Consider the following 52250-nt stretch of genomic DNA (forward strand, 5'->3'; position numbering starts at 1 on the left):
CCGATGCAGGAGAAAACAGGGGGTCGGTTTAATCGGTGGTTAAGAGAATTTTCTGCTGAACTACAAACTCTACTTCTGATCCAAATCTCAAAAACCAACACCATAAACACTCAATTTGGACCATTTTCGAGAGACAACCTCACCCCTCAAACACTCATACTTTAGTGCTCGCAAGCTTTTACATAAACATAGGAAAATTAAGATCCAAGAGAGGTTTAAACACAAAAACCAAATGTATGAGCCACTTTGCCTATGAACTTAGAGATTGAAACTTTAAGTTCGATAGGACGTGGCTCAATAGGCATGAAAGCGCAACATTGATCTTATCACTCTTGTAGAGTTGATATATCATATTTAGCATGAATATCTTTCTCGAAGTGTGATTTGCTCCCTTGCGATGCTACTAACGTGATGCAATGCCAATGCAAAGCGAGAAATTCAACATGGATGCATTCTATATGACAAGCACATGCATTGCAAGAATTTAAATCAATCTTGTCAAGTTTGAACCCTTGGCAAGCTTCTTCATGATGAACCATTCTTCATGCCATGAGCGAAACCAAAGACCACCGGCTCATGCAGGACCCATGTTCATCACTATCTTGACAAGGTTAGACAAGCTCCTAGCATATGTACATATGAAATGCATCTATATGACAAGGTAATTACATGACGTTAGAAGCATCTAGAACGTTAAGTTCACTTCGCAACCTACAAAAGGTACTCTCTTCTAGAGGTTTGGTGAAGATATCCGCCAATTGATCTTCGGAACGAACACCACAAAGTAGTATGTCATTCCTTGCCACATGATCTCTTAGAAAGTGATGGCGAATGTCTATGTGGTTGGTGCGAGAGTGTTGAACCGGGTTATTAGCAATTTTAACGGCACTCTCGTTATCACAAAGGAGCGGGATCCTATCTAATACTACACCATAGTCCAAGAGGCTTTGCTTCATGCAGAGGATTTGAGCACAACAAGCCCCAGTGGCAATGTATTCCGCATCCACGGTTGACAAGGCCACGGAATTTTGTTTCTTTGACGACCAAGAGACTAAGGAACGGCCTAGCAAGTGGCACCCACCCGATGTACTCTTGCGATCCACATGACATCTGGCAAAGTCCGAATCCGAGTATCCCAAGAGTGTAAAACTAGCGCATTTGGGGTACCACAAGCCTATGCTAGGCATATGCTTGAGATATCTAAGGATCCGCTTAACGGCACTAAGGTGTGATTCCTTAGGATTAGCTTGAAAGCGGGCACACATGCATACGCTAAACATGATGTCGGGCCTAGATGCGGTTAGGTAAAGAAATGATCCAATCATGGAACGATGGAGAGTTTGGTCAATCGATTTACCTCCCTCATCCAAGTCAAGATGTCCATTAGTTGGCATTGGAGTCTTGATCAGCTTGCAATCATCCATCTTGAATTTCTTGAGAATATTCTTTGTATACTTTTCTTGATGGATGAAAGTCCCTTCCTTCAATTGCTTGATTTGAAACCCAAGGAACAAATTGAGCTCACTGATCAGGGACATCTCGAATTCCCTAGCCATCATTTCTCTAAATTCTTTGCAAAGAGTGGAGTTAGTTGAACAAAAAATGATATCATCAACATAGATTTGACATACGAATAGCTCTTCATTGATGATTTTTGTGAATAGAGTTGTATCCACCCTCCCGATCTTGAAGCCCTTGTTGAGAAGGAAGTCACGAAGACGTTCATACCAAGCCCTTGGCATTTGCTTGAGCCCGTAGAGCGCCTTGTGCAACCTATAAATATGATTAGGATATCTAGGGTCCTCAAACCCGGAAGGTTGTTCAACAAACACCAACTCATTAATAAAGCCATTTAAGAACGCACTCTCCACATCCATTTAAAATAGTTTCATGTTGTGATGTGAAGCGTACGCTAAAAGGATACGGATGGCTTCAAGTCTTGCAACGGGGGCAAGTGTTTCACCAAAATCTAACCCTTTAACTTGTGCAAAGCCCTTTGCCACAAGTCTTGCCTTGTTGCGAACCACTACACCATGCTCATCTTGTTTGTTGCGGAAGACCCACTTAATACCAATGACATTCTTGTCTTGAGGACGTTCTTCAAGAACCCAAACTTTATTGCGAGTAAAGTTGTTGAGCTCTTCTTGCATGGCCATCACCTAATCCGAGTCCTCAAGAGCTTCATCTATATTTGTGGGTTCCAAACAAGAAACAAACGAGTAATGTTCACAAAAAGAGGCATATTGACGTCTACGAGTTCTTATTCCACCGGAGGGGTCACCCATGACCAGGTAAATGGGATGATTCCTTGAAGTTCTTGTGAGCCTCTCTTGTGATTGAGACGATGAATTTTCTAGTGGTTCGACATCTTGGGCTTGAGCTTGGGCTTGTTCACTTGTGATGTGTGTGTCATCAAATGGATGTTGTTCTTCAACCACTTGTTCATCTTGGGTGTCATGAGGAGGATGTGAGGCGCCATCTTCTTCATCGGATGACTCATAATGGTGATGTGATGGTATACTCTTCTCTTCAACCTTGGAGTCATCCTTGGAAGTGGCTTCAACTTGAATGGATGAACTTGGTAGCTCCTCAACTTCCTCATTTGGCTTGACTTGCCCAATGGCTATGTTCTTCATGACTTCCCTTAGTGGTTCATCACCTACATCATCACAAGAAAATTCTTCCCCTTGGGAGCCATTAGTCTCATCAAACTCCACATCACAAGTTTCTTCAATCATGCGTGTGGCATTATTGAATACTCGATATGCTTTGGAGTTTGATGAGTAACCAACAAGAAAACTAATATCACATCTACTTTCAAACTTGCCTAGGTGCTTTCTTTTCTTGTAGATGTAGCATTTGCAACCGAAGACCCGGAAGTACGAGATGTTGGGCTTCCTCCCAATGAGAAGTTCATAGGGCGTCTTCTTCAAGAAGCGGTGAAGATAGACCCGGTTGGATGCATGACATGCGGTGTTGATGGCTTCTGCCCAAAATCTTTGTGTGATGCCATAATCATCCAACATTGCTCTTGCAAGAGTGATCAAGGTCCTATTCTTCCTCTCCACCACTCCATTTTGTTGGGGTGTGTAAGTTGATGAGAATTCATGCTTGATGCCAATGTCATTGCAAAACTCTTCAACTTGAGTGTTTCTAAACTCCATTTCATTGTCACTCCGGACCTTCAAAACACTTGACTCAAATTCATTTTGAGCTTGCTTGACAAAAGTCTTGAAGATCCCCATAGTCTTGCTCTTGTCCTCTAAAAAGAAAGTCCAAGTATTACAAGACAATAGAGATTACCGCCAAGACTTTTGTAGGTTGTTGGCCCAAAGAGATCCATGTGTAATAGCTCCAAGCTTCTTGATGTTGACAAATAATCCTTCATGGGATGTAATGATTCAAATTGCTTCCCGGCTTGACAAGCACTACACAATTTGTTTTTGTCAAATGTAACATCTTTGACACCAACCACCATACCTCGTTTGAAGGTCTTCTTGAGTTGGATCATGCCAATATGAGCAATGCGGCGATGCCAAAGCCAACCATGGAGTTCTTGGAGAAGAGACATGTCGCCAAACTTGCATCTTTAGATGAGAAATCAACAAGGTAAATGTTACCATGTCGAAATCCTTTGAATATTAAACTCTTGTCCTCCTTGCTTGTCACTACAACCTCACTATCACTAAAGGTGCATATTAGTCCTAAATTATAAAGTTAAGCAATAGATGACAAATTGAAACTAACCGACTCAACAATCAACACATTAGAGATAGAAAGATTCTTGGTAATTGCTACCTTACCCAAACCTACCACTTTTCCTTTTGAGTTATCACTAAAGGTGACATGTTCATGATCGCCCACATCTTCATCTAGTGAGGTGAACATCTTTACATAGCCGGTCATGTGTTGTGTACATCCGCTATCAAGCACCCAATGCTTTCCACCGGCTTTATAGTTCACCTACACACAAATGAATCACTTTTGAGTTTTGGGAACCCAAGTAAGTTTGGGTCCTTTGACATGAGTTACTAAAGCTTTAGCAGCCCATAGTTGGCGTGGTAGCTTTTCCTTCATGTGAGTGCCAATAAACTTTGTCTCAACCTTGCCACTTTTAAGCTTACTTAACAAGAAATGATGTTCATTGAATTGAGACTTGTAATTAGGAGGCAAGGTAGGAGGTGGGTGAGTAGGAATTGGACACTCCCTTATAAGATGCCCGGTGATTTGGCAATGTTAGCAATATGAGCCAACTTCCTTGTTGAAGCATGCCTTGAGCTCCGGCGACTTGGGACAATTTTCCGGAGGCTTGGAAAATGATCCAAGACCATTTGTCCCAAAGTGCCTTACATTGTGGAAGAGAATCTTCTTATGCAAGTATTCTCCTATTGTCACATTGAACATGCATTTGGTCATGCTTTCAAGTTCCTCCTCAAGTTGTTTCTCCCTATCATGGTTAGTCTTTGAATAAGAAGGAGAAGTATAATGACAAGTAGTAGGGTGAGGCAACTCCACAAGATCATCACAAGAAGTAGATATATTGACTTTGATGACTTTCTTTTGAGTTTATTTTAGTTCTTCATCCAAGGCATCAAAGGCAAGGTTAAGTTCTTGATACTTCATACTTAAGTTGGCATAATTAAGCTTAAGTTTCTTGTTGCATGAAGTAAGTGACTTATTAAGCCCAACTACTTTCTCATGTTTAACATTCAATTTATTGTGCTTAGCAAGTAACTTGTCATGCTCCTCTCTAAGTTGCTTGCTAGAAATAATAAATGTATTATGAGTTTCTACTACCTCATTGTGTCTAATAAGCAACTCATTATTTGAGGCCTTAAGCTTAGCATATTTATTTTCAAGAGCTTTGCATTTAGATTTGTACTTCTTGATCACTTGTTGGTACGCATCTAGGATGGTTTGCACTTCATTAGGAGATAAACCATGTTCACTTTCATCACTAGAGGAGTTGTCATCATCGCTCACCTTAGAGTTACCTCTTGCCATGAGACACATGGGCAATGGAGTTAGAGGTGTCTCATCATCACCGTCATCATGCATGCCAATCCCCACTATCTTCTTCTTGGATTCATCATCACTTGAATCTTCATTTGAGGATTCCTCATCGGTGATCCATTCTCCAAGAAAAGCCTTGATATCTTCTTTTCTCTTGAAAGACTTTTCTTCTTGAAGTCCTTCTTCTCATGACTTTTCTTTGAGTGCTTGTTATGATTGTCATCATCATCTTGTTTCTTATTGAGCTTTGAGAGTTTGTGACAATCATAGGAGAGATGCCCATATTTGCCACAATTGTAGAACATCTTCTTGGCATTGTCATTACTTTTCCGGGTACGGAATTTGTTCTTCTTTGGATCATGAACCCCTCTTAATAGTACGGTTGAGAACTAAAAACTATAAAACCTAGCTAAAACAAGTGTCCTTCGTCTCCTTGTGACACTTGAGACTAGAAAGGTCAATCTTTCAAATTGAGTCCTCTGCACGCATGATTGTTTCGAATTGAGGGGCCTCCTTTCATATTTTACATGAGACTAATCCAATCGTTGATTTTTCCTTCAAAATACACGTTAGTCGCATACGGTTGTCATTAGTCACCGAAACTCACCATTAGCATCTATCGGCCTAGATGCGCTTCAACATGTCTGCCTTGACCGGTCAAACACACCGGTCAGACCGGTTGGTCGTGCCAGACCGACTACAGACGCCTCGTCCGATCAGACCGCTTGAACACACCGGTCAGACCGGTATCTGCCAATTTTGATCGTCAACAACATGCCCTCTTGTTCTTCGCAAAAGATGGTACTAACGTCCCATTTGGGAGGGCTCCCGCCGGCTCCGGCTCTGGCACTGTAGCACCACTATAGCGCGGAGCCGGCGGAGCCATTCAAACCAGTCTCTAGAGCTTCAATGAATAGTGCCACACATTAGTGAGAGAGGAGGTGAGGAGTGAGCGGAGCTGCTCTGATGAACAGTGTCGCTACAGTATTTTTCATAGTGGAGATGAAGCAGCTTGGAGACCTCCCAAACGGGGCCTGAACTCCCACACATTGAGGGTGCGTTTGGTTGGAATGTGCTTTTTGAAAAAATACCACACATTGAGGGTGCGTTTGGTTAGACTGTGCTTTTTGAAAAAATTGTAGTGGACTGTGACTTTTGAAAAAACTATTGTGTGATGTTGTCTGAAAGTCTGTTTGGTTGAGCAGCTGTGGCTTTGAGTATAACTTCTTTCACTTCCAAGAGAACCCCACATGTCATAGAGACAAATTGCATCTTCTTCCTCTCTCTCTCTCTCAGCGAGGTGGCAGGGTGAGCTGGCCGCGGGATGAGCTTGCGGCGAGGAGGCATAGGGTCACGAGAGGAAGGATGAAAAAAAATAGAATGCGACTGGTATCCTCATAATCAGTGGTAGGTGGGTAATTTTTGGATCCAAAAGCCAGTGAAAGCAAGGGAAGAGGTGCTTTTGATTTGTACTGTGGTAAAAGCTGCTTTTGGGCAAAAGCACATTTAGCTTTTTAGCCTTTTGGTTGAGCTTTTGATTTTTAGAGGCAAAAGTCAGAGGCAAAAGCCCAACCAAAAGTGCCCTGAATCTATAGAACATATATAGTTGGTCCCCGCTATAAATCATTAACTTCTATTTCTCTCAACTCATATTGCACCACATTATCAACAAAATTGTGTCCTTTCGATCTTAAGCAAGTTTAATCATGATCATTGATTCGTCATTCTAGCTTATGTCTTTTTATCTTCTGTTCTCCACTCAAAATAAATGCTCGCTTTTGTTTTAATTTTCATGTCTTTCTATCTCCATCCCCTACAGCAAGTGCTCCACTCAAAATAAATAATCACAAAATCCATGTACCTTTTTCCACCAACAGCTCGTGTCAATCAATATAATCAAGACTGAAAGTTGTGCGTTGATTATTCACAGTCACACATGTATCATCATGCATGCATGTAGAAAGCAAAGCAACCGAAACAAAATCTTAATTAGCTTACTACACATGAACATCACATCACGCTCTCCTTATATCAATTTTGTTTCTCCACATAGTACACACATCTTGTGCTCCACTCAAAATAAATAATCACTTTGATTTAATTCTCATGTCTTTCTCATCTTCTTCTCCCACCGCAAATGCTCCACTCAAAATAAATTGATTCTCATGTATTTCTTTCTCCTTCCCTTACATCAAATTCTCCACTCAAAAAAAAAGATCACAAAGGCAACAAAATAGGTCGTCGAGGTCGAGAACCATCCGCCTTTACAGCTCTCTATAAAATATCTGCATCGGCGGAGGAGGATCAGAAACCATCCACCCCCGAACCATTCTACTCCTCCAATTTCCTCGTGTTGCACCTCGCCATGGCAGCACTAACCTACGAGATGCTGTTAGTGGCTTTTGCGACCTTCCTCACCTTCCCCATTGTTGTGCACTTCTTTGGAACAGCTATGCCCTCCCTCTGCAGGGGCGGAGACAGGGGCGAGCAGGGGCCTGTCCCCCTAATCAAGGTGATTTTACACTATAAATTTCCAAATTTAACCAAAATTATATATGAGAAAATCTATCATTTTTTAGCAAACTCGATTTAAGCATTTATTTGTCTTACTACATGCTCTCCATAATATTTTATTTGAAGAATTAACATATTTTTTATCATATTAATTTATCGAAAAGCTCTCTCAAATTCTGCAGCAACGCACGGAAAATCACCTAGTTGCTTTGGAATTCAGGCCATCTCATGGCCCCAATTCCAGCATAAAAGAAACCCAAGTCCAGTACATCGTCGAAAGCTTTCTTGTGAGCAAGACCCTCCTAAGTAAAAAAACTCGGTAGGGAGGGGGGAACAGCCCACACCCGTTCTTCATTAGGAGGAAACCTTTCTGCGCCCGACCAAGAAAACTCTCCGAACCCCGGCCCATGCCCACTTGGGCCATGACTCTTGCGGGCCGAGCACAGCGAGGGGTTTTTTTTACCAGCGCAGGAAAATCCCGAAAACTCCGCCATGGGTGCGCCTACGAGGGCTCGAACCCGGCGGCGGGGTGCCGCCGGAGTGCTTTGACCATCCGGTCTAGCATCCTTAGGCAAGACCCTCCTAAGTGAACAGGAGATTGTACATGCCCGGCTCGACCGTTGCGTCATCCGTGACTGGAACCTGCAAAGCTCCATTTTCAGACTAAAACTAAATACTCCCTCCGTATCGTTTTAATTGTCGCCCATAGTTCAACTGAAAAGGATCCAAAATAAATGTCGTCGTTAGTTTAGACATGAGTAATTGGTCATTTTCGCCCTCCTCTGCAGCTGCTTTGAAAGCCTCCGCCACCGTGCTTGGATGCCTCCGCCGCCGCTGTCGTCCGTCGATTTGATGTTTCCAGCCGCTTCCGCCTCTTCCCATCCACCTCCGCCTGTTCCATGCCTGCCTCCACTTTATCCTCACGCGTCTCATTCATCTCCACCTCCACGGGTACCTAGATGCTGCAGCATCCGGCGATGGCGGCGGCGACGACGCGCACTGGAGAGGCAAGCAACGACGAGGCGGAGCATGAGGAGCGGGGCGAGGGCGCTTTTCACCCTGGCGCTGGTGCTGCTTTGCGCGTCCGTGCGCTTCCAGGGTGCCTCAAGTGGCGGCGGCCGTCGCCGGTAGTAGCACGAAACGGATCTAAGCAACACGGGCAGAGGACACTACTGCGGAGTAAGGGTATCAATGGAATTTCACAGGATTTTTATTTCTCCAATAGCTGTCGGAAACGACATTTAAAATGATACGGAGGGAGTAATACCTTAAGGTACATGCCTACTGTTGTGATTGTGGGTGCAGCGTCATAGCAAATCAAAGGCCCCATTATTCAACTGAATACTCATTATTTTTTTATCAAATTTATATATTTAGTATATTTTATGTATATCATTCAAAAAAATAAAGATAACACAGCAAAACGGGCTCGCCCCGCCGGCCGTCGGGTTGCTTGCGCCCCGCCGCCGCCCCGGCCGTCTCGCCCCCAGCCCCCATCGGCCAGCGCCTGGCCGCCCCCAGCGCTCGCGGCTCGCGAAGGCGCAGGGGCCCGGCGGCCAGGCTCCGTGCCCCTGCAATTCAGCCTCTGTAGTAATTGTAGTAGCCAGGCTGTGCTTCCTACCAATCGTCGCCAGAACTCCTCGCCGGCGACGTCAACGGTCGCCAGCGATCACGATCATGCCTCCACACGGACACGGCAGGCCACGCACTAAGTCACTGCGGCAGACAAGAAGAATCCCTGTGGCCAGGACAGGACCAGGGTTCACAATATCGCTCGAAATTTCGCGGTATACCCGATATTTCGGTTTTATCGGCAGGGTCCGATATTTTTTTTACCAGCCGAAATTGATTTTTTGAATATTTGTTTCACTAAAAAATAAATTTTAAAAGTAAACATAAAAAAATAAAAAATAAAAATAAAAATAAAAAATCCCGATATTCCCGATATTTCAACTTTATCGGTGATGGCCGATTTTTTTTCCATACCGGAATTAAAAACCCTGGACAGGACATGCAGCAGCCCTTCCACCCGTGATGTCTCTCCATCTCCTTCGATCATGCAAATCTAATCAGTGCGTTCGAGTGAACTGCACTGAGGGTATCACCCTTACACGTGCGGCAACATATTGGTCGCGAATAATGTCTTGGAATCTCTTGGTAAATTGGCTTCTCTTGAAGTCATAAATTTTGAGCAAACCTTTTTGAGCGGTGCTCTTCAGAATATTGGTACAGACATAGCTAATTCGTAGCATTTTTGTATGTTGCTCGTGTTTCTTGTCGTTTGGATAGGTGCTGCAGTTGTTTCTATTTATTGTTGTTTGTTTGTATCATGCAGCTTTCAAAAATCTCAAGAACTTGCGAGATTTGCGTCTAGGATTCAATCAGTTGAGTGGAAGCATCCCAGCTTCCTTATTTGAGCTTCCTCACCTTCAATATTTGGATCTTTCAGAAAATCTCCTTCAAGGACATATACCGGTAAGCTCGTCTTCAAATATTCCTTTGTTGCTTCCAACTCCCAAGTTATCAGTAAATAATCTGAATGGGACGTTTGATTTCTTTTGGGTGCGAAATTGCTCCATACTAAAGAAGATGGACCTCACAGGAACGCTCAAAAACTTGCGAGAATCCAATCAACTGAATGGTAGCATCCCAACGTATTTATTTGAGCTTCCACGCCTCAAATACTTGGATCTTTCGGCAAATCTCCTTGAAGGACATATACCTATAATCTCACCTTGGAATCTTTGTTTATCGCTTCAAACTCTCAAGTTAGCAGCAAATAATCTAAATGGAAAGTTTGATTTCTTTTGGCTACGGAACTGTGCCATGCTAAAGGAGGTAGATCTATCAGGGAATGTCTGGGTGTAACCTTGACAATACTATCATTTCAGGACCAAATTTATTTGGCACACAACGTCATCTGCAATTCCTTGATCTGTCCAACAACAATTTTTCAGGGAGCCTGCCCAACTGGATGTTTATAAATGAAGCGCCTTTGCTCTACCTGGGTCTTGCACATAACTCGCTAGTAGGCTCATTGGATCATCTGATGTGGCACCTGCAACAATCGAATCTCCAACTGATCAACATATCTATGAACTATTTCACAGGACAGCTTCCAATGGAGATCAGCTCAGTATTTCCGAATCTGACAATTCTTGATGCTTCTTACAATAATATTTTTGGACATTTACCACCATCTCTGTGCAACATTAACTCCTTGCAACTTTTGGATCTATCAAACAATAAACTTACAGGAGAAGTGCCAGCTTGCTTATTCACTGAGTGTTGGTCGCTGGAATTCCTGAGGCTCTCAAACAACAGTCTTGGGGGTCCGATACTTGGTGGGGCTAATAAACATTTGTCTACTTCCGGAGGAGCAATATATCTTGATAGCAACTATTTTGAGGGGCCATTGCCTAACAATTTATCAGGTGATGTGGTAATCATGGATTTTCATGATAATAAATTGTCAGGTGAACTTGATGTATCATTTTGGAATATTCCTTCATTAGAATTTCTTAGTGTTGCTAGCAACGGTTTAACTGGTAAAATTTATCCAACGATCTGCAAATTGACTGGTCTTAGCTATTTGGATATATCCAATAACGACTTTGAAGGATCTATGCCAAACTGCAGCAGTAAGTTAATGCTGTATTTTCTGAACATGTCGAGCAATACCCTCTCAGGATTTCCTAGTTATTTTTCTAGTAGCTCCAACGTTGAAGTTCTCGATATAAGATATTACCGGTTCATGGGCAGTCTTGATTGGATACTAGATCTTTATCATATAAAACTTCTCTTGTTGGGCGGGAATATGTTTGAGGGGCATATCTCTGCAGAACTCTGTCATCTCCAGTACTTGAATATTGTTGATTTGTCGCACAACAGACTTTCAGGTTCATTGCCACCTTGCATTGGTGCTATCCCATTTGGATACCATACTGATGATGATGATTTTTTATCCACTTATTTCTATGATATGGCCTTTTATTTTGCTGTGGGGCTTTCTAAGGTGGATTACGGCGATCTGTGGCCCGTGTATGACTCGCCCTTGTATGGCGCCAATTATTTCTTCCAAGGCTTCACCTTCTCAACTAAAGGAAACATTTACTCATATAGCCGTGGCTTCTACAAACTCATGTTCGGCATTGACTTATCGGCGAACATGTTATCAGGGGAGATCCCTTGGGAGATAGGGAATCTGAGCCATGTCAAGTCCCTCAACCTATCGCATAATTTCTTTATTGGTCAAATCCCAGCTACCTTTGCAAACATGAGCGCCCTAGAAAGCCTGGACTTGTCCCATAATGAGTTGAGCGGGCCTATACCATGGCAATTGACTCAAATGTCATCTTTGGAGGTGTTCTCTGTGGCCTACAACAACTTATCAGGGTGCATACCGAACTCTGGTCAGTTTAGCTCGTTCAATATGGGGAGCTACAGCTACCTGGGCAACACAAACCTTCAGAATTCGTCACAGGGGAACCAGTGTTCTGTTCTGGGCCCTATGGAAGTAGAAGATGTGGGCGAGGCATCTGATGATCCCGTCCTTTATATTATATGTGCCGCCTCATTCGTATTGGCATTCTGGGCAACTGTTGCATTCTTGTTCTGCCTTCCATTTGGACGGCGTGTGATGCTTCAACTATAGTTCATCACAACTGTTGTTGGGCAGGTGCAACCAATGTTTTTCTTTTTATTCGAGTTAAAACCATGTATTCTTGATATTTTTGTTATGTGAAGCTCTGGAACAAGCTTAGTGGTGTGTAATAGTGTCACCTTTTTCTTCGAGAATGGCTCCATCACATTGAACCCTTTTGACTTGTTCTGAGAGGAATGTATCAGACTGTACAATTCAACAGTATGGAGTAGCATTCTGAAATACTATCTGCATGTACATGGCATTACATGACTTTGCCATTTTGTGTTTCGGCCGCGAAGTGAGCACATTTTTGTGTGTGCAGAAACACTAGGACAGTGAGCTGCCTGTCATTGTTCGGATGACAACTACGCCAGATGCTCTCCTCCCTGCATTTTTTGCTGCTCGCACATGGCGGCTTGTTTTTGTCTAATTCTATGTGGCTAGGATCATTCTATCAGATTCCTGTGTCGGAAAAATTCAGAGAGCAATGGAAAGGTACCAATCAAGCAACGCCTTTGGCAAAGTTGGCCGGCAGGAAATTAAGCAAAGTTAGATCGATCGACCCCGCACGTTTGAAATGATTTCTTCTTCCTTTCTTTGGGGGCTCTAATTGTCATCGGCCGAAGGGAGATGCTTTCAGCGCCCTTCATAGACTAGCAGAGTAGCTGAGCATGCTGATCGAGAAAAGGCTCTCGGCATTATTGCCAAGGTTTAACAGGAGGAAACACAGGGATGGAGTACATGTACAGGAGGACTCGGACGCAGTCAAGAGAATAGTACTAGTAAGAACAAACAGGAGTTGCAGACTTTCAGGATTTTTTTAGGAAAGGAGTTACATACAGGTCCTGGAGGAATTACAGGTACATTACATACAAGAAACAGACTTCATTGTTGCTCTCAACAAAATTTAGCAGCCGAAGAAAGAACGCGGTGGGCCCATAGCTGCAGGTCACTGGACTGGAGCATCGACAAAGTGTCACAAGACCTTGGGGTTTAAAAAATGAAATAGCTCCGCCATTTGTTTATGGTGAAAATAACACGACACCACGAAAATCTTAGAAATATGTGGCATGCTCTAACTCATATAACTTGCGATTGCGATTGTCCTTTTGTAGCGGGTGTTCACACTATATTCCATTTGTCTTAAAATGTAAGGCATGGTTTTAACTTGATGTGATCTCCAATACTATTTCTCCACCTTTGATATCTCTTATATTCAACGCCGTATGAAACCCCCTTTTAAGTTTTGCAAAAAAAAATAGGGTAGATCAAATGATATAAAATTGTATTCTCTTCGTTCCAAAATGTAGGCCGTTTTGATTTTTTTAGATTCATATATTTTGTTATGTACCTAGACATATATTATATATAGGTGCATAACAAATATTATGAATCTAAAAAGTCAAAACGGCCTACATTTTGAAACGGAGGGGGTATTCCACAATCTAGTAACTCTTAGACCAAATATCAGCTAAAAATCATATAAAATTTGAATATTTAAAGGCGTGTTATGCCTTGTAAACAAAAACAAAGTGAGTGCGTGTGTTTATTCATCAATTAGAAGCCCATGATGAAAATAAAAATAAAGTTATTCTTGCACTTACTTCAGTTTTGCACAAAAATGGAGATAGAGAAGAAACAATCAATTTGGCAGCAAAAAATAGAGACAGAGAAGAACAAAAATAAAGAAGAGGCGGCTACAAAATGCGGCAGCAGGAAGCAAGAGGTTGGCGGCAGCGACTTGGCACGCCATTCGCCACCGCCCTTAATTTGGCAAATCATAACGTAGTTGTCAATCTGGAGGCTTTTTTCTGTGGCCGTAATCAAATCCCCTGCCCGGCGGCCATGAGTGATCTGAGTGCCTTTTAGCAGAGGAAACCACCCCCTCCTATTCGTTTGGTTGTTTGGAGGCTTCGATCACTGCACCGCCCACCGCTCCGTCGTCCCGTCGTCGCCGTCCTCTCCTCCCTCCCTCCCCCGCCACCGCCAAAAAAAGAAGAAAAAAAAAGAGAAAGATTCAGGGGGGAGCGCGGCATCGTCGCCCCGGTTTCAGAGGGCGGCCGGCGCTCCGGCGTAGGGCGCGCGTGCGAGTCCGTCCCCCGGGCATAGCCGCCGGAGCTCGCGGCTCGGTGTCGGTGTCGGTGGCGCCGGCGTTGGCGGGCGCCGCCGCGGGGGGATCACGCCGGTGCGGCCGGCTCGGGTCGATTCCGTCCTGTTTCCGTGGTATGGAACCCTAGCTTTGATCGGATGCGGCTGCTCTGTTCATTGGGGATCTATCTTTTCTTCGGGGGATCAAATAAAAATTCCATCTTTTCTCCGTTTCCTTCTTTTAATCCCCGGATTGGTTTGCTGCGCGGGCGTAACCTAACAATGCGAATTGCTCAGCCGTAGTTCCATTAGGCCCTTATTCATGATCGACCAATCTTGCATGTTAAAAGGGAAATTTTGCAGCTGAATTCGATTTATGCTGTTGCTGCCGGGACCAAGGAAGGGTGTTCGATGATTTTTCTTGGTAATTTGTTGTGGCAATCCGCATCGCTCGGTCAGGGCCAGGGTGGACATTAGGCGGCCACACGCTGGTTTTCTCTCTGGATATGAATGATTCGGTGCTGGAACATAGTCCTACTTTGGTGATTGGCATTTCAGAGCCAAGTGGAAGGACATTGTTTCGCCTTCCAGCCGTGCCGCTCAAGGAGGAGCTTCTGGCACAGCCATCATTCATTTGCTCTGCATTGGATGAATAACCAAGTTAGTTCCAATCACCAGTAAAACTTGGATTTTGTCTATCAAGATCTGACCAAAGTTCCAGGTCTTAGTAGATTTGACTCTGAGAACCTTTTGGATGTCTCAACTGCTGTTTTTCCACTGAAAGGCGTTATGGATCCTACAAATTTCTTGCATCTGAAAACAGGGCCATCTGAGAATGGACTCAAACCAGTTGAAAATCCAAGCGATAATCTGCTGGATATGGCTTGTGAAAGTCCATTTTCTGGAAAAGTCAAGTTCATGTGCAGCTTTGGTGGGAAAATCTTGCCAAGGCCAAGTGATGGGAAGCTCCGGTATGTGGGCGGGGAGACACGTCTCATCTCCATCAACAGGAGCTTCTCATGGAAAGAACTCGTGCAGAAAACTCTGACAATCTACTGTCAGCCTCATATCATCAAATATCAGCTACCTGATGAGGATCTTGATGCACTGATATCTCTTTCATGTGATGAGGATTTTCAGAATATGATGGAAGAATACGACACTCTTGAGAAGGCCAATGGTTCAGTTAGACTAAGGATATTTCTCGTTTCCCTGACTGAATGTGAGGATCCATCATTGGATTCAAAGAGCTTGGAGAGTGAACCAGAGTATCATTTTGTTGCTGCCATCAACAATCTTGCACAACTGGATCGGAGCATCAGCGGTAACAATTTAATGAGCCAGCCGAACCATCAATTGGATAGTTCTCCAGTCCCCTACGGAGACTCACCTCTCTGTCCAACCAATACAGAAACTGGAGCCAAGGATTCTGTAGGAGCAGCTCTTAGTGAGCCTTCCTCTCATTTTTTTATTGCTCCATACGCACAACAAATGGTGGCTGAACCATCAACAACTTCATCCCCGAGCTTAGGTCAGCAGAGGACCATGCAACAGTCTAGGATGCAACCCCCTGCAGATGAACCCACCAGGAATCATGATTATGTTAATAGAAGTGAGATTTGCAATGGTTCAAATTTGAAGGCCATGCATCCAGGCCATCTAAAAAAGAAGCAAAATGATGAAGATAGGAGTATTGGAGCTGGATCTCCCATGCATCATGTTCATATTCAAAGGCAGGTAAAAGGTTTAGCTGCAAATGATAGTGACTTGATTCCACATACCAACTATGATATTTCTACTCCAGTGGAAGCATCCTTGTATTCTGAAAAGGCCCCCGTGCATCCGGGGAATGCAGGATGGGCACCTGCTCTGCAGGAACACACTGCTCAAATTCTAGGCATGCCTCATGCCTTCTCGGATCCTTTGCTAAAGAATATCAATGATATACCTGCATCCAATTTGTCATTACCTGCTGATTCCTACATAACTCAATCGTATTCCCACAAAATATGCCAAACTAATGAGTTGGAGAGAACAATTAGCAGGACTAGGCCAGCTTTTGAATGTGTTAAGCTCCCTGACATTGCCCGTACAGATGAAACAAATTACCTTATCTCTAATCATATAGACCAACAGTACGATCAAGGAGTTATTGGCTCAGCCAGTTCACCGGCACCAGTATCTTACCAACATGAAAGTTTGTCTAGTAATGTGACACAAAAAGGTCATGATGGTGGCCCTGTAGTTCAACAGCAGGATAAATTTTATCGTCAGGATAAAAATGCTGGTCCAATTGTTGCTCCCTGGAGCAATTTTGATGATGCAGGATTGATTTATCACACACCTGGTGCAAGGTTGTCCTCAGATGAGCTAGATGCTCTAGAAAGTTCAGTCCCAAAGCCAATGCATGCTACTGATCACTCCCTTTCATATCTTCTTAATGTATCCCAAGGAGGGGATTCAAATCGTGGACCACACATAGAGGAACTGAATTCAGGGCCTATAGAATATGGAACCACTGGCTATGTCCATGGAAAGGATAAAGTTGCTCCAGAGCCCCATGTTCTGTTGCCTATAAACACTTCTGAAGCTTTTGCCTTGGAAAGATCAATGGTCAATGGAGAAGCAAGTGCTTATCAGAATGGAAATCTGTGCCTGTCATCAGTGCATAACTCTGGTTTGGCTACCTCTCCACATATTGGGCTGATTGATACTGATCTGAGCATGAACTTGAATGGCAATGGTGGCCTCTCGTTGTCTTCATCTCAAAATCAAGTTACAGATGGTGTTGCTAGGAGAGAGGACCCCCTTCGTGATTGTGGCAACATCGCCTCTATTGAAGGAGTAATTGGATTTGACCATACCATCATCAGTAATGAAAGCATGAAGCTACCACACAGGATGCATGATAATGCTCAAATTAATGTGCCTTTTATAGTTGAGGATGTGACGGATAATGTGCCGTCAGGCATTCCATCATCCAGTTCAGGTGTTCCTCATGTTGTAATAGCAGTTGAAGAACAGCAAGAGGTGATTGTGTCGTCACAAAAGGATGATGATATTAGGAGCAACGAGCTAGAGTTTGCTACTGAGGTATAGCCTATATTATATATTGATCATGTCATTCGTTTCAAATTGATTTTTGAGGATATCGTGTTTATTATATCAAACCTTAGGATCGTGATGATGGAGCTGTTGATGGGTCCATTAGTGATGCTGCAGTTGCTGAACTTGAAGCTAGCATGTATGGATTGCAGGTGCAGTTCTCATGCTCTAAATTTTTCTTGAGCAAGATTGCTATTTGATTCGCAGAACTCATTGCCATAAATTTTATCTATAACATGCAAGTAATAGAAAAATGTGGTTGTCATGATTCTGATGACCAGATCATAAAAAATGGTGACCTTGAGGAGCTACGTGAATTGGGATCTGGGACATTTGGAACTGTATACTATGGAAAGTGGCGAGGAACTGATGTTGCTATCAAGCGTATTAAGAAAAGCTGTTTTGCTGGGAGATCATCTGAACAAGAGAAACTTGTGAGTAGTGCTTCCATCAACATTTTAGTCTTTTGACTGCTTCATCATTTATGCAAAATTTCCTTTGACACCAGATGCAAAGACACTGATGATAAGGATAATATTGTTACTGGAACTGAAGCCTTTTCAACAGAATTCGTGCATTCTTATTTTCTTTTTTGTGAATTTGATTTCAATCTTCCTTTTTCTACAGACCAATGACTTTTGGAGGGAGGCACAGATTCTTTCAAAGCTACATCATCCAAATGTTGTCGCTTTCTATGGTGTGGTCCCTGATGGAACTGGAGGAACATTGGCAACTGTGACAGAATTTATGGTGAATGGATCACTAAGGAATGTTCTTTTAAGGAAAGACAGGTGAGTTGTGTATGTTTCTGTTAGGCGCTTTCCACTCTGCACAATGATGTGACTGTTTACTAGATCTGAGCAGAATGCTTGACCGTCGGAGAAAACTTACCATTGCTATGGATGCGGCTTTTGGGATGGAATACTTGCACTCCAAAAGCATAGTGCATTTTGATTTGAAATGCGATAACTTACTTGTTAACTTGAGAGATCCTCAGAGGCCAATCTGCAAGGTAGGTTTAATTCATATTGAGCTCTCCATCAAATTATTTGAAATTGTGTTAGTTGCTAATGAGCAATTTTTTTTACCTTTTTTTGCCTTTCAATTTTATGTTGTTTAAACTGTGCCATTAATCATTCGAAACTAATTTTCAGGTTGGAGACTTCGGGTTGTCAAGAATTAAGCGCAACACTTTGGTTTCTGGTGGTGTGCGTGGCACTCTTCCATGGATGGCACCGGAGCTATTAAATGGCAGCAGCAGCAGAGTGTCAGAGAAGGTAAGGTATTTAATCAGGCTCCAGATCTTTTTCTAGGACAGGAGTCCAGACCATTATTTGCAGGTGCAATCAGCCAATCATGATGTTCCTGATATGTTACAAGTTTTCACACTGTAGGTGGATGTTTTCTCATTTGGTATTGTTTTATGGGAAATCTTGACTGGTGAGGAACCATATGCTAATATGCATTGTGGCGCTATCATAGGTATGGCTTTGCCACACCTCTGTTGTTTTAACCTCCATTATCCATCAACTCAGGAAGAAATAGAAAGACAATCCTTCATCCATTCATGCTTTCACCATCTAAAATTTTCATTTGTTCGGTCCTCTAATTAACTTGCATTCCTTGCAATGAGAAGGCGGTATTGTCAATAACACTCTCCGGCCTCCAATACCTGAAAACTGTGACCCTGATTGGCGAAAGCTGATGGAACAATGTTGGTCAGCCAACCCTGATGCCCGTCCCTCATTCACCGAGGTCACCGACAGGTTACGGGCCATGCCATCAGTACTTCAGTCAAGAGGACAGGCTTCTGGGACCAGATAAAGCGCGATAACATCAGCCAACAGATTATTTAACTGCAATAGGCTGCATCAGTTCTGCACTGACATGCGAGGCGCCTATATGTGCATAGAGTACATATATACATACATGTATTTATTGGTTATGGTGTGTATTCTATTCTGATGTATATATGCTTCTTGTACACATTTTTTTTAACCCCCGATGTGAGGGTTTCTGATGTAACTACATGTATCTGAGTTAACAAGTAGTGCAGGCTGCTGCCTGTGGCCTCACGGTTGTTTACAGTTTTGTGTGTAGGTTGTGATGGTCTACCAAATAGACCACTCGAGCTTTTTTGGGCCTTGGGTTGTAAAAATATGAGTTGGACACTTGTAATAACATGTAGCAGATGAATTACTGGGATGGCATTTTTGGAACTATGAAATCTGAGAAATATATGGAACTTTTTGCTTGGCTGAACTGGCAGCAAATTCAAGGAACTTGTGACTGTATCTGTATGTGCTATTGATTTCAATAACATGCTACATTTCTTGTTTTTGGTATCAGTGCAGATTCATTTGGAACATTGCTAATTCAGGGCTCTTTTGGGAGGGTTTTCACCGGCTTCAGTTTCATCTGTTTTGCACAAATCGAGACAAACAATAGTGTGAAGCTGTTTTGTACGTCCAGGTAAAAAACAATTAGAAGCTGGATGAACTACTTTTTCTGACTTTACCGGTGAAACCTTTTTAGGTAGAGCGCTTCAAAATGGCCCCTCGACAAGCCGACGTTGCATTCCCGTCAGAACGGATAAGGTGTGTCCATTGGATGATTTCTGGATCTGAGACTCCTGGCTCTGATCTTGATTCTTCACATCATTTCCTGGCAGCTGCTGCTGAACACTGAACTGAGGCACTGGTCGTGCAATGTCAGTCGTGGAGCTAGTTTCGCCGACATGGACGTGTACCTCGGGCATCGTGCTGATCCCATGTTTGGACGGTGGATTCTTGCTGGCCCTAGTTTTACTCTGCCGAGACAACCCAACGGTACTGTGGTCCTAGTGTAACCCTAAAATAACCAATGTCACCGACGGTTTATTTATCATTGCATTGTTTACTGCTTGGTTAAGCACCTTTCTGACCTAACCAAACTCCGGTAGGCTTATTGTTTGCAGATTAAAGCTAGTGAAGTGTTTATTGCAACTGAAAGGTGGTTTTGCTGCCTCGTCAGTGCCCATTTCTTTCTCTACTACTTTTTTCTGCACTGGTGCGGAATTACCTAAAAAGCTCACGATTCCATTGGCAACAATAAGGAGGTACTAAATCGTTACGTTACCTCAATCAAAAACAAAAGGATTAAAAGAGGGTAAATTCTGTCCTTTTACATGCTATATAGTCAATCATTCATTCACACCATGATGTGTTATCTAATTAAGTTACAGCCATTCCGGCACTTTTACTGGGTGAACTGACGCGTGACAGCGTAACTTTTAGTGAGCACAGGCGTGTCATTAGAATCTGATTAGTTGGCAGTAAAAAGGTGAACAAGACACTGGAATGTGCTGGAGGGGTCATCGTCAGCTCATCACCGCCGATGACTTGGCGGAGCGAATAAACAAGAGAAACAGGCGGCGGCGACACGTGAAACCATGTCCGGCAGCTACCCGTTTCGAACTCCGAAGTCTCTTCCCATTTTTAAAATGGTTTAAGGGGTAAATAATTGTGGTTAGAGTGGTGATTAAGCGGCTCCTTGGCTCCTCCATCGCCGTCTATAAATAGGCTCCCCATCACCACCTCTCACTCATCAGTTCATCACTCTCTTGAGGCTCACACACTGCCATTAGCGTGCTCTCCCTGTCAAGGTCTCCGATCGAAACATCAATCGAGGTCAAGGGAGCGGCGGCTTGCCTTGCTTCTCCTCAGCAGCCATGTCGTCGTCCATGGTGGCGTCCAAGAACCCGCCGCCGGCTGGCGGTTACGGCGACGGTGAAGGCGGCAGCGTTGACGCCGCGGCCGCGGCGGCGCCGGTGACGAGCTTCCTGTACTTGCACCCCGGCGCGGGGGCGCTGGACAAGGACGCCGTGCTGCGCCGCATCCGCCACCGGAGGCGCCACAACCGCCTCCGCGACACGCTGCGCTCCATGCTGCAGGCGGCGCCGCCGCTGCCGCCGGAGCCGGAGATCATGGACGGCGCCGAGCGGCAGCTCCCGTGGCCGCTCGACGACGCCTTCTCCGCGCCGTAGCTGAGTACAGTTAGGCGCTCCTCTCTTGTGCAGATTGAGCAATGCCATGATCCAGCGTGCGCCTCGCCTCTTCTTGTGTAGATCGATCAAGAACAGAGCAGATGGAGCCATGGACGCAAAGATTATTCTGACGTCTTCTTTGTATAATTGCTTGCCTACTTGTGTAGTTTTGAATCATGATCGAGTAATCAAATAATGTTTGGATCAAATGTTTAATTAGTTTTTATCTTCAAATTGCAAAAAAAAAAACTTCAATCTGTGGGTGTGGATACAATGATTGGAGTACATCATATACCATTAGAGACAAGCTTCTTGGATTCAGATATTTGTTTCAATTTTCTATAATGTTATGATGGATGTTACTTCATCAGGTCCCAGCCAATACTTGATAACCTGGTGGCGTGAAATGGTTAGTGCACCCCACCAAGGATATGATAATCAAGGTGACGAGACATTTCTTGAGCAAGTGCTGGGCCAAGAACTCATGATTTAGGTAGATTATTTGGCACACACCAAAGATAAGCTGGATGGCAATCGTAAGTGCTGAATATGGATAAGTTCGTAAAAATTCAGCATTACTATTATTCTTTCATGTGTCAACAAATACCTCCTGTTGGATGCAAGAGGGTTACAACAGTATATATATCCCCACGAGGATTACAGTCATACGTTTCGCCAACAATTTCAATCTTTTTAAAGAAACCTATCATGTATCCCTGACCTTTTGTGCTCTACAGACAAAATCTGAATCTTAGACGTAAAATTTGGCTATAATGGTCACACTAAAAGAATGATGATGAATCTGTATCGTAGAATATAGCTAGAAACCAATTCATACTGTATGGTTATTACTAGAATCCAGTAGCCTGTCTCCTTCCGAGGGCATGTCAGATGACATCTCCAGGTTTTGCTTGGCTGTCATCTTGTTCCACTCGTTCTCAACTCGGAAAAACACCCACTGCCACCGTCTCAGTATTTCCAGTGCGGCTATGGCGAACACCGTCAGGTAGTTGTGTCGAAGATGTGCCGAGAGCTTGTATGTCCATGTACATCGCAGAACCAAATTGCTGCCTAGTACCCAGTAGAACACCTGTAGGGCATGAATAGGACTGGTAACAAAACTGTCCAGGAGTTAATTAAGAACATATATGCGTTCAAGTTCATACCCAGTTCTGCCCATAAAGAAGGTTAGTCCATATGCTTGGGTTTTTGAACATGAAAATCCTGGTTAGGATGCTGCAGGGATAGAGTAAAGCTCATTAGCAGAGATTGGATGTGTATCACACGTTGAATGAGTAGCAGACAATGTAAAGGTGCTATACCTCAAATCCCAATCTCGCTTTATATCCCAGTAGAAGGAATACAGCGAGTTTATAACACTAGATATAAGCCAGAGGGGTCGGTAAAAGCTAACCCACTGCTCAGGAAATACATGATACTTGAGAGCCGAAAGAAAAATCACTGGAACTGCTGTTGAGTACTTGAGGGCTGGATTTGGGATTAAACAATGGTAAGTTATTCCAGAAATGGGTATAGAATAAGCATACAAGTTATTATATGAAAAATAAATGAACAAAGTGGATGCATGATGAATTAATACCATTCAAGAGACATGTCTTCTCCTTAGTATCCTTGTACTGTCGGAGACATTGGAAGAAACGGCACAAGTAGGGGAATACGAGAGCAAGAGGAATAGCAATGGAATGACTGCCACAAATAGAATCTGCTTCAAACCAAGCAATAGTCGCAACCTGATATGGAAATGAGGAAAATTGCAGAAGAATGAAATCAATTCTCACAATAATTTAGAACTGATGACAAATGCAGATAACTAGGAGCATATGTAAGAACCAACCTGGCGATTCACCATGCGACAAACTGAACGCTCCAGATCTGAGAACACCTGTTAAGATATGAAACAAATAAAAAAAGATCATAAACAACAAAGATTAAGCATTTACAAACAATAAGTTTTCTACTCGCGGAAAGTAAGAATCCGTATCAATTTGTTCAAGTAGTTAAAGACTTAAGAAGATGATTTTTGTCTTCCATATATACTCCATCCATTTTTTTTAAATGTCACATTTGCTTTGTCCCAAGTCAAATTTGTCCAACTTTGACCAAGTTTATAGAAAAATATAACATCTACAATACCAAATTTATTTATTGAATCCACTATGGAATTATTTTGATAATGCATATTGGTAGTATAGATGATGTTATATTCTTCAATAAACTTGGTCAAAATTGAACAAGTTTGACTTAGGACAGAGCAAATGTGACATGCAAAAAAAACGGAGGGAGTACATATATTAGGATAAACCGATGAAAAACAGAGAATCATGTATTATTGACAGTGAGTATAATCCTTTGACATGGATGTAGGTCAAATTAAAAAAAAATGTCTGCAACTAATACTTCTTGATAAATTAGGACATACCTTTGACATGGATGTAAAAATATCAGCCAAAAAGAAGTCAGGGAATGTAATTGCCTGCACAAAAGATATCAGGAAATCGTTAAAATTTGCTTTGATCGAGATGCCTCCACAACAGTTGCAATGAGGAAAACCCAAAGCCTAAGTTCAGCTAGGCGCTAGGCGGTGACCCACTGCCTAGCGCCTAGGCGGGATTAATTTGTATATATACCAATGTTCGGGAAGGCGGAATTAGGCGGCCGCCTAGGCGCGCCTAATCGCTAGGCGACGGGTTCCCGCCTGGCCTATGGGGGTAAGCGGACCCCTAGGCGGGGCGGGAGCCTAGGCGGAGGCAGGCGGCGCCTCGGCGGCGCTTCGGCGGTGCCCAAGAGGCGTAGGCGGCGCTGAAGCGGGCTGCGCCGGCGATTTGGCTTCTTTCCCGCGGAAGCGCGCACACGCAGTTGGCGTCGGGCGCGGGAAAGATTGGAGGGAGAGGGAGCAAAAGGACGCACGGGTACGACTCGTAGTCGCAGCTCCTCGCCGCCTCCCTGGTCCCTGCCTCGCAGTCGCAGTTGCCGGCCGCAGCTCCTCCCCGCCGGCTGCAGCTCCTCCCCGCCGGGCGCTCCCCTCCCCGCTGGGCGCTTTCCTCCCCGCCGGTGTCTGCTCCCGCCAGCCGCTCCCGCCGGCCGCCGGCCAGTCCGCTCCGGCCAGGCCAAAGGTCAGTCCTCCCCTCCCCTGCCTCTCTCTCCCTGCTCGTCTCCTCTGCTCCCTGCCTCCCTCCCTCTGCTCGTCTCCTCTGCTCCTTGCCTCCCTCCCTCTACTCCTCTGCTCCTCTTCTCTATTTAACGATTGGATCTGAGACCCTCCCTCTGCTCCTCTCCTCTGATCCCCAGAACAATATTGTTTCTCCTTGCGTGCAGTGGGCGCCATGTCATTCGATTGTCGCAGCACCTTTGCTAATTGCGTTTGAGCTGCTTCTCTGCATATACCTCGAAAGCTTAAGAGGTAGGGTCTGAATCCATTGCGTAAGCTAAACTTTGACACTTGCATTTGAGATAATAGAATCCCTAGATTTTTTTAACCTAAACTGCAGATGTTGCTAGCTCTTTCATCCTGTGTTCTTCACACTTTTTTCTTTTGTGTTTTGCCCAGTTAGGAATCATCCATCTGTTGATCTGAAGATTGTGTTCCTTCCTCTGCTGGTCTTTGAAGCAATTATACTTATTGACAATTTTAGGTAATCAATGTGTACTATTCCCTTCTATTTGTGGGGATTCTTAGTCTGGCACTGTAATTGTTTTCCCCCCAAATATGAGAATGTATTTCCCATGAACAGGAGTTACCATCATCTGAACACTTCTTACATATTTAGTCACATGTTGAAATAGTTTAGTTTTTTTAGGATCGTTCTTCTGTCACACTTTCTGTTGAAACTGTTGTGATGTATCTTAGTATGTACTTGCTATGCTTGGAATTTCTGTAGACAAACGACCTTTCTGATTTTTTCAATCTAATGGACCCTTAGAAGCAGCTAGAATTCATTGCTTTACAACTTCCAGAGTTTCAACGAGTCCTAGTTGTGTGTGCTAACTGCCACATTATGTCTAGGAAAGGTGTATTATGGGTTAAACACCATCTTGGTAAATGATCATACCCCTAATGTAGCCATGCAAATTTATAGGTAGTGTATCACAATATTAATCAAAGTGGATTATTCTTGATGGCCCTTTATGGTGCTAGCTTTCTTCTGAAACAGATTTAATGTTTCAATTATCTCTGCTGGGTAAAGGCTAGTCTTGTATAAGATTTTATCGTAACTTCTATTCCAATTGAATTATTTGTCTATAATCACAGCCTAAGCTATAATTTTTTATTCTAATTCCAAATAAAGCATCTAGTTAATTTATTCTTGGCTTGTATACTAGTAGGATGTCGACACCAGAGGAGGCTGCAGCTGCAACTGAAACTGAGGGAGCCAATGTCTTGAGAAGGAATTCAGATGATGTGGGATGGGAATATGGGGTTCTTGTTGATGCTAACAACAAGGACAAGGTGAAGTGCAAATTTTGTGACAGGGTCTTTCAAGGAGGGATTTATCGGTTGAAGCAACATGTGGCCCATGAAGGAAAGAATGTGAGGAAATGCAGGGACAGCACAGATGAGGCTAAAGCCAATTGCAAAAAATCACTAGATGAAGCAAAAAGGAAGAGGGAGGAGAAAACTATCCGTGAGCTAGAACTTAGAGAGGAGATGAATATTTCTCGGGTTGGAGGTGGAGAGGAAGAGGAAGTGACTTGTGTTGGAAGTTCAGAGCCTCACAAATTAGGACCCATGGACAAATGGGAAAGTGCCATTGACCCTAAAGCAACAAAAAGTGAATCTTTGAAGCAACAGAAGCTGAACAAGGAACTTTGGAAAGAAAGAACACATGAGGTGCATAAATATATTGCAAGATGGGTCTATACACATGGTAATTTTCAAGTTTACTATTCTGTAATTACATTTCAGAATTCATTAGATGCTATTATGCCTGTATTGAACACTGATGCCTCTTTTTTGTAACATTGGCAGCAATACCATTCAATGCATGTGACAATGATGAGTTCAAGCAAATGTGTGAAGCAATTGGACAGTTTGGAGCTGGATTTGAACCTCCATCTCAGTATGATCTGCGAGAGAAATTGTTGGAAGAAGAATATGCAAGAACCAAGAGTTTGCTGCAAGAACGTGAAACTGAGAAGGTGAAGAGTGGGTGCTCTATTATGACTGATGCTTGGTCAGATAGGAAGAGGAGAAGCATAATGAACCTGTGCACTAATTGTGCTGATGGAACCAGTTTTATCAGCTCAAAAGAGATGTCAGATGTGTCACACACAAGTGAAGTCATCTTTGAACTAGTGGACAAAGCAATTGAAGATATTGGTCCGGATAATGTGGTGCAAGTAGTGACAGATAATGCTTCTAACAACATGGGAGCAAAGAAGCTATTGCTTGAGAAGAGACCACAGATCTTTTGGACCTCTTGTGCAACTCACACAATCAACCTGATGCTCCAAGGAATTGGCAACATGGCTCGGTTCAAGAAGGTGATTGACCGAGCAAAGGCATTCACCATATTTGTCTATGGACACACAAGAACATTGGAGTGCTTGAGACACTTGACAGAGGGGAAAGAGATAATTAGGCCAGGAGTGACTAGGTTTGCTTCAGCCTTCCTCACTTTGAACAGCATGCAAGAGAAGGACCAGCTAAGAAAGATGGTGGTTCATAGTAGGTGGAACACATTGAAGGATGTGAAATCAAAGAAAGGAAAAGATGCCACTGCTATTATATTGAATCCAACCTTTTGGAAGGATGTCAAGCTAACAATTAGTGTTTTTGAGCCATTGGTCAAAGTTCTCCGTTTGGTTGATGGGGATGTGAAGCCCTCCATGGGTTTCTTATTTGGAGAACTACTAAAGGCAAAGAGAGAGATCAAAGAGGCCTTTGGAAATGTTGAATCCCGTTACAAGGATGCCATTGCTATTATTGAGAGGAAGATGAAAGGAAGACTTGATTCTGTTATGACGGGAAAATATTACCAAAAGCGTAAGAAGAAGGAAAGAGTAGATGCAGGGGCGCATGATGGAGGGGATTAGTTTCCTTGTATTCAGATAGTTTAATTATTTCCTTAGTAGAACTCTTGCTTAGCTTAAATAGAGGATACATGTAATCAGGAAAGGACTAAGAAAGGAATTGATTCTAGTTTCCCCTATCCCTGCTCTCGTCTACCTCTTCTCTCTGTTCTGCCCTAGTTTACCGACGGCGCCCAAACGCAGAGGTCCTGGACCTCGCCCTCCTACAGATCACAGCTACAACCTCCGCAGCGTTCATCCATTAGAGAGTCCACCACGTGACAATCTGGTATCAGATTGCTCAGGTCCCTCGTCCGTAGCTACCATGGACGCCGTGTTGAAGGTGCTGGAAGACATGAAATCCACGATGACTCAGATGAATTCCACCATGGAGACTCTGGCGCCATTGGCTCCTTGTGTCGCTGATCTGGCGGCGCTACCTGGCAAAGTCTCGGATCTGCAGAAGAGTATGAAGGACGCGGGCGATCATCTACAGTCTGTCAGCGTAGCGGTGAAGCGACTGGAGTCCGGTGACCGGTCATCGGGATCCAGCAACCAGAATTACCGGCCACCACCGATGCGTGATTCCAAACTTAAAGGTGCTGCCGATGATGATGGTGTCTTGGGGTCGCCGCCGCCGGTGTTCTCCACGCCCCCAATCCAGCCCTTGCAGCAGCCGCGCGTGGATCAGTACGAGGAAGATCGTTTCCTCAAGCCGAAGATGGTGTTTCCGTCATTCGACGGCACGGGCGATCCACTTCCATGGTTGAATCGCTGCGAGTTATATTTTCGAGGCCACAACACACCGGAACACCGTAAAGTTTGGATGGCGTCTCTCCATATGACCGATGCTGCGCAGTTGTGGTACTATCATTTGGAGACGGTTAGCGGTGAACCTGATTGGAGGCGTTTCAAGCAGTTGCTGCATAAGCGATTTGGGCCGGGCATCACAGAGTCGCCCCTGGGCGAGATGGCTTTGTTGCGCCGCACAGGGTCGGTGGAAGAGTACAGCAAACAGTTCGTGTCGCTGGCGTGCCGAGACGTCGAGCTCTCGGAGAGGCAACAAGTCCAGCTCTTTATCGCTGGTCTCAACAATCCCCTGAAGACCGATGTGGCAATTCACTCGCCACCAACGCTGGACGACGCCATCCGCCTCGCTAGGGCATATGAACAGCGCCTTGCAATCGAGCCGACACAGGGGCGCGCAGGGGGCCGGCCACCATTTAGACCGCCGGGTCTGCAGGGAGCTGCGAACGTCCAAGGAGTTGCACCAGCGCCGAACGCCCAGGTGGCCGTGCGTCCACCAGCGGCAGCTCGCATCGCTGCTCTACCCCGCCGGCAGCTCACACCAACAGAGATGGCACAACGCCGCGCTGACGGCCTTTGTTTCAATTGCCCGGAAAAATATTTTGCGGGGCACAGGTGCAAGCAGCTAGCAGTCATTGAAATCGTGCCTGACAATGAGGATTTGGTGGACCAGGACGACGAGGACGTGGCCGGAGCAGAGCTGCACTTCCTCCATGCGCCACCGGCTCCTCTTCCTGAAGGCGAACAGTCGGCATCCATCTCCCTTCATGCGCTTACAGGGATCGATCCGCCTGATGTCCCAACCATGTATGTTTGGGTGTTCCTGGGTGCTCGCCGACTCACAGCCTTGCTTGACTCGGGATCGTCCAAGACATTCATTAACACTCGCGTGGCGGAGGAATTACGCATTCCCGTATATCCTGATCAAGCTTTGAAGGTCACGGTTGGCAATGGAGACCAGGTGCTTAGCCCTGGACGACTAGCAGAAGTACGTGGCATGGTGGGAGGTGACTATTTCTGGTTTGATTCCCATTCGCTTCCTATGGGTTCTTTGGACATGGTTATTGGAGTTAGCTGGATGAGTCAGCTGGGGGATATCAGTTGGAATTTCAGGGAACAAACCTTTGCGTTTCGTGTGGCTGACAAGAGGATTATGTGGTGCGGCATCAACAGACCGGGTCCTGCTTCTCTTCGGTCTCTGTCCACCAAGGCCGGCCAACTCTTACCGGAATTACTCCATGAATTTCAGAGTCTTTTTGTTGAACCGCATGGCATGCCTCCTTCCCGTGAGATAGAACACAAGATCCGTTTGAAACAGGGCACTGAAGCAGTGGCAGTCCGACCTTATCGTTATGCTCATCTTCAGAAGGACGAGCTAGAAAAACAGTGTGCTGAACTTCTCAAGCAAGGTATTATCCGGCCTAGTTCTTCAGCCTTCTCCTCGCCAGCATTACTGGTCCGCAAGCCAGATAACTCATGGAGACTCTGCATTGATTATCGGGCCCTCAACGCGTGTACAATCAAAGATAAGTTCCCAATACCAGTGGCTGAGGAACTTTTTGATGAGCTGCGGGGCGCCAAATTTTTCGCCAAACTTGATCTTCGATCGGGATATTATCAGGTACGCATGTTTCCTGGGGACATTCATAAGACCGCGTTCCGGACACATCAGGGTCTGTTTGAATTTTTAGTAATGCCATTCGGCCTCACTAATGCCCCGGCGACCTTCCAAGCTTTGATGAATGCTGTTCTGAAACCGTTCTTGCGCCGCTTCGTGTTGGTTTTCTTTGATGATATCCTAATTTACAGTCAGTCCTGGGCTGAGCACTTACTCCATATCCGGGCAGTGTTGGAGGCATTACAGCAGCACGATTTATTTTTGAAACAATCAAAGTGCTCCTTTGGAGAGCAATCAGTCACTTATTTGGGCCATGTCATTTCTGCTCAAGGCGTGGCTATGGATGAAAACAAGGTCAAGGCAGTCCTCACCTGGCCTATTCCTAAGTCAGTTCGGGCACTTAGAGGATTTTTAGGCCTTGCTGGATATTATCGGCGTTTCATCAAAGATTATGGCCTCATTGCAGCACCGCTCACTCGTTTGTTGAAGAAGGAGGGTTTCTTATGGGATGAAGCAGCACTCTCGGCATTCAGGGCCCTCCAAACGGCCTTGTCCATGGCACCGGTACTTCATTTACCAGATTTCAGCACCCCTTTTGTGGTAGAATGTGACGCCTCTGGCTCGGGATTTGGGGCAGTTCTACATCAAGGCAGTGGGCCTATAGCCTTTTTCAGTCGACCCATTGCCCCTCGACATGCTAAGCTCGCTGCATACGAGCGAGAGTTAATTGGATTGGTCCAAGCAGTGAAACATTGGCGGCCGTACCTTTGGGGCCGGGAATTCCTCGTCCGAACAGATCATCATAGCTTGAAGTTTCTTTTAGATCAGCGTCTATCCACTATACCTCAGCATCATTGGGCTACTAAACTGCTGGGATATGATTTTCGAATAGAGTACAAACCGGGCTCAACCAATATTGTGGCTGATGCAGTTATCGCGACGGGAGGAGTGCCAATCAGCAGAACTTACAGCTTTGTCCACCCCAGCTTTCTTGTTCTTCGATGAACTGCGCGCACAATTACAAGGTGACGCTGACCTGGCCGCCATCCGTGACAAGGCAGCTAAGGGCGAGGATGGGTGGACCATAGTTGATCATCTGTTGTTAAAGGAGGGGAAGGTTTTTGTTCCGTCGTCATATCCGGCTGTTTCCTCCTTGCTGGAATTTGCACATGGCATGGGCCATGAAGGTATTCAGAAGACACTCCACCGCTTGCGTTCAGACTTTTATATTCCGGGTGATCGCAGGTTGGTTCTTGATTTTGTTAGAAATTGTGAAGTTTGCCAGCGTAACAAAACGGAGCACCTGCGGCCTGGAGGTTTGTTGCAGCCGCTGGACATTCCGTCGGCCGTGTGGGCTGATGTGGCCATGGATTTTATCGAAGCTCTCCCTCGAGTCAATGGCAAAACTGTCATCCTCACGGTGGTGGACAGATTTTCAAAATATGCACACTTTATTCCATTGAGTCATCCATATACTGCTGCGTCAGTCGCAAAAGCATTCTTCCAAGATATTGTTCGCCTCCATGGTATGCCCTCTTCCATCGTCAGTGATAGAGACCCGGTTTTCACCAGTTCATTTTGGAAAGAGCTATTTGCCCTGGCGGGTGTTCGCCTGAATTTCACATCGGCTTTTCATCCACAGTCTGATGGTCAATCGGAGGCCACTAACAAGATTATTGCTATGTACTTGCGCTGCTTGTCTGGAGACCGGCCACGCCACTGGATGCGTTGGTTACCTTGGGCTGAATTCTGTTATAATTCATCTTATCAGGCCTCCTTGAAGACATCTCCTTTCCGCGTAGTATATGGTCGGGATCCTCCCATTCTCAGAGCATATGAACAGGGTGAAGCTCGCCTTCCGGCAGTTGAACAGCAGCTTTTGGAGAGGGATGAGTTCTTGGCTGAGGTGCGGGATCGGCTTGAACAAGCGCAGCAATATTCTAAGGTGCAGTATGATCGGAAGCATCGTGAGCTGTCATTTGAGGTAGGACAGTGGGTATGGCTGAGGCTTTTGCATAGGCCGGTTGCCTCTCTTGGAGTACAGGGCCGCGGCAAGTTAGGCCCTCGTTATTTTGGTCCTTATAAGGTGCTGGAAAGGATTGGTGATGTCGCATACCGTTTGGACCTGCCACGAGGGGCTCGCTTACACGATGTCTTTCATGTGGGACTGCTAAAGCCATTCAGGGGAACGCCGCCTGATGCTCCTCCACCTCTTCCACCAATTCAGAATGGTCGTGCTTGTCCAAGTCCAGCGAAGGTGCTTCGGGGGCGCCTCGCTCGTGGTCGCTATGAGCTGCTGGTCCAGTGGCAAAATCAAGATGCAGTTTCTGCTTCGTGGGTAGCTTTGGATGATTTTCGTCGTTCCTATCCAGATTTCCAGCTCGAGGACGAGCTGTTGCTCCAGGGGGGGAGAGATGTTATGACGGGAAAATATTACCAAAGGCGTAAGAAGAAGGAAAGAGTAGATGCAGGGGCGCATGATGGAGGGGATTAGTTTCCTTGTATTCAGATAGTTTAATTATTTCCTTAGTAGAACTCTTGCTTAGCTTAAATAGAGGATACATGTAATCAGGAAAGGACTAAGAAAGGAATTGATTCTAGTTTCCCCTATCCCTGCTCTCGTCTACCTCTTCTCTCTGTTCTCCCTAGTTTACCGACGGCGCCCAAACGCAGAGGTCCTGGACCTCGCCCTCCTACAGATCACAGCTACAACCTCCGCAGCGTTCATCCATTAGAGAGTCCACCACGTGACAGATTCTCCATTGCATTTGACTGCTTATTTGCTCAATGCATACTATAGTTATGGTGACCCATCAATCTTTGATGAGGCCACAATAATAGAAGGATTTATCAATTGTGTGGAGACTTTTTATCATCATGATGAGGATAAGCAAGATCAGGCTGTCAACATTGAACTAAGGAAGTTTCAGAATAGAGAAGGACCATTTAGTAAGAAGCTTGCAAGGACTTGTCAAATCTTTGATTACAACCCAGGTAAAGCTTGTAAGGACTTGTCATCTAACAAGATTGCTAAGCCTTTAACTGCTAACTAAAAGAGTTGTTTTCATTTATTTCAGCATCTTGGTGGCGGTTGTATGGAACTGAAACACCAGCTTTACAGAAGATGGCTACAAGGATTTTATCTTTGACATCAAGCTCTTCTGGTTGTGAAAGAAATTGGAGCGGGTTTGAAATGGTTAGTACCTATGAACCTATCTAGTGTCAACATTTCAGCAGCATTACAATTAATATGCAGAACTGAAAATGCTCTCATTTTGAATTTATAGATACACACTAAGAAGAGAAATAGGCTTACTACAACTCGCCTCAACAAATTGGTATTTATTCAATTCAACACCAAGCTGATTAATAAGAAAGAAAAGATCAAGGCAAAGAAGATCAGTGATGTTCTCTTGTCTAGTGAAACAACAGAAGCTCAAGGTTTTCTGCATGAGGATGGAGATGAGTGTGCACTTGTTATCTATAGAGATGAAGAAGATGAGGAGATGGAAGGTACAGGGGTACCTTGGTCTGTTATTGGAGAGGCAGTGGGAGCAGAGGAACAACTTGAGCTGCGCAAAAGTGCAAGAGTGAAAGAGTTGTATGAAGGAGAAGAATTTGACTCCGAAGAAGAAGAGTTTCAAGAAGATGAGGATGATGATGTGGAACCCTATTGAAGAAGATATGGCACTGGGGCTTTATCATTTCATGTTTTATGTTTTCTGAATTATGATGCATTCATGTGAACTTATGACCTGTTGTGTGACTGTTTTTTTAATGTACTGATGTCCAACTTGTGTGGTAAAATTTGTACTGCTGTCCATCTTGTTTATTCCTTGCTGCTGATATGGTCTCATGGATGGGAGATGGCTGAGATAATTTAGATAAGTATCTTCCTTGCTTGCTAGTATGTTTTCCAGTTTTTCTATCCCTTGTATTACTGATATCTAACTGCAGAACTGTTCATATGGTGCAGATTTTAGTTGCTATGGTTGCAGACCACTTGAATTGGTATGTAGGAACATCACTTTTGCATCAAGGTATGTCCTGGATCAGCTACTATGATTATTCAGCTAATACTGTTATTCAGCTACTATGTTTATATAATTTGCATATTTGGCAAAACGCCTAGAAAAACGCCTTGAAACGCCTAGGCTCGCTTAGGCTTGCCTAAGCTCTAGGCTGTGGGTCACCGCCTAGAAACCGCCTAGTGCTTTTTTTAACATTGATATATACTAATATTGCATATATTATCTTCTAAAGATAAAAATAAACAGCTAAATAGTGAACCTAAATAGATAGAAATGCTGGCCTAGATAGATAGAAAGGCCCAAGAAGCAAGGGCCCAGCCCATCTCCCCACTCCAACCTTATCCATCCATCTCTGGTTCCAGCCGCAAGACTCACGCCCGTCCTCATCCCGTCCTCATCGTGCCTCACCCGCACTCACCCCGGAGCAGCAGCGCAAGGTAGAGAGAGCTGGAGTAGCCGGCGGACGGCACTCACCTCCATCCCGGAGACGGGGGATCTCGCGGCGGCGGCGGCGTGGTATCCGAGGCGGGCGGGCGGGCAGCCGCACGAGCAGGGGAGGCTCCCTCTCCGGCGCAGGGGAGCAGCCGCACGAGCAGGGGAGCAGCCGCAGGTTCCGCTCCCTCTCAAGCGCTGCCTTCTCCCTTCTCCTCTACGCGCCCTCCGTCGCCCGCGCTCGCTGCGGTCCGCGCGCGTCCGTAGCTCCTCCGCTGGACGCCGCTCCACCACTACTGCGCCCTTCAACACCACCTAGTCCGCCTAGATGCCCGCCTAGCCCCAAATCGACGCAGTGCCCCTCCGATTAGCGCCTAATCGCGCCTAATCGGCGCCTAATCGCCGCCTAGCGGAACTTGAAGCCACGGCAGAGCATATAATATTGTTTGAAGCATAGCGAAAAGTAAAACCTATCTGTACCCATTACTGATAGATTGTAAAGCTTACTTGTAAAGGCAGTATTATACGCCACACTGTCCTCAGAAAGTAAAATCTTGATGATATGTAAAACATATCAAAAGGGGAAAAAAGGATCATCAGAAGGATAGCATACAAGAGAACCTGCAAAAAGGCAGAAAGCATATGTCAATTAGTTCACCACCCTATAAATGAAGACTGATGCAAGAGTGAGGAAAATAGAGCAAGATATTCTCGCTTGCAACTTGGGGAAGGAATTGGGCAGCACATCCCATAGAATTTGAAAATAAAGATGCAATATGCAGCTGAACCCAAGTATATGTACTTCTGTATCGTTCACTGAGATGTGCCTTTTCACTGAGACAGTAAGTTCAGTGCTAGAAAACTAACAAAATGAAAACTACCGCTCAGATCCACAGTAATACTTTAAATAGTTAGTGCTCAGATATAATATTACAAGAAATCATCAGTTCATGAATTAACAGTGCATAGCGGCCCAACACTCATTAAATGTCCAGCAACATATCGATAAGTTATACTGTCCATAGCAAGAATTCAAGGAATTTATCCTTACATGGATTTGGTTGTTGTTAAGAAATGCTGGTTAGGTGGAAGCATTACCACAAACAAGACAAAAAGGTCATGGGCTTAAGCACAAAAGAAAGAAGAATAAAGCATTGAGCGAATTACTACTAAATAGGTTAGATATTACACTGGTTGAGATGCTGCAAGAGACACTTCTCCATGTGAGTACAGATATAGGTACGCTGTCATGCTTGTGGGGACAATTAAAGTCAGCCAAGTAGCACACTGTCATTGAAAAACAAAAGGCATGTGTTAACGTAGGCACGTAGCAGGTAAATGTGTCAAATACAAGTGGTATGAAAGGTTATACAGAAACAACAAACATGAAATGCGTCTACCACAACATCAAAGTCAGAAAGAATACTTCTCATCTGACAGATTTAGGACATGCAACAGGCACAAGTCATGTTCACTGAGAAACAACAATAGAAACTAGATATTGAAAGCAGGGTAAATATGTTTTCTCATAAAAATCTAGAGGTGTAGTTGAATTTGCAGAATTTATGAAATAACAAAATAACAGCATGATTGAAGTCTCTGAGCTTAACACTCAACATCAGCACATATATAAGGACAAAAAAGGTTCAAATATTCAGAAACTTGTTACATCATCATGCTTGGCAAATGCATTATTGAAGGAAAAAGGCATTGAGTATATTGTTGAATCAATCTTACACTCTCCTCACTGTCTATGACTAGTCAAGTCAGCACTATAGATAGGTTTCCACAGGAAAAACAATTTTGGCAAATCAAGAATCAAGTTTAAAAATGGAAAGTGCAAACTGCAAAGATGAGTGTCGTAGACATACCCTCCATATCTCTCGGTGAGATAAATGTGTCTGTGCAAGATCAAAAACTTTAGCATAGTTGACAGATGATTGCGCAAAGACCCATAAATTTACTCCCCATAACCAAATCATCAAAGCCTGTAATGAAAAAAGATCATAGTTAATATGGATGCATATATACAAATCAAGGCTTTGATATGTCTTCTTTTCTGCAGGTAGAGATTTTTCAGCATGACACAAAGTACGGTTATAAAATAAACTTACCACAAGAAGAAGAGGATTATAGTACAAGAAAGCCTCATAAAGGAACAAGTCACGTAGATCAGCACTCATTCTCATAACTGAGTCCCAACCTATCTGTAATGGGCAATAGATATCATGAGTTACCACAACAGGTGAAAATCATGCATAAGAAAGGTCATGCATAGATGATGGCAGGACTGACCTTGCAACAACATAAGCCCCATAGGAGAAACAATATGGCCTGAAAAAGGACAAGCCGGTCAGAAGTCTAAATAAGCATGATTCGAATACAGATCTATGATTACATGAAAAATGGTGCTTGCAGGGAAAAACATATTGTAACAACATTTCCAATATACCCTGGAATCAGCAAATGCATAATAATGTAGGAGCAAAGAAATATTTAATGGTTAGTATTATAGACTTTGGCCGCACAGAGGCAGTTGAACAGCATGTCATAGGAGCATAAAAAACAAGCTTATAATGGAAGACACAAAAGCCTTTTTTATTGGTTTCAAGATTTTCAGTCATTTTCCTGGAGAATCAGATGGGTAGGTTGAGTTCTGGTCAAGGATTGGTAACTTCTCAATATAAAACCGACTTGCTGTCACTACAATGTGAGTTGTGACTAATAGAGCTGTTTCTCGAAAACCCAAACTAGACCCTTCATTTCAAATGGGGCCTCAAAACATGCTAGTAGTTAACTGTCCAGCAAACATGAGCAGCACTTTCAGACAATGCAGAACACAGATACCTACTAAACAGAGTGACTCGATGCAAGCTAGCTCGGTTGCTTTAAACTATGATGGTGTATCTATCAGGAGGTGAATTTGGCAATGAGCACTGGACTTGGAATCAGTGTACTCGTGGAGGTGAATCTCGCTATGAATGAGCACTTGACTTGAAACCAGTGCGCTCGTGGCTGGATAACTCAATTCATTTCACAGCACGACGGAGGGGGGCATCCAGGTTGAAACCGGAAGTGTAGTAGCGATGCCGAGGTACCTTGAACCGCCAGAGGAAGAGCGGCGAGGGCATGATCGCGACCGCGGGGATGGCCGCGCCCTTCATCTCGCCGATGGCGCCGCCGAGCCTGTGCGGCCTCCGCGCCAGGGGCGGTCCTAGCGCCTCGACCAATCTGGGAGAGGGGGAAGAAAACAATAAACCCGTGTCAGCACTCGAACGACGCAGCAGCCACACGAACCCAATCACCGTCGCAGGAACAGATTCCGATCTCCGACGAACAGCGCCCCCACTCACCAGCAAACGAACGAATCACTCGACCAGCCAGCCAGCCAGCCGACCAATCCAGAGCCAGCCAGCCAGCCAGCCCCGGCGGATCTCCTCTCCACCCCGCGGCAGTCCACCACAGGGAGGGGGCGCCCACGACGAGGCGGGGTGCGGCGGCGGCGCCTGATCTGGACGGGGTCCGCCCGGCGCGTAGCGGATGGGGGAATGGCGAGCGCGACGAGATCTGGGAGGAGGTGGAGGGGAGGGGGAAGGGGACGAGGGAGGGCCCGAGGCGGCGTGCGAAGGGGAGAAAGCGAACGGAAGGTACGGGACGGAGAGAGGACGGGGAGAGAAGGGGTGTTTACTGTTTAGTGCGCTCCGTAAAATTTTCGAAAAAACATTTTTTTATATTTAAAGTAAATATAGATTAATCACAAAAATAATTACAGAACTCGTCTGTAAACTGCGAGACGAATCTAATGAGCCTAATTAATCTGTCATTAGATGTTGTTTACTGTAGTATTACTGTAGCAATTTAGCGTCTGATTACAGTCTAATTAGGTTCATTAGATTCATCTCGTCATTTACAGACAGCAGTCTCAATGCGTTTTTTATTTCGTCTAGATCTAAATCTCCATGCAAGTGTCGAAAAAAAATTGAAATTTGGAATTCTCTAACTAAACACGGGCCAAGTCCGACGACGAGTTTGACGTGTAAACGAACCCACGACTTGTATTTAAAAAATTAATGAATTAAGGAATAATTTAGTTTACTTTGCAGTACTACTTCCGGAACTGGAATTTATTTTTCGAATTTAAGTTTGTTTCAATTTCAAAAGTCCTTTTTTCCGTGGAACGTGGAAACGCAACGGCACGGAGGGAGGAGGAGAGGGATCTTTTGTTTTGGGGGCGTATATTGGAGTGCTCCTGCTCGTACCTAAACGGCACTTTGCTTGGAATCAGAGGAATCATCACATGGATCAAGGTACACTGGCCCTGTTTGGTTGTGTGTGCGAGTGCTAGTAAATTTTGACCGCTAATTACGGTGTTAAATAAAGTCAATTTAAAAAATCAATTTCAGAACTCCTGCGTTAGGAACCTTGAGGAATCTAATGAGGTCTTTGACCGCGTGATTAGAGGATGATTACTGTGGCATCATTGTAGCTAATAATTGATTAATTATCGTTATTAGATTCGTCACGAAAAGTTATATCCATCCCTAAAAAGATTTTGTAAATAGATTTTATTTAACACTCCATGTATACAATATTTTTTTTTCGGGAAATGTGCGCGCTAGGAACCATAGCACAATCCAACACAGGCTGTCTCTCCCCCAGTGGAGTTTTGGTTCCTTTCGCTTTCTTCTTTAGTTAGGCGTAGACAGAGTTTTCTAACTATAAGCTTTCTAATCCGGTAAGCCCTGCCAAACTCTTTGTTTTTCCATAATCTTTTGGTCCTCGGAAAATTAGAAGTCTCTTCTCCCAAGATATAACTTGGTTCGATCCCTCGGCTTGGCTTGGATATTTGAGAGTTTATTGTGTGATTTAGCTTCTAGTCCCTCCATTTAAAATTATATATCGCTTCAATTTTTTGAACTTTGTTTGATATTATGGTTGAACATTTTGTGCGGGGAGTGTTATATTGTGATCCAAACTCATTGCATAAGAAAAAGTCGACTTCCGATGAAGCGAAGCGGAGGCGGAAGTGCCCCCCCCCTCTCCAGTTCATATATCTTTTAGGGTTTGCTCCTCGTTTGATTATTCCTCTTGTAAGTCGTCATTAGGTATTGTAAACACACACCCGATATAGTGAAGAATTGCTGGTTGGCGCCCACGGTTTTTCTCTTCCGTATTGGGAGGGTTTTTCACATTAAATCCTCGTGTCTCTTACGATTGATCTTGTTGTTCTTCGTCATTTATTCGCCGTCATTTCTAACAGGGTGCATCTCAACTTAACAATGGGCTGCGCTGATGGACTGGCATCCGAGCCCAAATGCGCGAATCCAATTTGGCACCCGCGCGCTACAACGCTTCCTAGCGCGCGACGGTACAGCCGAGAATCCAATTCAACGTCGCGCGCTAAAGCCCTTCGTAGCGTGCAATGCGACACGCACACGGCAGCAGCCACAGACGGAGATGCTGTACTCTGCACCTACCAATCTGACAGCCCAGGTATTCATTTATTTTCTCATTTCACTTCTATTCCTTTATTAGGTTCCATAATAGCAAGTGCTACTGTTTTTTAGCATACCTTTTCCTTTTCTTTTCCAGGTTTCCCTTTGACTTTCTATTTTATCTGAAGTTTTCTTATCTTGACAACTTTTATATAGAAACTGTACTAAAAGTTATATTGAGGATTTGTACTTATAAGTTGTGTGATTAAAGGTTGTGTGAGAAATCTTTCGCATAACATCTTCATACAATTTGTGCTAAAAAAGTTATCCACTATAAGTTATTTGAAAAAAATAGACGCATTAAATTTGTATGTATCGTAAAAGTTGTGCTAAAAACTTATTCGTCAAGTTGTTAGAAAAAAGTTATGCGTAAAAATTGTGGGTATCATAAAAGTTATGATGAATTGTGTAAAAAGTGGTGCGTAAAAATTATATTTACAAATTATAATTTTACAAAAATAGAAATCTATGGAGAAACAAACTTTCCAAAAAAAAGAAAAAACAGCTGTTGTCGGAAACCGTGCGCCAGCAGCTCTCCTGGCGCGCGCGCCCCGATTAGCCAGCCCCGACCAAATGTGGCCAATTCTACTCATGCCAGGCCTACTAGAGAAGTACTTGCAGTCGCCGCGTTGACTTCCTAACGTGTAGTGCCGAGCTGTGCTGCTGCAGTGCCGAGCTGTGCTGCGCCCGCGGCCAATGAGCGGCATGCTGTGCAGCAGTGCAGCCAATAGAGCTCTGCGCGCGCGTATCCGTCCGTTTCTTGCCCGTGGCCGTGTTTGGTTTGAAATTTTTTTTTATATTTGATTAAAAATTTAGAGTAGTAAATAAAGTCTAATTACAAAACCACCTCCACAATCCCCGTGTAAATCGCGAGACGAATCTAATGAGGTATTTGACCGCGTGATTAGAGGATGGTTACTGTAGTATCACTGTATCAAATCATCAATTAATTACCGTCATTAGATTCGTCTCGAAAAATTACATCCATCTCTAAAAAAGTTTTACAAATAGACTACATTTAGTACTCCATGCAGAAATTTGTTTTTTTTGAAATCTTGATACGTTTTACCAAACAGCCAGTGTCTCATGAGGCACTCACCTCTTTCTCTCTCTTCCTTTTTTTTCTTTACCACGTCGGACTTCGCTAGCTTTTAGCCGGCCACTATACTTGCTCTAATACGCGCCTAGCTTGCTCTGCGGACGACGCCGCCGAGCACGACGCCGGCCAGCCGGCTGGCTGCGCCACTTGACTGGGCGACGACGATTGTGGCTAGCTCTCCGATCGCCACGACGTTGACGTGTGCAAGCAGGAAGAGAGGGGAAACGTACTCGAGCAAGCGACCGTCAATCATCGAGAGCAATAGACGAAGAAACGGAACAGAACCGGACGCGCAAGCGATGAGTGAGTGAGTGAGTGAGTGGGACGTCTTGGATTCTTGGGTCCTGGACAGGCAGTACACGTTCGATCAGCATCTTCTATTTCCATGCATCTCTCTCTAGCTATCTCTTCTTGCCAATAAAAATAATTGATCTACGCCCTTGCATTGGTACTACACTTTGGATGGATGCATGCAGCTAGCGCAGGCGCTGGGCTTGAGCGATCGAGGCTGCAGGGGCCAGGAACGCGACGTGGCGGACAGATGCCATCGTCGTCGTTGCAATCGGTCGGCCAACTTGCGACCTAGCTAGCTCGATCGGTTGACCTGGCTGGCCTACGCATCATAGTACATTTCATTGCTAACACGGCGTGTCAGCACGACACAGCACGACACGACTAACTAATCGTGCCTAGTCGTGCTGTGCTTAATCGTGCCGTGCCTGTTAGGGTTAGATTTGGGTCATACCGTGGAGGCGTGGACACTGGACGCGTCCGCGGCGCGGCGTGGCATTGGCATCGGCATGGCATGGCATGCTACTTCACCTGCAGAGGCTGCGGCTAGCCCGCCGTGCCGGCTGCCGCCCCGATGGCTGCGCCACCGCTAGCCACGGCCGTATACGATACGAGCTGGGACGCGTGGCGTCCGGCAGGTCTCGCGCTCTGGGGTTGCGGCCTGTGAGGTCCATGGCCGATCGGAGATATACACACATATGCTTTCTTGCCCGATCGACAGACTACGAGATGGATGCGGCTTATGGCCGGTGTGTAGTGGCTGTCAAATGGGCAGAGGTTATAGTAGACATCACAGCAACCCGAACAATCTCCCGATCAGAGACGGATCCAGCGTGGGTGCATGCCCCCCCTTCCCAAAACGCCATGGAGCCCCCCATAGCTCGCCCTAAAATTTTGGAGGCCATTGATAAAAGGAAGGGGAGAGCAAGGAAGAAGAAGGGTCACCATCCCCCTGCCTTCCGGCTTCGCGCCTGCTCCCGACACATTGTAGAGAGACACATTGTAGAGAGAGAGAAAAGTACTAAATATCGTAACTCGAAAGAGCTCAATAATGTCCAATATAAACGCTCTACAAAACCACTTTCTGAATGTGTGATTATCCTCCCTCGATGACCGCAGTCAGGAGGAGGAAAGCCATGACCCCAAAAAAAGGGGTTGAATACTTCAGTGAGGCTGCTAGTGCCGGCTAGCCGCCCCGAGCCCGTAACAGCCCAGATCACGCCCCAGGGAAGGCCAGGTCTGCAACTGCAAGGGATTCTGAATTCACGGATATGCAGTCAGTCAAAAGAGCAGCAAAAACAATTCGGGGAAGGGAATCATATTCGGGGAAGAAGATGGAAAAAATATGTTTTTTTTTTCTTTCAGGATGTGTTTCTTGACCTGACCGTATATACATACTCCACTCTGATTGACTGATCAATCAAGCTTATTGCCTCCCCAATGATCCCTCTTCTTCTCCCTCCGGCTGTCCCTTCCTCTTTCTCTCGCTGGTCATATTGTGCCCGCTGCAGACGGCACACGGCCATCGACCCATCGTCCCTGACCCTCCATTGGCATGTCCCAGCTTCCAATACTAGGCAACCACTAGGCACTAGCTAATAAGCAAGCCATCCAAGGTACTCTGAGGAAAGAGCAGAGACCAGCAGAGAGCTGGCTGCCTACATGTGAACATGTCCCTCGTTTTCCTTCTCCTGTTCCTATCGATCCCCCATGCAACCTCCTTCGCCGCCGCCGGCGGGGGAGGCGGCGGGTGCAACCGTAAGCGCGGCGGCACGACCGTCCCCTACCCCTTCGGCTTCTCCGGCGACTGCCCCATCATCCTGGCCTTCAACCAGACCGCCGGCACGGCGCTCCTCCCGCGCGGCTACCCGATCCTGTCCTTCGACCGCAACGCCTCCACCTTGGTCGTCTCCGTCGCCACCTCCTGCGACCGCACCGTCGCCGAGACGCGGGCGTCGCTCAGCGGCGCCGGCTTCGGCGTCTCCTCCCGCACGGGGATCTTCGTCGGCGGCGGCCGCTGCAGCGCCGCGCCGCCGGCGGCCGCCTCCACCTGCACCGTCCCGTCGGACCTCATGGCGGAGATGCTCCGCACGGCGGGGTGCGGCGGCGCCGGCGGCCGCAACGGCACGGCCAGCTGGACGTGCGTGGCCTCGGCGCCGCCGGAGCCGAGCAGCGCCGCGGCGGCGCGGGGCGAGGGCCAGTTCATGCGGTGGGACAGGGTGGAGGCCGCCGGGTGCGAGGACGCGCTTACGGCGGCGCTGTACGGGGACACGCCGCGGGGGGTCCCGTCGGTGGAGTTCAGCGTCGCGGAGCTTGGGTGGTGGCTCGACGGGAGGTGCGACGACGCCGCCGCCGGCGGCCGGTGCGCGGGGAACGCGACGTGCCGCGACGTCGTGACGCCGGACGGGGCGTGGGGGCACCGTTGCGCGTGCCGCGACGGGATGGTCGGCGACGGGTTCGTCGCCGGCGAGGGTTGCCACTTCGGCGTGCCGCCGCCGGCTGGTGAGTGCTTCCTTAATCATTGCTGCTGTGCTCTAGCTTCATCACGGGACGGGTCACGGACGCATGCGTGCCACAGTGGGTCTCCAACGGTGTTGGTGTGGGGGCCACTTTTGACACGTCAGCCGCACCCGGCCCAGAAGTCCACGCTGAATGTCGATCATGCGCGAGATAGTAGTTACTAGCTTCCACATCTAAAACATAGGGCGAGATATACCCTCCGACACTTACAATTACTAGACACTAGCTGATACATCTAGATAGATCCACGTAACGACCTCACCAATTTAGGGATGTACGTATAAGGGCGCGTTTGGCACAGCTTGGTCGAAAGGAGCTTCAGCTTCACCAGTAATGTATGGAATTGTGCTGCACTGTGTTGCGGTCCTGTTCATCGAAGCTTTGTTATCCAGCTTCACCTACAGTCAACGTGGGAGAGTGAGAAGCTGGTGAAGCCAGGTTTTGGAGGCTTCACCTAGCTCGCTACAGTCGCACTGTGCAAAAAAGCTATCGTAAACTGTGCCAAACGGGCCCTAAGAGTTATGAGACTATCACTTGAAAAAGAGGTAGCTCTTCTTTCTCTCTCGTCTGCATGGATAAAAAACTGATATGAAATAATTATGAGCTAGCTGACTCATCTCCTTTGGAGGCACTCGCGGAGCTACGTTGTGGTCAAAGGGGGCCATGGCCCCTGGCTATGCAATTTTTCCACTAGGTGAACAGTAATTTTGGTACTGTTCATCGAATTAGCAGCTCAATTATCACGTGTGCCCCCCGGGATTCAGTGTTTCAGCTCTGCCACTGTTTGTTTTTGTGTGGAGGAGGTCTCGCTAAAACACAAGTTGGCTTATTGTAATATCCAGGCGGAGCCAGGGACTAAATTGAAAGTAGAAAATTATAAAGAAGTAAATTGGCTCATGTGAAAAGGTGATGGATGAACTTGATTTTAGAAGCCAAGTGAAGAAATAGACTTAAAAGTTTAGCACTCGAATTTAGCCCATCCAAATAGACTTATATACATCTACTCTAAAGTTTAAACTACAATTCAACTGTAATACCTCTTTGTTCCCTCAAGGTAAGTTCAAGGTATCTCTATGCCATCACCAAGCGATATCATCATCCCACCCACTACCGCGTTAAGTTAACCTTCCTTCCTGATCTATTCCTTAAAACTTTCATAACTTTGCCTTGAAACTCCAGCCCAAACCCTAACTCCGTGCTCCAATCTCGTGCTCGCCAGTTGTCGAAAAATTTAAAACTCGACGAAACGATGAGATGTTAGCTTGGACTCCGCTTGATGACCGGAGAAGGCCCAGCCTTGACACCAATTTGAATTGAATAACTCAGTGGTAGCAGCCCAGCTGCCCCCCTGGGCAGGACTTGCACGCATGCCAGAGCAGCCATTATCAGGGAAAGGCAAGCTCTGCAAGTCTGCATTCAGCAAGGATTCTCAATTCAGTGCCCGCGTCGTCAGTCAAAACAGCAGCAAAAAAAACAATTCCAGTGAGCCTCTGTTTAGTTCCCACCTCATAAACCCCGTAAACGTAAAAGAAAAACATCACATCGAATGTTTCGACGCATGTATGGAGTATTAAATGAAGTCTATTTATAAAACTTTTTACATAGATGGGCTGTAAATCGCGAGACGAATCTAATGAGTCTACTTAATCTATAATTCGCAACAGTGATGCTACAGTAACCATCCGCTAATTATTAATTAATTATAGATTAATTAGCATTATTAGATTCGTCTCGCGATTTACAACCCATCTATGCAAAAAGTTTTGTAAATAGACTTCATTTAGTACTTCAAATTCGCAAGATTCCATTGCAAAACATCTAAACACGTCCTGAATAAAAATATGGGCAAATTAAAGATTTTTTTTCAGGATTTGTTATCTGTGGACCATTCTATACTCTCTGACTAATCAAGCTTCAAGCTTGCCTTCCAACTACCACCCATCTTCATCCTCCGGCTGTTCCTCTGCCTCTGTCTGTCTCTCTCTCTCTCTCTCCGTCAAACTGTCCACGCGGCTATCATCTCTCCCTCTCCATTGCCATGTCGCAGCTTTGCAATATTAGGCAGGCGTAGGGTGATCTGAGCAAGCCATCGAAATTAAATTACACGTGAGAGCAGAGCCTACCAGTAGTCTGAACTGGCTGCCTACATGCGCCAGCAGCTCTTCCTCCTCCTCTTCCTCTTCCTCCCCCATGTAACCTTCTGCGCGACCGCCGCCGGCGGCCGGTGCGAGCACCGGTGCGGCGGCGGCTTCGTCGCGCCGTACCCTTTCGGCTTCTCCGGCGACTGCCCCATCCTCCTGGACTGCAACGCCACCGCCTCGACGCCCCTCCTCCCGCGCAGCACCGCGGCGGCGCCGTACCCGATCCGGTCGTTCAACTCCGCCGCCTCCACCTTCCTCGTCTCCCTCGCGCTCTCGTGCAACCGCACCGTCCGCGACGCGGCGGCGGCGCTCGGCGGCACCGGCTACGGCGTCTCGTCCCGCACGACGGTCTTCCTCCGGGGCGGCTGCCGCGACCCCGCTCCCTCCAACTGCACTGTGGCCCTGCCCGCGAGCCTCACCTCTCCGCAAAACACGGCGCGGTGCGTCTCCGGCGCCGCCAACGACACCGCCTGGACGTGCGTGGCCTCGGCGCGGCCGGCGGCGGTCAGCGACGAGGCGGCGAGGGGGCAGGGCCAGTTCCTGAACTGGACGGCCGTGCATGAATCCCGGTGCCAGGACGCGCTCACGGCGACGGTGTTCGGGGACGAGCAGCCGGGGCAGGGATTGCCGTCGCTGGAGCTCGCCGTGGCGGAGCTGGGCTGGTGGCTCGACGGGGCGTGCGCGAACGCCACCGGCGGCGGCGAGTGCGCCCACAACGCGACGTGCCAAGACGTGGTGACGCCGAGCGGGGCGCCGGGCCACCGGTGCGCGTGCCTGGTGGACGGGATGTCCGGCGACGGGTTCGCCGCCGGCGAGGGGTGCCACTTCGGCGCGGGTGAGTTTCCTGCTCCCTTCGGCGTGGCCATGTCAGCCGCACCAGAAAGTCATCCCTACGGTCAATCACATGCGCGAGCTAGTCGATCATAATTCACACCCACTAACCCACAAAATTCCAAATTATGTTAGCTTTAATTTAGTTATAGTGCATCATTTTAATTTCTAAAGGAGTTCAGGTTTGATCAAATTCATCCAGCATTCCAGCAGTACGAAATAATTCTACACACAAAATGCACCATACACATAGTTTTAAGTACCAACTTTAATTTTTTAAAAAACATTTGATGTGATCCGTGTCTTAGAATTTAGAAACCGTGCCAGTCGAACAAAACTGGTCCAAGGATTAATATTGCCATTTTTTTAGGTTTCACATCATGTAGACTTGCAGTCCTATAATTATAAACTTGAGGGTTCAAAGATGGTGACTGGGTTGACAATGAGCAGCCTTCGGTTACTTACAGGCTGTAGCATGCTTTTTCTAGCGACACTGATCCCTGCGGCAATAAGTGGACCCATAAAATACAAATCCTTGATTGACCTAAAACAACCTTTTTCAGTGTAAATTACGCGTAAATTTTATTTCTTCACAAAATTCTTTATTGAATTCAACCCGCCTCCCTGAGTATATATGTAACAAAAAAGAAATCCGGTTATTATGTTTCAAGGGTGATTCTTCCTGGTCAAGAAATTGTATTTTGAATTTTTTTAGTTGAATTTTCTCAAGGGACAACCACATCTAGCTGGCAAGAAATTATATAGTGCTTTTTTTCTTGTTGGTGGTTGAAAAGGAATATGCTAGTGAGAAAAAGAAAAAATACTACTCCCTTCGTTTCAAATTGTATATCATTTTGGGAAATTTAGATACATAATTTGTGTTATGTATCTAGACATAGCACATATCTAGGTGCATAGAAAAAATCAATGTATCTAGATTTGTCAAAACGGCCTACAATTTGGAACGGAGGGAGTAGTAGTAGCCAAGAGTGCAAGGGCCCACCAATCTGGGCAATATCCGAAAAAAAGGAGTAAGAATCTGTCAGAAGCATTGAGTCAGACAGGTCATGCTCATTTTTACTCCTTAACAGAAAACTAACCAACTGCCACCAAGTACCGGAAACCTGCCCCTAATTTATGATCTTACCCAGTCCACGCACTACAATCTTTTTTTTTCATAAAAAACAATAAACAACTTTATAGCATTCATTGAATTAATCCTCTTTCTTTTGTCTTTTTTTTCTTCTGGCAGAGCGTCCCAAGAAGAAGATTCTCCTCATAGTTGCAGGTAAAAAATCGAACTCTTCTGCTTGACTTTTACTGCTTGTCAGTTGTTACAACACGCACATGTGGTCTCCGGGAGATACTAATCCTGTTTCGTACGGCGTGGTGAGAACAATCAGATGCTCGACGACAAGTCAATTCGTCTCGTCTACATTATTTCTCTGCTGGTTACGTGCAGTTTCATGCACGTTGATCACAGACTTTTGACCTGGAATTCTTCTTATTCAAACCAAAACTAGCATACAAAAAACGAATTGAAAAAAAAATCCATTTTGATGGCTTTGTTGGACGGACCAAGAATATTTGTCAATAGTAGAAACTAGATAGAAAATCCGACGAACGAATTGGATTTGGTTGCGGTAAATTATTCAGTGAGTGATCAGATCAAGTTATTAACCGTACGTCGTCGATTTCAACGGCAGGTGTTGTGGCGGGCGTCGCGGCGGGCGCCGGCGCGCTCGTGCTGTGCTGGGTGCAGTGCCGGCGGTGCAGGGCCCGGCGGTGCGGCTCGGAGCAGCTGGCGGCGATGCGGCTGCTGTCGGAGGCGGCGACGTCGAGCGGCGTGCCGGTGTACTCGTACGGCGAGGTGGCGCGCGCGACCAACTCCTTCTCCCACACGCACCGCCTCGGCACGGGCGCCTACGGCACCGTCTACGTCGGCAAGCTCCCGGCCAGCAGCGCGCCGGCGCTCGTCGCCATCAAGCGCCTGCGCTGCCGCTTCCACCACGAGGACGACGACGCGGCGGCGGCGGCGCTGCTGCTCAACGAGATCAAGCTCATCTCCTCGGTGAGCCACCCCAACCTGGTGCGCCTCCTCGGCTGCTGCCTCGACCGCGGCGAGCAGATCCTCGTCTACGAGTACGTTCCCAACGGCACGCTCTCGCAGCACCTGCTCGACGCCGACGGCGGCCGCCGCCGCCGCCTGCCGTGGCGCGCGCGGCTCGGCGTGGCCGCGGAGACGGCGGCCGCTATCGCGCACCTGCACGGCATGCGCCCGCCCATCTTCCACCGCGACGTCAAGTCCAGCAACATCCTCCTCGACGGCGCCCTCCGCCCCAAGCTCGCCGACTTCGGCCTGTCCCGCGCCGCCGACCACCGCCTCGGCGAGGCCTCGCGCTCGCACGTCTCCACCGCGCCGCAGGGCACGCCCGGGTACGTCGACCCGGAGTACCACCAGAACTTCCACCTCTCCGACAAGAGCGACGTCTACAGCTTCGGCGTCGTGCTGCTCGAGCTCATCACCGCCATGAAGGTCGTCGACTTCGACCGCCCGCCCGCCGAGGTCAACCTCGCCTCCCTCGCGCTCGACCGCATCGCCAAGGGCAGGGTCACCGAGATCGTCGACCCGGCCATCCTCGACGGCGGCGAGGAGTGGGTCATGGAGTCGGTCCGGCACGTCAGCGAGCTGGCGTTCCGGTGCCTGGCGTTCCACAAGGACGCCCGGCCGGCCATGAGCGAGGTGGCCGCCGAGCTGCGCCGGATCAGGGATGCCGCCCCGCCGGACTCCGATTCCGACGACCCTGGTGCGTCCAGGCTCAGGCGGCCTACATTGGACGTGGACGTCCAGGTCGACGTGAGCTTGGACGGCCCGGACACGGTGGGGGAGAAGGAGGTGGTCTCGCCGGTGTCGGTGCAGGAGGTGTGGGTCAGCGACCAAAGCTCGCCGTCGACCAACGGCTCCATGCCACGCTTTGTTGCATAAGCTAGTTCTTGTACATTGACGAGGAAAACAATGTAATTTATTTACTAAAATTTTTGTTCTCGCGCTCATTTTCTCTAGTATAGAATTCATTGTACAAGATAACATCCATTGTTGTATAAGTAGTTACAGGAAAATGTGTGACGTACAACATCACAAAATGGCATCTTTGGTTTCCTTCGTTGTTTACCATGCAAGCAAGAAGCATAGTTTGGTCACAAGATACCTCAGAACAGAGCTGCATACCAAGATGCGCATTGGGAAAATGGGAATGACTTTAGTTTTATCATCCACAAAGTAATGATGCAAGAAGAACAATATCCGCACTTTGTTTCCTTCACCAATTACACTGATTTTTTTTCGAGGAACGCTATGGTAGGCACGCAGCCGACCTGAGCTGCACTAATTTTTACAAGAAACAAGAGGGACATGTGGTGAAGCTATAAATACTGAAGTGATGAAGATGCAGAAGAAACCATCTCCAGAAACTGAAACAGCCTCCTGGTCCTACATCTGAAACAAGAGAAGATGTGCTACAAGGTGGAGTGCAGCAAATGCGGCAAGTTCACCTGGAATGGCTGTGGCAAACATGTCGCATCCGTCTATGACGCTATCGAGAAGGGGAAGCACTGCACCTGCAAATCATGGCCAGGCGTCGACACAAAGGCGGAAGGATCCACATCGACCGCGAAAGAAGGTCAGTTGCCTTGCTGAAATTTTTGCCTGTCCAATTTCCAGCAGCTGATCAATTTCCTGAACTGACTCTTGGGCCTGTTTCGCAGGTGAAGCAAAAGCTTGAATTGAATGCAAAGAGATCACTAGTTTTGCCACTATTCGATTGAAGGAGCTTACCACTTCGAGAAAATAATGTTCGCTTCTGTTATCTGCTTACAATAAGTAATTTTTGGCTCTGTTATCAGCTTGTATTGATTTCTGGCTTCTACCGAAATCCAATAAAACACTGTTCAGTTCGTTGAAATCATTGTTCTGCTGAAGACTCCAATTAGGGCTGTGGTCTAGAGAGAGTTTGAAGACTTCAGCAAACTCTGGGATCAAAGAATTATATGCTTGATCCATCAGTGATGTTTCATCAATTCCTCTTCCATCAGATGCCTTTTGTAATCTATCCATTAAATCACGAAGTTTTCTTTGCTACGGTCACCCACTAAATCTACCCCACTGAGATGCTCCAACTGTTGTCCACCCATCCAAATGTACCCAGAAAAAGTAACTCCATTGAAATGTACGGCGGAGATCTTCTCCTACCCGACTTCAACGCGATCGAGCGGCTGATGTTATATGGATCCGCGGCTTCAACGCACCGCTTCACCCCGCCACCCTCGCGTCCGTCCCTGCCGGCCCCCCCACCCCCCACCGGCACACCCCACCCCCCACACCCCGCCCCGCCCCCGCTGCCCCACCACACACCCCCCCGCGCTCCCCTCTCCCTCTCCCTCTCGCGTTCGCCACCCCCCTCTCTCTCCCCCTGCCGCCGCGCCCCTCGCCCTCCTCAGCTCCGGCCTCCGGCTGCCTCCTTCCCTCCTCCCCCTCCAGATCCGGCGAGGGAAAGGGGTGGGGGCCACCCCGTCCACGCTCGCGACGCCTCTCTCGAGCTCCTCCCGACCCTAACCCTAGGCGCCGCCTCCGCACTGGCGCCGTGCTTGTCGGCTGGATCCACGCCGGCGCGGCCTTCTCCGACCTCGGTACAGAGTGGATATACTCCGACGCCGCCTCCTCCTTTGGTCCCCCGCCGCCTCCTCCTCCGCCGGCCGGCCACACTGCCGTAAGGGCCGGCCTCCGCCCGCCGGACACGCCGCCGTCGGGGGCGGCTCAAGGGGCTCCTGCGCCCGCCGGGAACGCCGACGTCCGGCCGTGCCGGTAGGGCGCGCGTGCGTGCCCCGCGGCCGGCGCTGGTGGCGGAGGCTGCTGCGGGCGGGGCGCGAAGCCGGTGGCAGAGGCCGCCGTCGCTGGTGGTCGAGGCCGTGCGGGGCCACCGTATGCTTCTCTTATATTTTCCATGTTCCATCATGCAAACATAAACTATTACAGTTGTATTCCATCATCTGTGGGCTCGCTTTCTTGCAATTGCCTTTGGTTTGTCTCTGCTATCACTGCAGATGGATGACTTCCTGGTGTGATGCTTTGAAGATTGTATGGTGACGGGTGAGTTCATGTATCTTGGCTTTTGGATGATGGCTCTGCAATATTATAATATCTTAGCTTTTGCATAATGACTCTGTCACTATTAGAGTATCCTGGCTTTTGGATAATGGCTCCGTCAACTTTTGCAATAGCTCTGGTCATTAAAATTTGTGGATGCACTTGATCAGTTGTTCAGATGAATAAATTTTGTTAGGAAATTTACTGCACCTCTTCTCGAAAGTGTCAAATGAGTTCTTTATGGTCCCCATGCCACCAAGCACATAGCTGGAGTTCTTAATAATTTTGTTTGAGTTAACTATATCTGGTGCTTGACGTATATAGTCCTGATCTTTGTGGGGGGGAAAATGTGACAGAACCGTCAAATTAAAACTCTAATTAAGCATAATGGCCGTCATTTGAACACATCGGGCGCATTAGCTT

At 46.4% G+C, this 52250-nt stretch overlaps 5 protein-coding genes across 10 annotated transcripts; 4 read left to right on the forward strand and 1 right to left on the reverse strand.

Moving 5' to 3' along the window:
- Positions 1-9592: 9592 nt before the first annotated feature.
- Positions 9593-12414, forward strand: LOC120699982 (receptor-like protein 15). 4 transcript variants are annotated; one of them, XM_039984105.1, is made up of 4 exons: positions 9593-9753; positions 9863-10002; positions 10130-10365; positions 10419-12414. In XM_039984105.1, exon 4 carries the CDS (start codon positions 10502-10504, stop codon positions 12179-12181), a length of 1680 nt encoding a protein of 559 aa, XP_039840039.1. In that variant the 5' UTR covers positions 9593-9753; positions 9863-10002; positions 10130-10365; positions 10419-10501; the 3' UTR covers positions 12182-12414. The 4 variants fall into 4 exon arrangements, with proteins under 4 accessions (XP_039840039.1, XP_039840040.1, XP_039840041.1 ...); XM_039984106.1 differs by lacking the exon at positions 10130-10365; XM_039984107.1 differs by lacking the exon at positions 10130-10365 and having other exon boundaries at positions 10485-12414.
- Positions 12415-14035: 1621 nt separating this feature from the next.
- LOC120699983 lies at positions 14036-19644 on the forward strand. Of its 2 annotated transcripts, XM_039984108.1 has the most exons (9): positions 14036-14395; positions 14624-17353; positions 17437-17517; positions 17647-17799; positions 17993-18156; positions 18230-18377; positions 18520-18642; positions 18760-18847; positions 19002-19644. In XM_039984108.1, the coding sequence occupies exons 2-9, from the start codon at positions 15050-15052 to the stop codon at positions 19187-19189; spliced, it is 3249 nt and encodes a 1082-aa protein (XP_039840042.1). In that variant the 5' UTR covers positions 14036-14395; positions 14624-15049; the 3' UTR covers positions 19190-19644. The 2 variants fall into 2 exon arrangements, 1 of the variants encoding a protein (XP_039840042.1); XR_005685748.1 differs by lacking the exon at positions 19002-19644 and having other exon boundaries at positions 14039-17353; positions 18220-18377.
- Positions 19645-20947: 1303 nt separating this feature from the next.
- On the forward strand, positions 20948-21710 carry LOC120699985. The gene has a single exon (XM_039984110.1). It carries the CDS (start codon positions 21075-21077, stop codon positions 21387-21389), a length of 315 nt encoding a protein of 104 aa, XP_039840044.1. The 5' UTR covers positions 20948-21074; the 3' UTR covers positions 21390-21710.
- A 229-nt stretch (positions 21711-21939) lies between these two features.
- LOC120699984 (SPX and EXS domain-containing protein 5-like) lies at positions 21940-37899 on the reverse strand. Its single transcript, XM_039984109.1, has 13 exons — positions 37661-37899; positions 37406-37538; positions 36603-36641; positions 36422-36514; positions 36179-36295; positions 35499-35594; positions 34815-34928; positions 23830-23883; positions 23245-23292; positions 22990-23140; positions 22712-22877; positions 22556-22625; positions 21940-22479 (listed from the first exon to the last, which is right to left on the reverse strand). Exons 2-13 carry the CDS (start codon positions 37469-37471, stop codon positions 22222-22224), a joined length of 1272 nt encoding a protein of 423 aa, XP_039840043.1. The 5' UTR covers positions 37472-37538; positions 37661-37899; the 3' UTR covers positions 21940-22221.
- Positions 37900-42419: 4520 nt separating this feature from the next.
- On the forward strand, positions 42420-49856 carry LOC120699986 (wall-associated receptor kinase-like 14). 2 transcript variants are annotated; one of them, XM_039984111.1, is made up of 3 exons: positions 42420-43694; positions 47937-47972; positions 48391-49856. In XM_039984111.1, exons 1-3 carry the CDS (start codon positions 42863-42865, stop codon positions 49668-49670), a joined length of 2148 nt encoding a protein of 715 aa, XP_039840045.1. In that variant the 5' UTR covers positions 42420-42862; the 3' UTR covers positions 49671-49856. The 2 variants fall into 2 exon arrangements, with proteins under 2 accessions (XP_039840045.1, XP_039840046.1); XM_039984112.1 differs by lacking the exon at positions 42420-43694 and adding an exon at positions 45469-46688.
- Positions 49857-52250: the final 2394 nt, after the last annotated feature.

Source organism: Panicum virgatum, chromosome 3K (genome assembly GCF_016808335.1).
Source record: "Panicum virgatum strain AP13 chromosome 3K, P.virgatum_v5, whole genome shotgun sequence".
Taxonomy (NCBI): Eukaryota; Viridiplantae; Streptophyta; class Magnoliopsida; order Poales; family Poaceae; genus Panicum; species Panicum virgatum.

What these genes read in the sequence shown, in the direction of transcription:
- LOC120699982 (XM_039984104.1), top strand. Translation starts at nt 10,382, where the DNA reads ATGTCTGGGTGTAACCTTGACAATACTATCATTTCAGGACCAAATTTA.
- LOC120699983 (XM_039984108.1), top strand. Translation starts at nt 15,050, where the DNA reads ATGGATCCTACAAATTTCTTGCATCTGAAAACAGGGCCATCTGAGAAT. An exon ending in CTAGCATGTATGGATTGCAG is followed by an intron (nt 17,518 to 17,646) that starts GTGCAGTTCTCA and finishes TCTGATGACCAG; the next exon opens with ATCATAAAAAATGGTGACCT. An exon ending in GCAGCAGAGTGTCAGAGAAG is followed by an intron (nt 18,643 to 18,759) that starts GTAAGGTATTTA and finishes TTCACACTGTAG; the next exon opens with GTGGATGTTTTCTCATTTGG.
- LOC120699985 (XM_039984110.1), top strand. Translation starts at nt 21,075, where the DNA reads ATGTCGTCGTCCATGGTGGCGTCCAAGAACCCGCCGCCGGCTGGCGGT.
- LOC120699984 (XM_039984109.1), bottom strand. Translation starts at nt 37,471, where the DNA reads ATGAAGGGCGCGGCCATCCCCGCGGTCGCGATCATGCCCTCGCCGCTC. An exon ending in ATAATCCTCTTCTTCTTGTG is followed by an intron (nt 36,296 to 36,421) that starts GTAAGTTTATTT and finishes TTTTCATTACAG; the next exon opens with GCTTTGATGATTTGGTTATG. An exon ending in GTATAATACTGCCTTTACAA is followed by an intron (nt 23,884 to 34,814) that starts GTAAGCTTTACA and finishes TCTTTTGTGCAG; the next exon opens with GCAATTACATTCCCTGACTT.
- LOC120699986 (XM_039984111.1), top strand. Translation starts at nt 42,863, where the DNA reads ATGTCCCTCGTTTTCCTTCTCCTGTTCCTATCGATCCCCCATGCAACC. An exon ending in CGGCGTGCCGCCGCCGGCTG is followed by an intron (nt 43,695 to 47,936) that starts GTGAGTGCTTCC and finishes TTCTTCTGGCAG; the next exon opens with AGCGTCCCAAGAAGAAGATT. An exon ending in GATTCTCCTCATAGTTGCAG is followed by an intron (nt 47,973 to 48,390) that starts GTAAAAAATCGA and finishes TTTCAACGGCAG; the next exon opens with GTGTTGTGGCGGGCGTCGCG.